The 70,537-nt window shown below is 43.2% G+C and overlaps 3 protein-coding genes, 1 long non-coding RNA gene and 11 other non-coding genes across 22 annotated transcripts in view; 1 reads left to right on the top strand and 14 right to left on the bottom strand.

Annotated features, from left to right (window-relative positions):
* Positions 1 to 664: 664 nt before the first annotated feature.
* Positions 665 to 9,630, bottom strand: LOC108718667. Of its 3 annotated transcripts, none has more exons than XR_005961738.1 (13): positions 9,516 to 9,630; positions 7,764 to 7,838; positions 7,389 to 7,420; positions 6,332 to 6,394; positions 5,214 to 5,262; positions 4,422 to 4,454; positions 3,949 to 4,006; positions 3,294 to 3,368; positions 2,900 to 3,045; positions 2,493 to 2,530; positions 1,766 to 1,885; positions 1,414 to 1,447; positions 665 to 850 (listed from the first exon to the last, which is right to left on the bottom strand). It is a non-coding gene; the product is annotated as an uncharacterized LOC108718667 (long non-coding RNA). The 3 variants fall into 3 exon arrangements; XR_001936043.2 differs by having other exon boundaries at positions 2,900 to 2,925; positions 9,516 to 9,627; XR_001936045.2 differs by lacking the exon at positions 1,414 to 1,447 and having other exon boundaries at positions 2,900 to 2,925; positions 9,516 to 9,629.
* LOC121394930 lies at positions 943 to 1,074 on the bottom strand. The gene has a single exon (XR_005962101.1). It is a non-coding gene; the product is annotated as a small nucleolar RNA SNORA9 (small nucleolar RNA).
* On the bottom strand, positions 1,526 to 1,596 carry LOC121394932. The gene has a single exon (XR_005962103.1). It is a non-coding gene; the product is annotated as a small nucleolar RNA SNORD99 (small nucleolar RNA).
* Positions 2,165 to 2,295, bottom strand: LOC121394928. Its single transcript, XR_005962099.1, has one exon. It is a non-coding gene; the product is annotated as a small nucleolar RNA SNORA44 (small nucleolar RNA).
* On the bottom strand, positions 2,657 to 2,790 carry LOC121394919. The gene has a single exon (XR_005962090.1). It is a non-coding gene; the product is annotated as a small nucleolar RNA SNORA16B/SNORA16A family (small nucleolar RNA).
* Positions 3,123 to 3,258, bottom strand: LOC121394917. Its single transcript, XR_005962087.1, has one exon. It is a non-coding gene; the product is annotated as a small nucleolar RNA SNORA16B/SNORA16A family (small nucleolar RNA).
* LOC121394934 lies at positions 3,771 to 3,840 on the bottom strand. The gene has a single exon (XR_005962105.1). It is a non-coding gene; the product is annotated as a small nucleolar RNA SNORD99 (small nucleolar RNA).
* On the bottom strand, positions 4,524 to 4,593 carry LOC121394933. Its single transcript, XR_005962104.1, has one exon. It is a non-coding gene; the product is annotated as a small nucleolar RNA SNORD99 (small nucleolar RNA).
* On the bottom strand, positions 6,003 to 6,133 carry LOC121394929. The gene has a single exon (XR_005962100.1). It is a non-coding gene; the product is annotated as a small nucleolar RNA SNORA44 (small nucleolar RNA).
* Positions 6,521 to 6,654, bottom strand: LOC121394920. Its single transcript, XR_005962091.1, has one exon. It is a non-coding gene; the product is annotated as a small nucleolar RNA SNORA16B/SNORA16A family (small nucleolar RNA).
* On the bottom strand, positions 7,593 to 7,728 carry LOC121394918. The gene has a single exon (XR_005962089.1). It is a non-coding gene; the product is annotated as a small nucleolar RNA SNORA16B/SNORA16A family (small nucleolar RNA).
* Positions 8,235 to 8,366, bottom strand: LOC121394931. Its single transcript, XR_005962102.1, has one exon. It is a non-coding gene; the product is annotated as a small nucleolar RNA SNORA9 (small nucleolar RNA).
* Positions 9,631 to 22,161: 12,531 nt separating the features above from the next.
* On the top strand, positions 22,162 to 45,831 carry znf577.L (zinc finger protein 577 L homeolog). 2 transcript variants are annotated; one of them, XM_041565718.1, is made up of 5 exons: positions 22,162 to 22,323; positions 26,283 to 26,431; positions 42,140 to 42,266; positions 42,893 to 42,970; positions 43,747 to 45,831. In XM_041565718.1, exons 2-5 carry the CDS (start codon positions 26,372 to 26,374, stop codon positions 45,717 to 45,719), a joined length of 2,238 nt encoding a protein of 745 aa, XP_041421652.1. In that variant the 5' UTR covers positions 22,162 to 22,323; positions 26,283 to 26,371; the 3' UTR covers positions 45,720 to 45,831. The 2 variants fall into 2 exon arrangements, with proteins under 2 accessions (XP_041421652.1, XP_018122478.1); XM_018266989.2 differs by lacking the exons at positions 22,162 to 22,323; positions 26,283 to 26,431 and adding an exon at positions 31,251 to 31,921.
* Positions 45,832 to 49,351: 3,520 nt separating this feature from the next.
* znf852.L (zinc finger protein 852 L homeolog) lies at positions 49,352 to 54,788 on the bottom strand. Its single transcript, XM_018266993.2, has 2 exons — positions 54,634 to 54,788; positions 49,352 to 51,392 (listed from the first exon to the last, which is right to left on the bottom strand). Exon 2 carries the CDS (start codon positions 51,352 to 51,354, stop codon positions 50,275 to 50,277), a length of 1,080 nt encoding a protein of 359 aa, XP_018122482.1. The 5' UTR covers positions 51,355 to 51,392; positions 54,634 to 54,788; the 3' UTR covers positions 49,352 to 50,274.
* An 8,965-nt stretch (positions 54,789 to 63,753) lies between these two features.
* Positions 63,754 to 70,537, bottom strand: part of znf250.L (zinc finger protein 250 L homeolog) — a 12,489-nt gene continuing 5,705 nt past the window's right edge. For 3 of the 5 annotated variants that reach the window (XM_018266469.2, XM_018266471.2, XM_018266470.2), the window contains 2 exons: positions 69,185 to 69,286; positions 63,763 to 65,680 (listed from right to left, as the gene is read on the bottom strand). In XM_018266469.2, the coding sequence (XP_018121958.1) occupies positions 64,488 to 65,680; positions 69,185 to 69,286 (1,295 nt within the window). In that variant the 3' untranslated portion in view covers positions 63,763 to 64,487. 5 annotated transcript variants of the gene reach the window in all.

Raw genomic sequence — 70,537 nt, 5'->3', positions numbered from 1 at the left:
TTTACAGTCTGGTCCCATAGTGTAATGACCAGACTGTAGATTATATATTATTATATAGTTCCTAATAAACTTGTCTCTTCAGCAAAAATCCCAAAGTGCCAGAGCCCCCGGCTGAGCTGCCAGTGACTTCCATTTAGTTCTATAGCAACTTCGGTGCTCAGTGAATTTAACTACAACTTTGTGACCATCAACCAATATCCAGAGAGTGAGCGAGACATGGGCACAGCCGGATGCTTCTCTGGTTAGTGGGTTAAATTGCCCCTGAATACTGACCTGACAGACACGTGGGGTACAGAATGGATTCTGACTCTGCCCAACCCCAGGTGCAAATGATTCAGCTCATACAGGTGTAATACTCACACTTACCAGCAGGGGGACAGTGGAAAGTGCCTGGGTGGCTCCTTAGTGTTGGGGCAATGATCTGTCACTGGGCAATATTATTAACCAATAGTAACACTAATAGTGACCTTACTGATCACAACTCAATACCCCAGTAGCCCAAAAGTATCAATACAGTTCAGTGATATTGGTCAGGTGACTAATCCCCAGATCGACCTTGTCCTCCTTGTACAGAGCGTGCCGCAACAGACCCATTTCAGCCCGTCAGGTTCTGTGAGTTGACCCAAAAAGATAAAAAAAAAAAAAAAAAAAAAGAAGCAAGTCCTTTACAATTAATTAAATTTTATTGTTCTTAAGAGGAGCTTTACAATCTAGATGGGGCACCCAATATACAGGTTATTTTATTTGCTGCAGACAAGGAATCAAACATCCATCTTCCCCTCTCCAAGTGATGAGATTGTATCTCTGCCCACGGATTTCTTCTCTTTAAGCATCAATTCAGCAAATGTGGCTGTAAAAATAGAAGAACCTTCAGTTATACTAAGTGCCAGTTTGTAGCCGACAGTCAGACCACAAACACTATTTGTTCTACTTAGTGGAAACAAGTGTCCGAGAGTTCTATAACCTTCTGCTGGAGGGACAACAGGAGGCCTCAAACCGTCTCAGTGCTGATCTGGCAAGTTCTACAGGAATGGGCAGGGCTACGGCAAACCCAACCATGCTGGAAACTTGCTCAAGGGGGTCAAAACCTGGAGAAGGGGTTTCTGCTATATTAATCATGAGTCACAACTAGAGAACAGAAAGGGACAAATGGCTTAAGTTGCTTGGAATGATTTTCTTTCATTATGAAAACTTTTTTTGGGTGCTGTTTCCCCTTTAATGTAATTCGAGTTGGGTTCTACCCCAGGATTCAAGTCATGAGGTGCGTGAGGGGAAGAATGCAACTGCCAGTTCTAGTAATGCAACATTCCTGGGGTTAATGTCGCAACAAACAAACCAAAATTATTCCTGCCAGGGACATAGATAACTTGGGTTATTAGTTCCTTCTATTTTATAGAAAACCAATGAGCTTACCGGAAATATTCCAGCTGCGAGTGATCCATTGAGCCTTGGGAGGAGAAGGAAAGAAAAAGATATAGCCGATTTGTAGGGGCTCAAGTACCGCAGAACTGTCACCAAATGCAGTGGCTGCGCTCAGTCCCATATCCGCAAGATTCATCCAACAGTCTCAAGAAAAGAGATTCATCCACGCACAGCCTCCTCCCTTTCCCAGCAAACACTATATAATGGGGTAATGGAGCATCTACAGGTCACCGGCTCAAAGAGAACCATATGGTTGCTATGGGTTACAGGACCTGGTGCAGACATTGTGACCCCATTATAATGCGCATGCAGCTTGATTAGCAGTGTAATAAAAAACACTTACTGCTGGTTTCGAATTCAAGTTCTTTCCCTTTCTGGCCTGGTTGAAGGCAGTTTAGGAGAAGTCACATGACCTTATGGCAATTAAATCTGAATGGAGCAGCGTTGTATGGTGGGACACAGCCTAGAGGGGAGCAGAGACATTAAATATAAAGCACATTTCATAAAAACTATCTGAGAATCAATTTGGCTCCAGCGGATCCAAAGGCTTTAATTTAAATGGCACTTAAAGGGGCGGTTTAGGTTAACTTATAGTAGGTTATAGAACGGCTAATTCAAAGCAACTTTTCAATTGGTCTTCATTTATCATTTTTAAAATATTTTCTCTTCTTCTGGCTCTTCGCAGTTATTCTGACCCCCTATGTAGGTGCCACACAGGTGTATGTGTCAGCGCTCGGGCAGGTTGTGTATGAGAGTAGAGTGACAGCTGGTGGGACAAGGAGACACAAGCTGACAAAGCCTCTCAGTTTTTCTTGCATGTTGTTGGAGCTGCCGCAGCTATGGGAGCAGCCGTGGCCCTCGGATAACATGCTGGATAAATCAAGGGCAGGAATTCATTGCCAACATCCAAATCATAGAGCCAAGGTTAACCTTCTGTGGCCCAGAATTATGGGTGGCACCCAGCATACTTTTATATTAACGATTAGGGATCAGCAACGCAGCACCCAGGGAAAGACTAATGAAGCTAAGGGATAGGAGACAAGCTTAGTGACTACAGCAGATCAACCTACCTTGGGTCGACTCACAGGTTTCATTAGCCAACAGTCTCCTAAAAATAAAGACATTTATAGCAAAATAAATATTTAATACCGACCTAACCAAGTCTGTATATTCAAACAGTGAATTTCAATTGGTTGGTAGGTCTGTGGCTACAGGAGTGACCAACTAGAGCCACAACTGTCGCTTCCTGATATGTTGCCGATTAGCCCGCAATGGTCTGACCAGCGACCGTCGAGGAAGCTTTTCTATTGGCTCTTCACTATCCACGGCAGCTATAGAGAGGCCACTATGGCTTGGATTAGAGCCTGGGCCCCGTGCACATGTATATGATCATTTATATTTGACGTGCTGCTTATACACAGACTGTAATTCAGCTATATATATCCCTATATCCACCCAAAGACATACTGGTACTTACATGTGACTGGGGTTAAGTAAGGACACCTAGAATTAAAGGAAAGACAAGTCAGTAGAATTCAGGCCGAGGGGGAATGTCCAGATTTAGGCAGCTCAGTTTCAGTAGGTACCGATGCCCACGTGCAACTCACTTCTATAGGGGAGAATCTACAAGGGGCAGACTGGTGCATTAGGACAGTAAAGGGGACATTGGGGCAGAAAAGGGTCACAGACCCTTCAGGACTGCCTGTATTTCCTCTCAATGTTGCTGATCCCCAGCACAGCAGCCGGAGCAGCGACCGTCAGAGGAAACTTAATGTCGGCCTCTGTTTGACCAGGTCAGTTACTTGAGCCACTAACCCGGCTTCGATCAGGGCCTTGCAGGGGAGAGAGACTGAAAACTCCAAAGTACCCACCTAGTGCAACGGTCACCCTGGGGGATTATTGGAATATTCTGTAAAGATTTCATCACTGCAGCTGAACATCAGCACCTGGAACAGAAAATGTCACATTTAGAATTCCTATAATGGTGGTTTATTAAAAGTGCACATGTCAGAGCCCACCATAGCTCAAAACAGACCAATTAAAGCTTCTAACTCAGCCCCTCTAGAACTAGTAGATCAGCCCATCTAAGAGGCCCTAAAGTATTAAAAAAAGGCAAGAACTGCATCAGCATGTGGATCTGGTTCTTGTCCAAGAAATCTCTATGCCCCTGAATGATTTAATCTATGGCCCACCAGTCTGATAGAACCCAAATCAGGCAGATATTGGATATTTTATAGTTCTTGTGAGTCAAGGGGATCTCAGGGAGAACATTCAGCTAAAGACATGAATAGTGCAACGTTACTGCTGGGGTGTAGGGTTTAAACTGCGGGTCCCTCACCAAAGGCAGCGGCTGTGCTCAGTCCCATATCCGCAAGATTCATCCAACCGTCTCCAGATTAAGGTTCATCCCCGCACAGTGCAACCTCAGGCAACTCAACTTTCACTATTCAAGAGATTACAGTTCCCAGCAACCCCTCATGTGGCCCCAACCCTTCCCCAGTGACATGGAGCATCTCCCAAACTGACCTCAGCCAGGAGCAGCAGTTGCATCAGAACGGAGCAATGTTCCAAGGTGGGACACGTCCTAGAGGGGAGAAGACAATTATAAGGAGACATTATAATAACCAAACACTTCAGCTCTGAGAATCAGTTTGGCTCTAGGGAATACAGAGCCAAGTAAATCATGTTTGATCCCCCCCACATCCATTTCAGCATAAATACCAACAGGGCATGGGGGGCACCAATTTACTCTCCCTCCTATTCTGACCACAAGATCGGTAGGCAGATCTGATGGGAAAGGGATCAGGAGGTGTCAAGGAATTTTCTGCCGAATACCCAAAACATAAGTAAAACATGCGTCTGCATCAGTGTAACTTGCCCCCGGGATTAACCAATCACAGGGCAGTATATGTATCCTCTGCCCCCTGCCTGACATTAAACAGCGCCACAAAAAGAAACTGCATAACTTTCACTTATTATACCAAACCAAAAAGTCTTACCTGAAACATCACATCTGGGAGATCCACTTGGCACTGAAAGACAAACAGACAAGTTGTTAGAGAACATGATTTAATGTCTTGTGGGGCCTCGACTAAGGAAACTGCTGCGCTCAGTCCCATATCCGCAAGATTCATCCAACCGTCTCCAGATAACGGTTCATCCCTGCACAGCCAGACGGAGCAACTGCTTCAACTACAAACTTTACAGCAGCACCACCAGGTCTAATATGCCCAAACTAAACACTGGCCAGAATAACCTCCAAGCTGATGATCCCCCATTAATGGCAGCCCCTGACGTTAAAGGGATTGTCCATCGATAAATTAAACTGTTGGTATGGTGTAGATAGAGGGATATTCTGAGACAATTTGCAGTTGGTTTTCATTTATTAGTATGTGTTTTTTGATTTATTTAGCTTTTTATTCAGCAGCTCTTCAGTTTGCAGTTTCAGCCATCTGGTTACTAGGGTCCAGCTTACCCTAGCAACCATGCACTGATTTGAGTAGGAGACTGAAACATAAATAAGAGGCCTGAATAGAAACAAGAGTAATAAAAAGTAGCAATAACTAAACGAGGAGCCTTCGTTTTTAGATGGGGTCAGCGACACCCCATTTGAAAGCTGGGAAGAGTAAGAAGGCAAATTATTCAAAAACTTAAGCAGAAAAAAATGAAGGCCATTTGAAACTTAGCATTAACCATTAAGTAAACTTAAAGGTGAACCACCACTTTAATACAAATAGAGGAGCTCTATAGAGACAAGTTTGGCTAAAAGGGAACATTAAAGGATTCTTTACCATAGATACGAGGCAGCAGTTCATCCGACGCATGAGTGAGAGCCCAGGTCTGTAGGAACAAGAATTACAATAAAATAACATGCGCAAGTACTGAATCCACTTAACCGATTGTAACCCTCACTTATATCCCACCTGCTCTATAGCATTCCCATTGGTTAATAAGCCTGTGACAACATGTGTTTACTTATTACCCTTAAAGGAGAACTAAAGTCTAAAAAATAACATGGCATTTTATAGTGAACTTATTGCACAAGGCTAAAGTTTGAGCTTGTCAATAGCAGCAATGATCCAGGACTTCAAACTTGTCACAGGGGGTCACCATCTTGGAAAGTGTCTGTGACACTCACATGCTCAGTGGGCTCTGATTGGCTGTTGAGAAGCTAAGCTTAGGGCTCGTCACTAATTATCCAGCAGAAAATGAGCTTCCCTGGCTGTAATATAAGCTGATGCTACAGGTTTGCTGATTATTCAATTCTGATGCTAATTGCACTGGTTTCTGTGCTGCCATGTAGTAATTATGTGTATTAATTACTAATCAGCCTTATATTGTGACATTTCTATTCTATGTGTACAGTATATTGTGAGTGGCTCCCTAAGCTCAGTAAGTGACAGCAGCACAGAGCATGTGAATCAGTGAATCAGCAGATGGGGAGCTACTGGGGCATCTTTGGAGACACAGATCTTTACTGCTAAAGGGCTGTGGTTGCCTTGGGCTGGTACAGAAGCACAAAACATGTACAACATTTCTAGCTACTTCTTTAGTTAGGCTTCAGTTCTCCTTTAAAATCAGTCTGTATGAGAGTAGAGTGACAGCTGGTGGGACAAGGAATCACAAGCTGACAAAGCCTCTCAGTTTTTCTCGCATGTTGTTGGAGCTGCCGCAGCTATGGGAGCAGCCGTGGCCCTCGGATAACATGCTGGATAAGGGCAAGGGCAGGAATTCATTGCCAACAACCAAATCCTCACCCTACAGAAACAGTCTTGCACCCCCTGCCTGAGTCCCACCCTACTTCTATACGACATTTACAGACTGGTTTCCTACAGCTAAACAGCACGTGGGAAAGGAGGAATGTTAAAGGAAAAGCTAAGAGAGATCTAATAGATTTCATGTCAATTACCTGCGACAGGAGATAATATTCGTATCTATGGTCAGGCCACATGGTCCTTAGTCGTTGGGCTTCCTAAAATAAAATTAGGGAAAAATTACGATTTTCTACTTTAATGAAAATAGCATTAAACTAGAACACTGTACATTCATACAGAGCACTTCTATTGGTTGGCGGGTCAGTAGCTACAGGAGTGACCGCAACTGTCGCTTCCTGATATGTTGCCGATTAGCCCGCAATGGTCTGACCAGCGACCGTCGAGGAAACGTTTCTATTGGCTCTTCACTATCCACGGCAGCTATAGAGAGGCCACTATGGCTTGGATTAGAGCCTGGGCCCCTGCACATGTATATGATCATTTATATGTGACGTGCTGCTTATACACAGACTGTATCACATCCCTATATCCACCCCACAGACATACTGGTACTTACATGTGACTATATATCCCCCCCCACAGACATACTGGTACTTACATGTGACTATATATCCCCCCCCCACAGACATACCGGTACTTACATGTGACTATATATCCACCCCACAGACATACCGGTACTTACATGTGACTATATATCCCCCCCCCCCAGACATACCAGTACTTACATGTGACTATATATCCCCCCCCACAGACATACCGGTACTTACACGTGACTATATATCCCCCCCCCACAGACATACCGGTACTTACATGTGACTATATATCCCCCCCCCACAGACATACTGGTACTTACATGTGACTATATATCCCCCCCCCCACAGACATACTGGTACTTACATGTGACTATATATCCCCCCCCACAGACATACTGGTACTTACATGTGACTGTATATCCCCCCCCACAGACATACTGGTACTTACATGTGACTATATATCCCCCCCCAGACATACTGGTACTTACATGTGACTATATATCCCCCCCCCACAGACATACTGGTACTTACATGTGACTATATATCCCCCCCCCACAGACATACTGGTACTTACATGTGACTATATATCCCCCCCCACAGACATACTGGTACTTACATGTGACTATATATCCCCCCCCACAGACATACTGGTACTTACATGTGACTGGGGTTCAGTAACGACACCTAGAACTAAAGGAAAGAGACAGTCAGTAGAATTGAGGCCGAGGGGAAGATTATGGATGAAAGCAGCTCAGTATCAGTAGGTACAGATGCAACTCACTTCTATAGGAGAAGCTACAAGGGGCAGAGATACAGTAAAGGGGACATTGGGACAGTAAAGGGTCGCAGACCCCCCAGCACTGCCTGTATTTCCCCTCAATGTTGCTGATCCCCAGCACAGCAGCCGGAGCAGCGACCGTCAGAGGAAACTTAATGTCGGCCTCTGTTTGACCAGGTCAGTTACTTGAGCCACTAACCCGGCTTCGATCAGGGCCTCACAGGGGAGAGAGACTGAAAACTCCAAATTACCCACCTAGTGCAACTGTCACCCTGGGGGCTCATTGGAATATTCTGTAAAGATTTCATCACTGCAGCTGAACATCAGCACCTGGAACAGACAAGGTTGACATTTAATAAGCAACATGTATATTCCCTAAATCAAGACATTATGTATTTAGAAGGGGCACAGGGATCACATGGCACCAACATAACCGAACTGAGCCCCTGCCTTATATCCCCCCCGTGCGCCAGTACAGAATGAAATGAAACTGGATTTGCCTCTTTCCACCACTAACAAGTGTAATTCAGAAAACACATTGCACTCCCCAATAAAGCACAAGGTTGATGGGAGTTTATAGGGTGCGTGCTATTTACCATTGCCAGTGTATAATGTGTGGGTGCGGCTCAGGGTGCGATTTCTATATACACTGCGGTTTTGTCAAGGTAACCCCAGGCTGAATAAAGACTTTCAGTATTACACACAATGTGGGATCCAACACAAAACAAGTGTCCGAGAGTTCTATAACCTTCTGCAGGAGGGACAACAGGAGGCCTCAAACCGTCTCAGTGCTGATCTGGCAAGTTCTACAGGAATGGGCAGGGCTACGGCAAACCCAACCATGCTGGAAACTTGCTCACTTTATTTAATTATATATACACACACATATATATATATATATATATATATATATATATATATATATACACATATACATACACACAATGCCGGGCCTAAAAGTCTCAGAATATCATGCAGATGGATCTATGCAAGTCACAGGCTACTATAAGCAGTGGGTGAGTCTTACACGTGCCCAGGGCTAACAATGAGCTCACTTACAAGCCATGTGGCCTTTACTGCCCCTACTGGTCATGGAAGGGAACTAAAGCCCCAAATACAGCCCCTTATACGAGTTCTACACCCAGTTCCATTGTTCCTCCCCACCAGCAACTCTCACTCACCCTCCTGACAGACAAATGCATTAAAGGGCAAATAAACCCCAAAATAAAAAAATTGGCTAATTAAAAAAAAACATAATTCTAAGCAATATACATTAATAAGGTTTTAGTGCTTTCAAAGTTATTAGTAAAAGCAGGAACACAGCATTTGCTTAAAGGGATGGTTCACCTTCAGGTTAACTTTGAGTATGTTATAGAACGGCCAATCCTAAGCAACTTTTCAATTGGTCTCTATTTCTTATAGTGTATAAATTATTTGCCTTCTCCAGACGCTTTCCAGCTTCCAAAAGGGGGTCACTGACCCCGTCTTAAAACAAATGCACTATAAAGATAAACATTTGTTATTGCCGTTTTTATTCCTCATCTTCTCTTCCAAACCTCCCCTATTAATATTCCAAATTCTCACTCAAATCAATGCATGGTTGCTAGGGTAATTTGGACCCTAGCAACCAAATGGCTGAAACTGCTGAATAAAAAGCTAAATAAGTCAAATACCACAAATAATAAAAAATGAAAACCAATTGCAAATTGTCTCAGAATATCCCTCTGTACATCACACTGACAGTTAATTTAAAGGTGAACAACCCCTGGTTGTTACTTTTTAAACAATGTTGCAAAAGTGTTGGTTCCCTGAGCAGCTCAGTGTTAATCAGTCCTACATTGTATCAACAGTCTGACCCACCAGTGCACAGAATAGAAAGGGACAGACTCTGCTTTCAACAACAACCCACATACAAATAACTTCATAATCATAGAATATGTGTAATGAATGTATATCATAAAGTTACTAAGTCTCTTATTCTGTCTAATAGTCTCCCGCTCTCCTCACCTGACCGCTCAGCTCTGAGCCTCGTGTGAAATGGAACGAACTGTCCCGGGATCAGCGGTTTCCTTCCTGTCGGGCGGCTCCACTCGCGATAAACCCCCGGTGCTATAAAGAAGCAGCCCCCCGTGTCTCACGCCTTGTCCTCGCAATGCGGCTCATTTATATCAATGATCTACGGGTTTCTCGTGCGTTAAATGGATGAATTTATAAGGAATAATATGAAAATGAAGAAATGCTCCCCCCCCTCGCATCTGGCAGTTGGAATGTTCCGGCGTCACAAGCGAGTAGTACATTTCTCAGGCAGCAGGGGGCGCAGTAAATTCATAGAAATAAAAAAAAAGGGAATTTATGGGAAGTTCTGCTGAATATTCCTCCGCTTATCAACTGGCACAAATGAGACTTTATTGTTATTTAGAATCAGCGTCACTGCTTTCTGTTAGTTTATTTAATTTCCTTGGAAATGTCCTTTTTTATTAGTTTTTTTTTTCTTTTTAATTTATGATAGACCAACCGCATCGATGTCAGGAGATGTCTGGGAAGGCGCGAGGAATACGTGGGAAGATACGAAGATAAAGGTAACAGAGAGACAAACTGAAACCTCTCCATAGAACTGAAGGAGAAATCATTCCTACATCCCTGTCCCTTTAGATTGTAAGCTCTTGGCTAAAGGGAAAAGTGCAGAACATTTGTGTTCCCTTATTTAATCAGTTGGGGGGAAAAGTCACCAGAATCTTCTGCTCGGTGTGATTATGAGCTGAGGGTATGAGTTGGGGTCTATGTGGATGGATTCTCCCCTGTATTCTGTGCTATTAACCCCTTGAACATCTCTAAAAACCCCTATATGCTGGATTACCCCTATTGGCTGAATTTCAGGTTCCTACATAGGGAACGGTACTGATCCAATCCCAGCTACCTGGGTCGGCCTCACGTTAATACTGAGATACAAAATAGACCTTTAATGCAAAAGAAACATAGATTTGCACCTTTACATTCCACAGGTGCACCCAGTCCATTCAGCTTCTGGATTCATTGTAGAAATATTTTCATAGTCAAAAAAAAAACATGGTTGGGCCACAAATTTCTATTTTTTTTCTTTTTTTTGACAGTCATAATAGGACCTGGCGTTTCAACTTAACAGAGGCCCAAACAGCCCCCCACCAGCCCAAATAATTGTGACTCTCTATGGCATCTTACAGCAGCCCCTCGATATTAGCCACAACCCACAGATTGCCAGTCCCGGCCTGGTCAGACTACTTTGTCAGAGTATTAGCGGACAGGGTCGGACTGGGCCGGTGGGACTCCGAGAAAAAACCCGGTGGGTCCCAACCCTCACGAGCCCCTGCCGGCCCAGACCAGCTCCCCGATCAGCCAGAACTAAATCAAAAATATGTGCGGGAGCAGTTCACGCATGTGGGTCGGGCGCCCGCTGTTAATGCGCCTGGTGGGCCCCAAATGCGACAGTCCAACCCTTCCAGCGGACCTCCTGTTGCACAAGCCAGAGACGAATTCCTTTGTTATTCCACTCTAGGTCTATATGACACCTATTACATATAGTAACATCTCCCTTGATCTCAGGGTGGGCCCAGGAATCCCAATCCCAGCCATTGTCCTCGGATATGATCAATACCACTAACAAGATTTCCACTCCATGCAGAGTTACACACAGGCGTTTAAATGGACCTCGGTTCCAGTGCAGCACTTTATGGTGGTACATCTTAGTATGGAAATGTCTCCATAACGTCGTCTCTGGAATACATCCCATGTTTTCATCATCATCATCACCATCCGAGGAGATTGACTGTTTCTTTTTTTGCATAAACATCATTGGCATCAGTCCCTGCCCCAGTGGAGCTTACAATCTAAGTTCCCCATCACATTCACACTCACTAGGGGCAGTTGTATCTGGAGCCAATTAACTTGTCTGTGTGTTTCGGAGGTGTGGGAGGAAATTGGGGTACCCAGAGGAAACCCACAAAAGCAGATGGCAAAGAAGACACAAAATCCACAGAAAACACGCAATGCATTTTTTCTAACCATAAAATTACCAGTTACAAAATATCCCTGTAGAAACAAAATCATTTTAGGGCCCCATAACTTTGGGCATAACATATTTTTCATAACTATATAATGAAACTGTTTGTTAGTAAGTCTCCTACTGGTCTGCTTCCTCCCTAGTGACACTGCTGCGATGGGCAAACAGCCGGACTATTAATTTGTGGATTTGGCAAATGCCAGAGGGCCTGCTGTAAAATGCCATAATAGACACTCACTATTTATTGGGCTGGTGGCGACTGTTTGGGTCTCAGTGTATCTGAAATGCCAGGGTCTATTTTGAATCTCAGTCTAGACCTGATCCCAAGGCCCGGAGCAGGCCCGGACTGGCCATCTGTAAAATCGGGCAAATGCCTGTTGGGCCGCTGCCTCCGTGATGTAAATGGGCTGGACGATCCTCTGTGCACAGCCTTTCTGTCCCTATAGTGTCGATTTAATGAGGCTGCTGTTGCTGACAATCACCACTAGATGTCACCACTATTTCTCAAATGACTGCAGCTCCTCTGTAGTTCTTCAAAGTAACCACTAGGTGTCAGCACTTCTGGAACCTGTAACTGCCAGATTTTAAAAGTTTCCACTGAACACCAGTGATATTTTTTTTCTTTAAAAGCCCTGGCCACCAATGTTTTTTGTTTTACCTGTAGGGGGGCTGGCCACCAATGTTTGTTTTAACTTGGAGGGAGCGGTCCACCAATTGTTTTTGAAATGGGGGCTGGTCACCTAATTTGTTTTTAGTTTTTATCAGAGGCCCTGACCACCTTTTTTCCCCTCATTTTATTGGGGGGGGGCTGACCACCAATGTTTTCTTTTTAGCTTGTGTGGGTGGGGGAGCTTGGTCGCCAATGTCACACATGTATACAGCTATGGGACCTGTTATCCAGAATGCTCAGGACCTCGGGTTTTCCGTATAACAGATCTTTCTGTAATTTGGATCTTCATACCTTAAGTCTACTAGTAAATCATATAAACATTAAACAAACCCAATAGGCTGGTTCTGCTTCCAATAAGGATTAATTATATCTTAGTTGGGATCAAGTACAAGCGACTGTTTTATTATTACACAGAAAAAGGGAATTTTTAAACATTTATGTTTGATTATAATGGAGTCTATGGGAGACGGCCTTTCCTTAATTTGGAGCTTTCTGGATAATGGGTTTCCAGATAACCAATCCCATACCTTGTGAGGGATCAATAGATATTTCATAGGTTTAAAATGTCTATTTTACTGCTCATGTAATCTTTGCTTGCTCGGCTACAGGCCTACAGTTACACATATATCTATCATTAAGCTTGACAGCCGAAACTAAGCAGAAACCTCCTTGGGAACCAGTGCTCTGCATGTGACTACTATACATGTGACTACTATACATGTGACTACTATACATGTGACTACTATACATGTGACTACTATACATGTGACTACTATACATGTGACTACTATACATGTGGCTACTATACATGTGACTACTATACATGTGACTACTAAACATGTGACTACTATACATGTGACTACTATGCATGTGACTACTATACATGTGACTACTATACACGTGGCTACTATACATGTGACTACTATACATGTGACTACTATACACACAGCCCTGAGGAATTCTGCACACGACACTGACCATACAAGGGTGGAACCAATCACCAAGTGCCTTGTGGAATGTGACGTGTGTTATGCACCCCCAACACCCTAACTTCCCTATATAAGCTTGTAACTAATGATTAAGATAGAGAGAAGAAGCATTTTATACTGAACGGTCTGTGTCAATGTGATTGTTCCAGGCGTACACCCACAACCGATAACCTAATTAGGACGGGAATAGATATTCTCAGGACTGCTTGTGTCCTTATCAAATTTGGCTCCCGACGTGGAGGTTCTGACTACTCTTCAGCCGATACGAAGGACACAGGTCGACCGATAGAGGACAGGATGGAAACTGATCACCTCCGGGACACGGGAAGACCTATGTTTTAGTTTCTTAATCTTGTCAAACCTGGTACTGTGAGGGAACTATAGCCATTGCATATCTAAAATCTCTATTTTACTGCCTATATGCCTTATTTCCTTGCTCAGCTATTGCAAAACCAAATATCACAAACTGCTAGATGAAACCAAGTTAGAACCTCTTCAGGAGTCAGTCTGTACACGTCATAACGGCTTGTGGTCATGACACTCTGCACCTGTTTCCTGAAGAAGACTGCTCAAACACTCTGAATAAGGACATGTTGTGGTATATGCTATGCTTATTGGCTAAATAGCTAGACCCCATGCATCCGGAGCTATCACCCAATTCCCTATTTAGCCTATATAAATTTCTGTAGCTTTACAATAAAGCAGAAGAAGCATTTCTATCCTTAACATCTTGTCTCAGTGTGATTCTTCTGGTTTGAACCACAGTATAATCTAATTAGGACGGGGATAGATACTCTTAGGGCCTGCTTGAGGTCCACAACGATTGGCGTTCAGCGTGGGCCACGGGTTCTGACTGCCCATCGGCCGATGCCAAGGACGCAGGTCGACCAGTAGTGGACGGGACGGAGACTGCTCACCTCCGGGACAAGGTATGACCTATGTTATTAGTCTCTTACCTGTGTCAGACCTGTTGCCTATTATTGGTTGTGCCTGTTGTCTATATCGGCCTTTAACAGTCAACAAAGACAGGTATTTTCTTGCCTGTGGTCCCTTATATAACCTGTATAAGAGTATCTGTTGCCCGGTTTCTGTTTTGTGTTATCCTCCCTCTGGTTGATTTGGATAAAAATGGAGGGACCTTTTGAACAGATTTAGGGATTTATATGTAAATACAGTATATACACAGGACAGAAGTTCCCCACTGACTGAACTCCGTGGTAGGTCAGGTGTGTGGCGGTCGCTGTGTGACTAAACACATATAAATACAGGACAGAAGTTCCCCGTGGCGGTCCTGTGCACTCAGGGAGTGACGTGCGAGGTACTAAGACGTTTGTTGAACGTTGGTACCAAATGATCTCTGTTCAACCCAGATACATCCCGCCAGAATAAAGGATATGTCCCGATTGTGTATGTGAGAGTACTAGAACGACAATGGGCTTCCCCATGGTGGCTATCTTCCCCGTGGTCACTACCCCGGTTTGGATTTGCAGGTAATGGGACAGACCAACAGTACAATGAGTGAGGGGGTCCCGGCATGTGAGTTAGTGGCAGGCCGGGTGGGTACGAAGTAGGTAAGGAAATATGATAAATTAGACAAAGAATGCAATTTGACCAAGAATGGCCCCCGGCTACAGCCGGAAGAATGGCATCTTCTCCTAACCGAGAAGAGAGGGTTGCTCCAGGATAAAGGTCTTTTAGTGACCGCTGATGCCTGGTTCAAAGTTGCAAAGGATTTACACAAAGAATTTTGGTCCAAACAAAGGATCATTGAACCAAGTGGCAGAATTAACTATCTGTACCATAAAGAACCACCTTTCCTCTGCATGGCGAATGTCCATCCACCGCCCTATGATGGCGCCACTAAAATAATTCCCGTCACCGCCTCCAGTTCCAGTGATGGCTATTTTTAACACAGTCACCACCCTTAGTGTTAGCAGCGGCCATCTTAGTACAGCCAGTGCCCCAATTTCTGATGGAGGCCATCTTTGTACTCCCACTGCTCCCAGCGTCAACAGTGGCCATCTTAGCACGACCAACACCCAAAATGGCGGCTCCTTTAGCCCAAACAACCCTTTTGTTGATACCACACCCATGTCCCTATATCTCGTGTTGACCCCCACTGGCCAACTGTACTCCCCACCATCTCATAACCCAGCACCCATTATGATATCAGTGACAGACCAGGGTTCTGATGAATCCGGCGGGGGGCAAGAACCCACCTCTACCACTGGTGGCACATTAACCCAACTCCAAGAAATCCAAGAAAAAATACTTTGCACCGCAGATCGAATAAAACGTGATAGAGTGCAGGGAAGGGTGGCGGGTACTGGTCCAGTTACTCAATCTATGCAAGGTAGGAGTCAGACCTCCCAACCCACCACCACCTGGTTCCCAAGCTACCCAGTCTATACCCCTGTGGCCCGCCCCCCCGCTGACAGACTTCTGAACCCCCTCTAAGGCCTAGGCCTGATGCCCTCGACCCTCATGGAGCACATGGCCAGTCTGACTCTGAAACCACACCCCAAACACGAAGACGGAGAGGAGTACGGAGAATTAGGGGGGCCCCGTATTATATGTTACCTTTACCCCATCTCAGGCTTCTCACAATTGGCGCCCAACGTGGGCTGATCACCTCCGGGACACAGTAAGAACTATGTTTTAGTTTCTTACTCGTGTCAAACCTGCTACCTATTGTTGGTCGTACCTGGTGTCTAAATCGACTCCTAGCAGCCAGCAAAGACAGGTATTTTCTTGCATGCAGCCTTTTCTGAACCTGTATAAGACTATCTATTGCCCGGTTTGTGTTTTTGTAGCGATCTTACCTGGTGGTCTAGTGGGGGGACGGCAAGGACGCCCGCCGTGCCTTGCGGTCTCTGCCATTCGGCCATTCGGCACCTGCTCACTAGGGCACGCTGCTGACTGATTTAAAGGCACAGGAGTGCTGGCGTGATGACGTCAGGGCGCCAGGGCGCAAAATTCAAAAAGTATAAATAGCTTAATAGGGCTTCCAGACCTTGCCCGTTATAGGAGTTTGTTCCTGGTGCTATTTGAGCTTGTGCTAATGTGTTATGAACCTGTTTGATTCCTGTTGTGACCCCTGCCTGGCTTTTGACTATTCTGACCTCTGGATCCTGACCCTTGCCTGAATACCGACTACCTCTTCTGCTAAATCCCTTCTGATTGATCTTCCGGTTTTGACCCTTGCCTGCCTGACTACACTTATTCTCTGCCTGCCTTGACCCGGCCTGTCCTGGCTACGATTCTGTCTTATACCTTGTACCTCAACCCTCTTGCCTAAAAGACTTTGCTTACAGTTGTGCCCCTTCGCTTGTTTAGAACCTTTCGCCTTTCACCTCTCGTTTTAAGACCTGGCAGCATCTGAGTAGCTGAGGGCTCCTCCCGAGGCCAAAGGCGGCTGCTACAGGCAGAAGCACGAGCCAAGACCAAGGTGCTTGGCATTGGTTCTAGATTCAGGGTGCCAACCATTACAGTTATTCTCTTTCTGATTGATTTGGATAACAGGAGAGTCTTGATGACAGTGACAGGGACGTGTATGTAGATACATTCACGAGACATAAAATTCCTTGCTAGCTGAGCGGTATACTCGTTGGTGTGTGGTGGTCTTTGTGGGTGTAGACACATATAATTGACATAAAGTTCCCTACCAGCTGAGCGGTCTACTCGCTGGTGAGTGTCGGTCAAAAACACGCTGCGGACTTGCGCGTGGGGTATTCGGACGTTGATAGGACGCTGATACGGTTATGTCCTGTCCTGACTGTGTGTGTGTGGTCTTCTGTTTGGCATTACTGAGGGGGGGGGTTGGAGACTCGCCAAAGTTAGACAAGGGGTTTACGCTGAGAGATATCTGGGTAGGAAACGCCTTTTGTCTAGTGTCCCAGACTTTCTGGCGTATAGCCTTAACGTTCACTTCCCAGTAGGCAACACAGTCTAGGTCTTAGTGGGCTGCTTTGATTTTTTTTTGCCAGGGCTGTTTTTTTTTCTTCCAGTTCGGCCCTGGCCCTGAGTCATGTGACATTTCTTCTGTAAGTGGCCAAGTCCTCTTTATTGGTCAGCGGTAGCACAGTTGGTTGTAGTGCAGATAAAATACAGAAACACGAAACCCCCGGAAACACCTGTATAACCAGATGCAATGGGAAAGTGATCAGGAAATATCCGGTGGGAAAACACACTCACTGCTTTGGCTTTCCAAAATTGCCTCACGAGGAAACGTCATCTGACTTCGGAAAATGAAGTGACGCATATTTTTCCCTGCGTTATTCCATCCTCAGTATAGTCTCCCAAGAGAGAACACAGAAAGGTAATGTTTCCCTGATGTCTTCATTCAACTCTGCTTTAGTAAATGGGCAAATGTGGCCTTTAACCACAGCCCACCGGGGCAAGGGGGCACCATCAGTCTTTTAGTTAAATCAGACAAGGAATCTGCTGATTCCACCATCCAGCTGTCCCGGCTCTGCCTCTTGGGAACATGTCGTGTGGCACAGAGGTGGAGATTGCACCCACCAGCACCCCAAGAGGATGAGTCATTAATATGGTGAGGAACCTTCTATTATGAGACCTTCTCCTTCTTTCAGCTTGTTTGAAACCAGATGCAGGAGGGGCAGAGGCAAAAAGGACAGACTCAAGGGTCTCAGACATTAACAACTTTTTGGGGACCCTCATCTCATGCTTAGCGTTTTGACATAAATCTGTTACAGACTGGGCTCACATTTGTATTATGGGAATTGTATCATTTCCAGGCAGAGTGTTTAAAATAACATTTGCATCCAATTCACCGGGTGCAGGTCTGATGCCCCTAGTGATGCCCCTCACGGTGGGGTCTCTGAAATTTGTGGCATGTTCAGGGTGGTGTTAGCTCCGGTCAATGTTGTATTTCGGGCAAATGCACCCTAGGCTCCTGATCTATGGACACCCCCCCAGTCCACCAACTGCTCAACTAAAATCCGATCACTGTGGTTGGGACGATTATTTGGAGCCAATACATGTTCTGAAAATATCTGCCTATATGGGCAGCTTTAAGGGTTAAATGTAAGAGATACTTGTGCCATTGCCTTAGAACCACGGCCTTAAATCTAAGGGAAGGAAGAGGTAGGCAGGGAGAGTGGGCCTCGCATCACACATTAAGGGGATTATTTACTAAACTCCGAATGCAAAAAATCAAAATTTTTCAGAATTTATTAAACCCAGAGGATGGAAAAATCCGAATCTGAAAATCCGGCATCTCAAACCTATCGAGGTTGCATATAAGTCAATGGGAGAAGTCCCAATGATCATTTGATGTGCGCTGGGTTTCGGACAATTCCCGGAAGTTTTTGGGTGAAAATTGTGAAAAAATTTTGAAAATGGGATGAAAAAAGTCTGAAAAATTTGTGAAAATCAGATTTCCCGCAAAGCAAATTTTCAGGAAAATTTAATAATAAATAAGCGTAAAAAAAACCAGAGCAGATTTGATCTGAGTTTGTAGCAGAAAATACTGAGATAAATTTGGATTTTGATAAATAACCCCCTACGTCATTCCCAGCACCCGTGTTACTGTTTGTCCCTCCAAACAAACAAACGCACACAAACAGACCTGCAGATAAAGAGTGAACTCGGCCACCTTTTGGCAAGCTTTGGCAACCAGGCACAGATAAATGCATATAAAACAGCCACTAATGGCAAATCCAACAATGAAACACACAATTCACAATCATATTTTAATCCTGAGCTTGTGTACAAATCCCTATGCACGAGTGCAAGTATGGAGCATGAGGGGTTAATGCCTATTTGCCTCTAGGGAAGTTGCTCTGGATACAGAAAGTCCCATTGTGGTGTCAAATTATGTTTGTCTGGTTATTATAAACTCGATCTCTCTTAGTTCCACTTTTTATTCGCTTTAATCTCATCACTTAATTGGGTTTTGCTCCTCTTGTTACATAATTACATAGTTACATAGTTAAATTGGGTTGAAAAAAGTCAAAGTCCATCAAGTCCAACCCCTCCAAATGAAAACCCAGCCCCATACACACACCCCTCCCTACTTTTAATTAAATTCTATATACCCATATCTATACTAACTATAGAGTTTAGTATCACAATAGCCTTTGTATTATGTCTGTCCAAGAAATCATCCAAGTCCCTCTTATAGTCATTAACTGAATCATCACCCGGCAGTGCATTCCCCAACCTCACTGTCCTCACTGTGATGAACCCCCTACTCTGTTCCTTTAAATGAAACTTCTTTTCCTCTAGTCTGAAGGGGAGGCCTCTGGTACGTGATTCTCTTTATGGGTAAAAAGGTCCCCTGCTATTTGTCTATAATGTCCTTGTTATCTACAAAAACCCCAAGATCCTTCTCATTTAAGGAAACTCCCAACACACTGCCATTTAGTGTATAACTTGCATTTATATTATTTTTGCCAAAGTGCATAACCTGCATTTATCAACATTGAACCTCATTTTCCAGTTTGCTGCCCAGTTTTCCAGTTTAGACAAATCACTGTGCAAAGTGGCAGCATCCTGCATGGAACCTATAGTTCTGCACAATTTAGTCTCATCTGCACAAATAGAAACAGTACTTTCAATGGCCACCTCCAGGTCATTAATAAACAAGTTGAAAAGCAAGGGACCTAGTACAGAGCCCTGCGGTACTCCACTAACAACACTGGTCCAATTAGAAAATGTTCCATTTACCACCACTCTTTGTAGTCTATCTTTTAGCCAGTTCTCTATCCAGGTACAAATACTATGTTCCAGGCCAACATTCCTTCATTTAACCAGTAACCTTCTGTGTGACACTGTATCAAATGCTTTAGTAAAGTCTAAGTAAATCACATCCACTGCCATCCCAGAATCAAGGTCCCTGCTCACCTTCTTAAATAAAGAAATTAAGTTAGTCTGACAAGATCTATTACACATAAAACCATGCTGGCACAAACTCATAGTATTATGATTTGCTATGAAGTATCTAATCCTTAATTATCCATTCAAAAAGCTTTCCTACTACTGATGTCAGACTAAACGGCTTAAAGTGACTCTCCTTTTGATTAACATGGGGGCTCAGAGGGTCATGGTCATATTTAACTTATAGGCATTTGAGAGATGAGGGTGCAGACTGAGGTCTGGTGCTTCGGGTGGCACTGGAACAAAATACAGCAATAGGGAGGGGCCCAAGGACCCCACAGGATCCCACTGTGCAAGACCAGCAGTTATGTACCATTGGTGGCACCAGGCAATCGGTCGATTCTAGCAACTAGTACAGGCACTGCTGTAAGATGCCATAGTCACTATTTATTGGGCCTATGTGGAACTGAAATGCTAGGGCCTATTTGAATTCATCATCCGGCACAATATCCCCAATATCTAGGCCAATAAAATAACTTAGCATGTGTCTAGAATCTTCTGTATTGGGCTTCACTCCAGCTGGACAGACTCCTTTTCAACCTGCGGAAATATCAGGAAGCTAAAATGGTGGCGCAAGCTCAGACTTGGGGTGTTTCTTACATAAATGGTTATTTATTCTGCATATGGCTTTTATATACAGGGTTTGGTGGGTTGCAGAGTCTTACCTGGGCTGCTCAGGGGAGAGGCTTGTAGGGCATGGTCAGGGCAGTTCAGGGGGGTAGTTAAAAATCTCCAGTAAAAGGGAAAGGAAAAGTTGTGCCTCAAGGGCTCCCTGGTTGATAAATGGGCAGTTGGACTGATCTGCACTTTCTTATTTGTTAGGTAGGACCCAGCCATAGTGTAGTTGTTAGTAACTACAGTAACTACATGAAATTCTGCAGTACAGGGAGCCCAGTTTAAGTCTAGAGAAAGTAGAAATTATCAGCCAGAGTATGATGAGGTACATGGGCCGGATCCTCTATCATTACAGTATATATAATATAGTGAATAAAGTACCCCCTCTTGTAAAATATAAGGCTATTATAAGTTACCGAGGAGTTCCAATCAGTCATGTGACAGAAATGACATCACTAAGCTCCGGTTATAACCAATGACATCACTAAGCAACGTTTATAAGAATATAATTTACAGGATATTCATGGATCTTGTGTATTATATATATAGTAAATAAAGTACCCCCTCTTGTAAAATATAAGGATATTATAAGTTACCGAGGAGTTTCATGACCATATAAAAACACGAGGCCGAAGGCCGAGTGTTTTTATACAGGTCATGGAACTCCAAGGTAACTTCTAATATCCTCATATTTTACAATTGGGGGTACTTTATTTATTATAATACACAAATTTTAGTGAGTCATGTGACAGAAATTACATCACTACTCACCGTTTATAACTGATGACATCACTACTCACCGTTTATAAGGATATAATTTACAAGATATTCACGGCTTTTGTGTATTATATATATATATTATAGGTTTATATTATGTCGTCACATGTTTCCCATTGAAATAAATGGGAGAAGTTTAATAAGAGCTGAAATATACCACTGGAGAATTCAGCCATAAAAAGCTGCTGCCTTAACCTCTATAGACCAATGTTGGCAGCATCTTGGCCTGTGTATGGCTCCCTCCCGAATATCTACAGGGCAGGTCAGAAAATCCCATATTGGTACAATGATATTGTCCTCTATGGTCTGCAGGTCCCAGGGGCCGAGTAATTGAATCAGCCCAACTCGGCACAGCGTGTGGATGAGCAAACTGCACGAAGATACATTTGTTTGGTGAGATTTATCAATTAATTGGATGCTGCCTTATCTTTATTTTGATTTGTACTGATTTCCTCTCATTAGTGCCTATAGATACAAATAAGTAGAAATGTGATTCAGTAGTGAAAGGGTTAACGAGCTGCAGGAAACTGACAGTTAGCCACAAAGCTAAAAATACTTCTGCTGCTTCCCCTTTTTATTCTGTGTGCCAATAAGAGGCTGGATCAGCTCGACTGCGCAGGTCAGGGGAACTTTTTGGAACAAGACTTTGGTAAACAAGCAGACTATTTAAGGGCCAGAAACCCTCAGAGAGCGACGAGGGAATGGAACCAGCACAGAGGTGCCTGCAGCACTTACATACTCATATGTCTTCTGCAAAGAGAAACCGACGCTGCTTTATTTGTTGCCTCATTCTCAGATTTTAAGTCTTTTTCAAAAATTGGCGTCTGTGTAAGTTTGATTCTTTTCCTACAATATATGTGCTGAGTGTGTCCGGGCGTGTGGGAGTCGTTACTGTTTTAGTTGGTTTCAGTTACTTGCTGAGAGTTTATGGTCAAATGAGTATATTTAAAACAGTGGTGTAACCAGAGAGTCTCCATAAAGGCAGGAGGGCCGCAGGGTGAATAGGGGCCCCTATAAGTTCACTAAGCTTATAGGAATATTAATGTGTGTATAGTTATGATTAGTATTTCCGGAGTTGTTGGAATGGGGCTAGAATAGGACTAAGTAGGCCCCTGGCATATAGCATGGCCGCTCATCTGACAGTTGGAAGTTTGAAGGGCGGCAGCAGCAGAGCAGCGGGAGACCATAGGCAAAGAGTCTTGCAAATACCAAACCCAAATCTGTATATTTAGATGCGATTTTAAGGGTTCATGTTTGAAAATATTCAGCTGAATCCATATCTTGTGAAAAGTTCTGCCGGGTCCTTATGGAAACACATATCGCCAGCTTGAAACCTTCATTCAAAAACTGAATTCCACTTCTTTACAATTTCAACGTCCAAAATATGGACAGGCTCTATGAGAAAAAAGTTGATCTCTTCTTTGTTCTGCAGAATAACCACCCACCGCCCAAACCACCAAGTCTCGGCAGCCGATTATAGCTCTTCCCTGCACCAGGCAATCCTTGGCCTCTAAAACAATGATCACCATATTGGAAATGCAACTTAGTACTCTCTTTTTCCAGGTTTAGGAAGGCGCAGCTGAACATTCAGCTTAATTGGATTTGGACACAAAATAATTGTGGATTTTGGTGAAATCTTGTAGAACATCATCTGAATTCTGTGCAACACTGGACTAGTCTGGGTTGTTGCTTAAAATTATAGTTAAAAAATGAATTGGTCTTGCCATCTGTCGGTGTTGTAATAGCACTGTAACCGAAAGAATAAATTGTTTCCTCTTCCATTTCCGCTGCTCGTTATTTTATTTGTGTTTCCGTAGTAAGAAAAGATGTTATAGGCAGATAAGCTGCCAGCTGCATGTTGCTTTCAAGGAGCTTCTCTATAGGGACCATTGATTGGAAGCTAAGTGACAAAATTAAAATTAAAAGTCAGGTATTCTGACTTTTTAGCTGGGCCCTCTGGAGACCATCCTGACCCAGAGCTGAACTTCTACAAAGGGAAGATGTTTCCTCTTCTTACTGCAAGACAAAGGCTTGAGTTAGCTTGTGCACATCATGGGGCTTGAGATAAGACTTGACCAATCTTCTGTAGCTGTTGTTAGGGCAGATATTGCGCTGTAGGCCTCATAAACAGGTCAAGCAACTCTAGGCATAATGTTGTGCTAAGTGCATTGAATAAGACAAAGTAAGCAAATCATTATGCTGATAGCAGAGTATCACACGTCTTCCAGGAAAGTCCCAAAAAGTTTACAGCAAACAAGACGTCAGCATGTATAGCAATCATCAGGATACTGAATTTAATCAGCATTAACTATATTGAGAAAAGGCAAAGTAGCGATAAGGGCCCCATGACATGCAATAAGTGATGCTACACAGGCATGAACCAATCAAGTAACTATTCTGTTGTCTACTGAAATGCTTAGTTCAGTTTATGTAAATGATGTTTTGGAAGGTCTATAAAACGCTGCTGCTGAATTCTATGCTAGTATTCTGAGCTTGGTTCACTACATAAATAAACGTCCTTCTCTGATTGAGCATTATGAGGGTCCAGGTGGGACCTCTCGCTTTGAAATGCTATCTGTTGGTGATAGATAGCTGCATGGATACACTTCCTTAGCTCTTGTGTTTGGCTGGTGGTACTTCCATTTGCTGCTTATTCCAAGGAGCTGAAGACTCCTATCCACCTGGCTCAAATGACCAGTTGCCAGTGACCAGGACAGGATATGAATCAAACAGGTACTTTCTCATGGTCCACTCAAATGACTGATTTTGAGATTATTGCTATAATTAGGCTTATTTGGTAAAATGTGTTGACGAGAGGCTGGGGTAATTCTAGGTATTGCTCTAAATGGAGTAGCGTTGTGCTTCTCCAGGGAGTGAGATTAAGAAAGCACTACTATCATTGAGATGTTACAGTAATGACCTTCATTATTCTCGCTATCAAGGGCAGCTTGAAGACTAGTTATAATCAAGAGTCAACCTGAAATATGGAAGCTCCTGAGGATCTACCTGCATCCAGCATGCAATAAAACTAGAAAAACTGCCTCACTAGTCGCCCAAAGGACAACATTCATCAACTAGAACTTTTTTGTAGGACCAAAAGCTGTTCAAAAAGCCATTCATCAACAGTTGTAAGCCTTCAACAAATCAATGGAAAACCTTCTCCTGCTGAATTGCTGAAGCCATGGAAAAAAAGATCTCAGTTTTGTCATCTTATCGCACATCGCTGTATCCATTAAAGTATTTTGAGTGGTAGGGTAAAGAGGAAAAAACATGGGATACCTTTTCCTACCTTCAGCTACTGTCCATTTAGTCTGTCTTGACCAAATTCGTACATGATACTCCAGTGGATGGGAACTGGCGTCTTCACAAGTGACATTTGATTGGGAATTGATCAGTCATGTGGAATTTCCTAGTGGCTGAGAAGTAGTTATAGGATCTTATAAGGCCCTATAGTGATCGTTAATCAAATTTAAGACCAGTCCGATTCGTATGCCAATGTAGGTGGTTAAATTGAGTAAAGAACAGTCAAATCAATAGATCTTGGACTAATCCTGAGTGTTCATCAGAACCAAATCTGAACCCTTACAGACTTCACAGTTTATGTCATTTTTTTAAATCAAATTTGAATATGCAATTTAGGGTTCTGATTTGACCAAATATATTGTGGAGAATTCAGTATTCAGACAAATCCAAAAGTTATGGATTCTGTGCATCCTTCTTTAGGACTGCATTGGCAGATAGTAGCTGAATATGGGAGAACCAGGAATTATTAAGAGTTAAGACACAGCAGCTGAAATTCAGAGAAAGGGAGGTGGCCTTCAGCATCGGACCTCCAGAGCTCTCCTCCTGACGCCAATACACCTACGTGCGCCCTAGAGATTCTGCTACACCGCCTTCCTCCCCAACTTCTATGGATCGGCCTAGGCGTAGGAGTGGGTCTAGGTCAGCATGGCACATGAGAATTGAGGCCCACAGGTTTTTCTCCTGTGTTCTGCTGTCCCAGTCTGACACTGGTGGCACATACTTTATTCAGAATCCCTGCTCAAACCTGTTTCTCCCAGTGGAATTCAGTCTCCTATATCTGTGGTTAAATAGTAGAGATTCCTGCAGTTCTACCCATGGGCAGTGCAGTTGCATCATAAAAAAAACTGTCCATCTGAAGTTGTTTTCATTCACAACAGGATGGAGCATGTTCTTTCATTTTAATTGCTGGTCACTGTTGACAGCATTTTGTAGAACAAGGCTGGACTACAGTTATATATAATATTATTTAATCTTCACAGGCTACTTCGGGCAACGTTATCAGTTATGAGCCTGTGTGTATCTTCAGAGAGTGGCATCCCTTTGAATGATTTTGGATCCAGATTTGGGCTCCGGCAGGGGGCAGCAATAAAGTGAATCGTCAGTGGTCAACATATGCATCGCCTCAGCTTTCCAAAGTTGCCTCGCAAGGATGCATATGTTTTACCATGTCTTCCATTACCCTAAGAGCGGAATATTGATTTTTTAACTAAAGGTTGTGGCTTTAGTATGACCACAGAACCCTGCAAAAAATATTTCTATGGTCCTGACCCGTGATTTAGCTCCTGCTTTCCCTGCTCACTTGTAACACCTTTGGTGCAAATGCAGATCAGAATCTGAGATGAGAGTCTAAGCAGCTTCCAACACATCATCACTGGCCCAACCGTTAGAAGAATACCACCGATAACAATATCACTGTCTTCCTCATTCTGTACTGCTGTCTTGCACAGATAACAGAAACACTCAAGTTCTCTCTTTCTTCTTAGGATTCCACACAAACTCACTGCCCTGCAGAGACCCTCTCCTGAGCACAGGTCTTTTTCATCATATCTTGAAGTCCTCACTTTAAAGCTTTATGGGAGCTACCAGCACCTCTGAAGAGGACGGGTTCCAAACACTCAACTATGCTCAGCAGGTAAGCAGCACTCAATATATATATATTAGGCCTCACAACAATAACAGCTTATATATTTAGCTCTTCCCCATACATCACTTTCAGTGCAGTGTTTTCCCAAATATCTGTGGGTACTTGCAATGACTCGTCTCTGGGTTTAGTAGGAGCGTCAGCCTCCAATGTTCTATACCTTGGAAACAAATAATTTTCTCAATCTTTATATTCAGTAATTATGTAAGGATAGAGGCAGGTTTTATAGTTTTTCTCCAGTGAGTCTTTCCTGTGCCAGATGGAAGACCTGCAGCAGATCCAGCACTAGAATTCTGGTTCTGCCAAAACAGAATTGACCCTGAACCGAGTAAATGCCATGAAGGACCCACTTAGGTGGAACTCACTGTTAGTGATGCTGCTACTTCCAGCACTGTATATCTAAACTACCGCATCCAAAAGTGACCCTGTATTATTTAGGGGCAGATTTATTAAGGGTCGAACAGTAAATTCAATTTTTTAATTTTTTCTGTGATCAAAACTCTCAAAATTCAAATTGTGAATGATTCGATCGAATTTTAATTCGAATTTTGAGATTTATCAAACCTATACCCTGGGATTAATTCAAATTAGACTATTCGCCACCTAAAACCTGCCGAGTTCATGTATAAATCAATGGGAGAGGTCCAGCGAGCCATTTGAAGATGTTAATAGCCTTCCTGACATTTGAGTTTTTTTCGGAGAAAAAACTTGATTCGAGTTTACTTGATTCAAAAACGAATTTGATTTGAGTTTTCGGGTCGGTAATATTTGTTCAAGTTAAGACGTTCAAATTTTTAGTTAAATAACCTCCCAATCATATTAGAGTAAATATGAATTTATTAGAGTTAAAAAATTTGAAATTCGACCTTTGATAAGTGGACCTCTTAAAATTGCTACAGGGTGGGAAAAATTCCTCTACTTATAAAGTGTTCCACCCCTAGAAGCCCCACCCAGGTGATGGTCTCTTACTAAAGGTGTCCATTCACTGTCAGATTTTGTACCCTTAAATGGAATATTCCAGGACAATCATGTTGTGAAGTTATCTTATAGTTGGTGGCAGGACCGCCATCAGAAATCGCAGGGCCCCGTACGACAAAATTTCCTGGGCCCCCTGGGCTGCGCCCACTGCAAGCCCCACCTACAGGTCCGTCCTCCCCACCACATAGTAAAAAACAAAGCAAATATTGGTGGCTAGGGTTCCCACATGTTAATAAAAAATAAAAAGATATTGGTGGTCAGGGCCCCCCATAAAAAAACATTTGTGGCCAGGGCCCCCCCATTAAAAAATATTGGTGGCTAGGACCCGACATGAGAAAAAAAAATTGGTGGCCAAAATTTGTGGCCAGGGCCCCCCTCCCACATTATAAGAAAATTGGTGGCCGGGGCCCCTTAAACGTCCATGCCTTCCTGAAGTCAGCAGCTCTCAGAAAGATGGGGGGCCCGGCTAATCAAGTAAGTGTGGCGTGGCCGGGGCCCCCCTTACCCTCGGGGCCCCGTACAACTCACCCCCCTGTCCCCCCCTGATGGCTGCCCTGGTTGGCGGTGTGTAAACGATTGTAGATTTACTGATCGGTCCAATATTATCACTCGAATAAGTTTCAACATGACATATATTCATCGCTAAAATCTGGCAGTTGGTGTGAATGACAGCCATTGGTTGCTGAACGATCGCTTTCTGACCATGTCATTACAGAAGTCAATGGACGTATCCAGAAAGATCCGAACGTTCGTTTCCAGCTCAAAAAACCGCTCTTTCCCAGTCTACTGTGAAATATCAGTGATGTTATAGCTCAGAAGTTGCTGTTTATCTTGGATTAGGGTTGAATAGAAGCCCAATGTGTATTCCATATCTCCCAAATGTCCCGTTTTTTTGTGGGACAGTCACGATTTTGACAGCTCAATCAGCAGTCCCGGATTGTTACTGAAATGTCCCGACTTTCTCTTTGATCCCCTGCACTGAACAGCCAGAAAAAAAGATACAAAGTTTCTAAATCTTAATTGGCTTTTGGCAGAGAGCCCAGAATATGTGGCAGGTGCCCTTAGATACTTTTGTGACAATTTAAGATAAGTAAAGAAACAATTGTAACTATTTAAGATAAGTAGGTCTCTTGGGGAAACTGTGACTTAAAGGGCAATTCACCTTTATTAGCAAAACTGTAATAACACATAAAAACGAATATGTGCTCAAACTTTTTTAGCCTGCCAAATTTTGAAAAATAGACATGGTAATTAGGGGATGTGGTCACAAAAATGGGTGTGGTCAAAACATTTTCACTGCCATTCCGCACTGCAAATCTTTTTCTGTTTCTGAAATGTTGGGAGGTCTGTTATTCATGAGTGTCATCCTAATGCCTTGGTTACAGACTTCCATGATTTTATAGTTCCCGTTGTTGATAAAGCCCCGTGTCACTATATTTCTATGGAGAAGTCCTTATCATCCAGATGGTGTCATAGTATATGATATATATCCAGCAGGCGTAGAGGGCCCAGTTATACAGCAGTAGATGAGGTTCAGAAACACGTGTCCATTGCTCTAAACCTTCCACTCAGGGGAAACCTGACAACCTTCTTAGCTAAAGGCGTCGGACAGTGAAGAATAGTGAGTCAATTGAGGTGGATAATGCTCCACATTAGTGATGTGCTGGTCAGGATTTTCCCTCTCCCCAGAAACTCAAACGTAGTGACTGCTATAGTCATACATAGCACACTTTAGCTCTGGTTACAGAACTCCCATTGTTCCTTAAAGGAATACTGTCATGGGAAAACATGTTTTTTCAAAACACATCAGTTAATAGAGCTGCTCCATCCAAATTCTGCACTGAAATCCCTTTTTCAAAAGAGCGAACACATTTTTTATATTTAATTTTGAAATCTGACATGGGGCCAGACATATTGTCAGTTTCCCAGCTGCACTCAGTCATGTGACTTGTGCTCTGATAAACTTCAGTCACTCTTTACTGCTGTACTGCAAGTTGGAGTGATATCACCCCCCCTCCCTTTCCTCCCAGCAGCCTAACAACAGAACAATGGGAAGGTAACCAGATAGCAGCTCCCTAACACAAGATAACAGCTGCCTGGTAGATCTAAGAACAGCACTCAATAGTAAAATCCAGGTCCCACTGAGACACATTCAGTAACATTGAGTAGGAGAAACAACAGCCTGCCAGAAAGCAGTTCCATCCTAAAGTGCTGGCTCTTTCTGAAATCACATAACCAGACAAAATGACCTGAGATGCACCTACACACCAATATTACAACTAAAAAAAAACGGTCACTCAGTGACTGCTGACGCCTCACACTCCAGGGAACAGACAGAAGCAACTCCCAGAGGGCTGCACGTAGCCATGATTCTCTTATGAAATGGAGTCTCCCTCTGGTCACTGAACAGGCCTGGAAAGACTGGCGGCCTCTCTGTCTCCCAGTCTGCCTCTACCCCTCTTGTCTTCCTGTTTTTTTTCTTCCTGTTGCTAGGCAGTGGGGGCGGAACCCTTTTAATCCTCAAGATTAATTGGCTGGAGAATCTCTTCCTTCCTTTACAGCTGCACCATGAACTGGAGTTGTAGTTGTACATGAGGAGCACAGCGCCCAGCAAGGGGATACATTCAGGCCCGGACTGGCAATCTGTGGGTTCTGGCAAATGCCAGAGGGGCTGCTATAAGGTGCCATAGAAAGTCAGTATTTAGTGGGCTGGTGGGGGCTGTTTGGGCCTCTGTGTGGGCTGATTGGGCCTCTGTGTACCTGAAATGCCAGGGCCTATTTTAATTCTCAGTCCGGGCCTGGATACATTGTAGGTTTGACCAGACATAAACCCCTTGGGCCTTGCCCCAACTGCACCTAGGGTTGCCACATTTCCTCCTGACTAACTCCGGGCAGGTAGGCAGGACCGTGATGTAGCGGGAGCGGGGCTGTGACGTAACCGGACAGGACGTGAAGTAGCGGGAGGTGGAGCCATGACATAACAGGGTGGGGCGTGACGTAGCGGGGCTGATCTGCTGTAGATATTATATTGTAGATATTATATTGTCTAAACCAGACATGTAAAAGCCCTAACTGCATCCTGCCCATGCCCAGCTAAGCCCTGCCCACATGCCCAGCTAAGCCCTGCCCACATGCCCAGCTAAGCCCTGCCCACATGCCCAGCTAAGCCCTGCCCACATGCCCAGCTAAGTCCTGTCCACATGCCTTGATCTGCCTCAGCTGGGAGTAAAATACAGGGGACACCAGGAGGGTTGGACAGTTGAGGTTATCATAAGACAATTCTCTGGTATAAATGGACATTTTACTCCATTGTAACGTAAATTATGGAATATTATATTATAATATTCATTATATTAATGAATATAAAACACAAGCAGCGCAGCAGCTCTGTCCTGATCATTATTCAGCCATACCACTCACAGCTTTTATTTATGTATCAGCTGCTTTTCTGGGGAATTTGTGGCCATCACCAACGTGTATGTATGGAATAACCACGAGCAAGCTGGAGTAGAAACCTGTAGCTATTGGGTAATGAGTTGTGTATGTACATCTTTATTTACACAGTGCTGCTGGTGTACATTAAGGGCAGAGACACATGGTCAGATTCGGGGAGATTAGTCGCCCAGCGACAAATCTCCTCTTCTTCGGGCAACTAATCTCCCCTAACTGCCTCCCGTCCGTTAGAATGTAAATCGTCAGTGGGATGTCACTGGGAGCGATTTGTTTTCCGAAGCTGCCTCACGAGGAAACTTCGGGCAACTTCAAAAACGAAGCGCTCCGAGTGCCATCCCACTGGCGATTTACATTCTAGCCGACGGGAGACAGTTCCGGGAGATTAGTCGCTGACCATGTGTCTCTGTCCTTATTGTGACTTAATACATATCACACGATCTTATAGATACTATTGAAAGCTGGCTCGCAGATAGGGGCAAAAAAAACTTTTTTTATACTAAACGTGTATTTTTTATTATTAGAAGTATTATTTATAGATATATATAAAGGGCGTATACATCAGATATGCAAATGAAATACAAAAAATTACCAATACAGGCAAGTCTGGACTGAAATTCTAAATAGGCCCTGGCGTTTTAAATATACAAAGGCCCAAAAAGCACCACAAAGGTCCAATATAAACACTGGCCTTTGGCATTAGCTGCACTTTCCAGATTGCAAGTTTGTGCCTTGATAACGCCCTGTCTCTGTAGAGTCTGCTGCCCCTGTATTTGCACATTAGTTGGACCTGGTTATAAAAAGCACATACTTGTCGTTTCTGCAGAGAGATCTCTATACAGCCCATATGAGCTCCATAGCCCCACAGACACCTGCTCGTTACTTAATTAAATCAGAACACTCCAATCTGCAGCTGGGTGCTCTCTCCCAGGCACGGGAGAAACACAGGATCACTGGGAGAGATTCTGAGACACAACTCGGAATCTATCAATTTCTTATGTTTGAGTTGGTCGCTGTCTCAATGCTGAGATGTCCCGGACACTTCCCGTGCAGGTAACGTCATTCCTTGGGTTGGGGAACCTGAGTCGGACCTATGGTTTATAGTCGGTGTTTGTCCAGTGTATAAACCGCTTGTATCTTTTATATTAGTTATACTTTGTCATGTTTGTCGTGTGATTGAGGGGGTGTTGTGGTAAAAATCTGCAATCATGTTATTTATCATATTTATGTATTTATTATATATATGATGTAATATATAGGCCAACTTCAAACCTTCATTGTATTTCTTTGTTTCCGACTGCTCATGTATTAAATGCAAGGCAAGTGCTGGCGGGCGCAGTGTCGGACTGGGACACCAGGGGCCCACCCAAAAACATTAGACCAGGGGCCCACTCTCAGTACTATTATTCTTCCTCTCCTCACTCTATTCTCCTAGTCTCTTGCCTTTATATACTATAATAATATAATCTACGATTCCATATATTTTGCCTCTTTGTTCTCCTCATAGAAATAGGGAATGGCCATGAAATAGGCCAAATGTTTAGCAGCATGAGGGCCCCCTAACACCCGGGCCCACCCGGAGTTTCCCTGGTATCCCAGTGGGCCAGTCCGACACTGAGCGGGCGGCACAGAGTTTTGTGAACAGCAACTTAATTGTGAGTCTCAGCCAGTGGCAAAGTGGAAATAGTGCACAAGTCTGTGGATGCAGCCGCTCGTGTATGAGCGTGGGGAACGACTTCTGTTGCATGTGTGTGTGTGTGTATATATATATATATATATATATATATATATATATATAATTAGTAGAGGTTTCTATCAGGCCTTAATAGAAGAGTATGGTGAATGGCTGGGGGATAGTTGTTTGCTGTACAGGTCTGGACTGGGTTTCAAAATAGGCCCGAGCTTTTAATTATATAGTGGCCCAATAAATAGTGACAGTCTATGGCATCTTACAGCAGCCCCTTTGGCATTTGCCAAATCTACAAATTGCCAGTCCGGGCCTGTGATACAAATGTGACATGGCAGGCCATGTATGAATGTGAGTGTGATCAAGTGCATTCAATATGGCTCCTTAGCATACCTCCCAACATTTTGGAAGTAAAAAGTAAAAAAAATTTCTGCATGTAGCGCAGCAATTTTTAGACCACACCCCTTTCTGTGACCGCACCCCCTAATTACCATGTTCGTTTTACAAAATTTGGCAGGTTATGAAAGTTTGGAAATATTTCTCCTTATCTAAACTGTGTTTTTGTGTCTCAAAATTGTTACAAAGTATCTTATTTGCACCTGTCAGCTGTTCTGGGCTCTCTGCTAAAAGCCAATCTTTTTCTGGCTGTGCAGAGAAAAGAGGGACTTTCCAGTACAAATGAGGGACTGCGGGTTGAGCTGTCAAAAGAGGGACTGTCCCTCTGAAAAAGGGACAGTTGGGAGGTATGTCTTAGTTCTAAAATGGATGTACTGATATTAGCAGGAGACCAGGGAACAACCGGAGTAGTATTAATAGGAGACCAGGGAACAACCGGATTTGAGTTATTCAATCATTAGCAGGAGAACAGGGAATAGTAGGAGTTAAGGTAATAGACTCATAAACATATAAATATGTTTATTAAGAAGGAAGCTCATATCTTATTCACATAGTTATAATCAAAATACACAGCAATTATTTTCATTCGCATGGTTATTTCTATTTTCATGGTCATTCTCATGGCCATGTCCTGGGCATGTAGCCATTATTATTATTATTATTATATATGTCTATGTGTAATGATCTATTACTTTGTTATTGTACCAATATAAAAAGGAGCTCAGCTGAGGGGGCTTCGGGACTTCATCTACAAGCAGACGTCTTGTGTAGAACAGTTGTCTTGTAAGGACCATTGGCCGATTGATGTTCTCTGGGAGTCGCTGTATTTGATTTGGGCCCGGGGTCCCCCAGCTGATGTTCCTCTCAGAAGTCTGCCAAGGGAAGCTCGGCCAGACGTTGCGTTGTCTTCAATCGGTATTGTATTACTTTTCTTACAATATATTATTCTTCTCTAATGATGATCAATGTGTGTGTGTTTTATTTCCACCCCTATATTTGATAAGTCTGCTGGGGGAAGTGCTCAGTTAGACATTTAGTTTGTGATAAGTCTGCCAAGGGAACTTGTAGCAAGACAGGGCCTGACGCTGTACAATATAATATCTACAGCAGCCGTGTGCAAGTCCTCGTCTACCAATTGTCTTTCCGCTCCGTGACCTGCTCTCGTTGTCGTTCTCCGTGACACATTGAGGTGACGTATGACTGTGCCAGTAGTAGTGGCCATTGTCACATGAGAAGCTTGTGGTCCTACTATACGTTTAATAAACACGGGCAGAATCCTTGAAGGATGGTTTGTAGCACAAACAACTGCACAGACATTGCTAAATCTGCTCGTAGGAGCATTCATTGGCACCTAGGGTTGCCACCTTTTCTGGAAAAAAATACTGGCCTTCCAACATATTTATCTTTATTCCCTATTAATAACATTGGGATCACTGACCTTCCAACATATTTATCTTTATTCCCTATTAATAACATTGGGATCACTGACCTTCCTATATATTTATCTTTATTCCCTATTAATAACATTGGGATCACTGACCTTCCAACATATTTATCTTTATTCCCTATTAATAACATTGGGATCACTGACCTTCCTATATATTTATCTTTATTCCCTATTAATAACATTGGGATCACTGACCTTCCTATATATTTATCTTTATTCCCTATTAATAACATTGGGATCACTGACCTTCCTATATATTTATCTTTATTCTCTATTAATAACATTGGGATCACTGACCTTCCTATATATTTATCTTTATTCCCTATGATGGTATTTTTAGTAATACCATTTTTGACCTCGTGTAAGACAAAACTCAGTAAAGGAAAACCTTTAGTAATAGTCAGGCAATTTATTCATACATAACAGTTTTGTCTGGGTAAGCTGTTGGAGTAACACACAGAATGTCAGCCAAGGACTTACCAAAGACCCACCTCTTGGTCCAGGCGTTATATAGCTTTCAGAAGGCATTTACAGTAATTGTGACAAGGGGTTCACGGAAATACCATACATGGTCTGGCGAGGAGACTTACTGGCATATATTTGTACATTCCTGTAAGATGTGCAGTTTTGCAACATAAGAGATTTCTGGTTCCAACTGTCCACAGCCTCGTAAACATCTGTTGGCTAAACATAACCATTGTGGTACAGACAACTATTGAGCAACAATTCTGCAAAAGGGCATGAGAGACATGCTGACACTATGCTGACACTCTGGAATTTAAGTAACAGAGTGGTGATCATTTATTTGTATGGCCTAGTATAAGTTATATGAGTGACCATTGTCCACAGTAGACCATTTAGCCCTTTTTAGTCCATCCTGCCTTGGGCCCTATAGCATTATGGCGTCATAGAGGGTGGGGGTGACAACTATCAACCCTCTGACACTAGCCATTCGTCCGTCTTAGGAATTAGACCGTTCCAGACATCAAATTTCACTGACACCTATTAATAACATTGGGATCACTGACCTTCCTATATATTTATCTTTATTCCCTATTAATAACATTGGGATCACTGACCTTCCTATATATTTATCTTTATTCCCTATTAATAACATTGGGATCACTGACCTTCCTATATATTTATCTTTATTCCCTATTAATAACATTGGGATCACTGACCTTCCTATATATTTATCTTTATTCCCTATTAATAACATTGGGATCACTGACCTTCCTATATATTTATCTTTCTTCCCTATTAATAACATGGGGATCACTGACCTTCCTATATATTTATCTTTATTCCCTATTAATAACATTGGGATCATATCACTGACCTTCCTATATATTTATCTTTATTCCCTATTAATAACATTGGGATCACTGACCTTCCTATATATTTATCTTTATTCCCTATTAATAACATTGGGATCAGCCATCATTTTTACCGGCCAGGTGGCAACCCTATCCGCACCCTAAGCCTATACTCCCACTTCTGCCTGGGGAACCCATCCGTTCAATTTTAAAATTTTTGGTTTAGCGGTGTTTAAAGGAGAAGTTCACCTTTCACCATCTTTTCAATCGGTTCTTCATTTGTTCATTTGTATTGCTTTGGATTCAGTAGTCATCCCATTCTGTTTCTCCCCAGCAACCAAAAAATAATATTGTGTGACATCTGTTATTTTTAAGCTTATATGTTGTGTAGCGACCTGCATTGTACTAAAGGGTTATTTAGTGTGAATTATTCCTTTAAATTACAAAATACTTCTCTTAACTTTCTAAGCTCCTGTTTCTATACCTTAATCCCTTCTCTCTTGCTGCTCCGGCCCCAGCAATTCCATCCCTGAATCCTCTGGACAGAACTCGCCCTAATTCTGCTCCAAACTCAGGTCCTACAGTGTCTGACATCTATAGGCAAATGCTCCAGCCATTACTATTCCCATTTAGACTGTAAGCTCCACCTGTCAGGGACTTCTTCCTCATCTATCTCCTAACATATTCCACTTAGTCTTTGTCACAGTGTATTTATTGAAATACTTTCCCTAATATATACAGCACTACAGCAACACTATATAGAAAGTATGTTGTAAGAGCTTTACTGCAACACTACCATTTTCCTATGGATCTTATTATAGTTCTGCTGTTCTGTCTTATTCATCAACTGTAAAATAAATGAAAAATGTGCCTGACACTGTCTGAGTTGTCTGTATATTTATAAACATTATATTTATATCTGAGTCGGACTGGGCCTGGGGGACACTGGGAAAAGAACTTCCCTCACTTGTTCCATTGAGAAGTGATAGATTCTGGGATTTGTAGTCCCGCTGCTTTCCAAGGAATCTGTACACCTCCCACTACGAAAAGCACAGAGATTTCAAGTCCCATAATCCGCAATGTAACCACTATCAGCTTAAAGGAGAACTAAACCCTAAAATGAATGAGGCTAGAAATGTCCTATTTTATATAGTGAACTTATTGCACGAGGCTAAAGTTTGAGCTTGTCAATAGCAGCAATGATCCAGGACTTCAAACTTGTCACAGGGGGTCACCATCTTGGAAAGTGTCTGTGACACTCACATGCTCAGTGGGCTCTGATTGGCTGTTGAGAAGCTAAGCTTAGGGCTCGTCACTAATTATCCAGCAGAAAATGAGCTTCCCTGGCTGTAATATAAGCTGATGCTACAGGTTTGCTGATTATTCAATTCTGATGCTAATTGCACTGGTTTCTGTGCTGCCATGTAGTAATTATGTGTATTAATTACTAATCAGCCTTATATTGTGACATTTCTATTCTATGTGTACTGTATATTGTGAGTGGCTCCCTAAGCTCAGTAAGTGACAGCAGCACAGAGCATGTGCAGTGAATCAGCAGAAAAGAAGATGGGGAGCTACTGGGGCATCTTTGGAGACACAGATCTTTACTGCTAAAGGGCTGTGGTTGCCTTGGGCTGGTACAGAAGCACAAAACATCATGTACAACATTTCTAGCTGCTTTGTTAGTTAGTTTTTAGTTTAAGGAATGTTGGGAAATGTTTCTTATGAGTAACATGGCTCCCTTCCAATCTGGGCACTCAGAATTTATGCACTTTTTCTACAAAAGCATTGAAGAACCCTATATGTGAAACACAGCTTCTTCTAATAAAATATTGATATAAAAATATACTTTTGTAGTAAGTACTATGTGCCACTGGATAAACCTAAACCGGAATACTAGTGACCTCCCCATTTACCTGCAGGGGGATTAGATGGGTTACATTGGGGGCAGTGGGGATATCAGTTAGGCATTAGCATCATGGGGTAGGGCTAGGGTTGCCACCTGGCCAGCATTTTTCTGGCCTGACCGGTAAATGATGGTTACATAGTTACATAGTTAAATTGGGTTGAAAAAAGACAAAGTCCATCAAGTCCAACCCCTCCAAATGAAAACCCAGCCCCATACACACACCCCTCCCTACTGTCACATAAATTCTATATCCCCATATCTATACTAACTATAGAGTTTAGTATCACAATAGCCTTTGTATTATGTCTGTCCAAGAAATCATCCAAGTCCCACTTATAGTCATTAACTGAATCATCACCCGGCAGTGCATTCCCCAACCTCACTGTCCTCACTGTGATGAACCCCCTACTCTGTTCCTTTAAATGAAACTTCTTTTCCTCTAGTCTGAAGGGGAGGCCTCTGGTACGTGATTCTCTTTATGGGTAAAAAGGTCCCCTGCTATTTGTCTATAATGTCCTCTAATGTACTTGTAAAGTCTAATCATGTCCCCTCACAAGCGCCTTTTTTCCAGAGAAAACAACCCCAACCTTGTCAGTCTCCCCTCATAATTTAACTCTTCCCTCCCTCTAACCAGTTTAGTTGCACTTAGTCTCTGCACTCTCTCCAGCTCATTTATATCCCTCTTAAGGACTGGAGTCCAAAACTGAACTGCATACTCCAGATGAGGCCTCACCAGGGACCTGTAAAGAGACATAATTATGTTTCATCCCTTGAGTTAATGCCCTTTTTTATACAAGACAGAACTTTATTTGCTTTAGTAGCCACAGAATGACACTGCCCAGAATTAGACAACTTGTTATCTACAAAGACCCCAAGATCCTTTTCATTTAAGGAAACTCCCAACACACTGCCATTTAGTGTATAACTTGCATTTATATTATTTTTGCCAAAGTGCATAACCTGCATTTATCAACATTGAACCTCATTTTCCAGTTTGCTGCCCAGTTTTCCAGTTTAGACAAATCACTGTGCAAAGTGGCAGCATCCTGCATGGAACCTATAGTTCTGCACAATTTAGTCTCATCTGCACAAATAGAAACAGTACTTTCAATGCCCACCTCCAGGTCATTGGGTTGATCCCAATGTTATTAATAGGGAAAAAAAATCGAAATTTACAGTGTAGGGGAAAAGTCTTGCAGGCCTTGCTTGGCCCCCCTTAATGGAGTGAACAGTTTCTAGGTGCCCATGAGGCCCTTCTAGAAACTGTTCAAGGTTATGTGTAACATCTGTGAGAAGGTTCGTATTACTGTTATGTTTTTGTTCTCAGTAACAAGGTGCAATATCTTTAAAGCTCGCACATAGTGGTACTCCCTTTATTTTCACATAACTAGCTAATCACACTGACTTGTACTCCTCCTCACTCCCTATACTCCCTTCCGTACTCCTTTCACATACCATTCCCATGAAGTTCCCCACCAGAGAGTATATAATGTGTGGTCAATCTTTTGTTTCTCAGTTCTGACCTACTTGTGTATCAGAACCCACGGAGCTTGTGTAGGTTTATTATATAAATAATAAACTTGGATTATTCCTTTTACCTCGGTGATCTCCGGTTTTTGGATTATTCCCTATCAAAATGGTGGAGAATGCGGGCAGGCTCGAGACGCTGACTTCACCCATCCACAGTGAGGACCCGGAGAACTAACGGGACAGGAGTGGCCACACAGGGTAAGCATACCTTGTTCTGTCTCCTTTCTTCTCCGGTTCCAAACGGACAGGGTGTTGCTGTGCAAGCAGCCTGACCCAAGGTGATCACTCGAGGTATCTATGTTTGTCTTAACCATGTGTCCTGTATGAATGTGCATGTGATTGGGGACTAATTGCAAAGTGAAAAAAAAAAGTTCTAACTTTTCTATACTCTGCTGCTTATAAGAATTGTACTAACTTACCTGGTTAGACCCCAGTATACCCCAAGATAGTCTGCGTACTTGAGGGAAGAGGGCATTTTTTTAGTTGAGATGAAATAGGCTCACTAAGGCATTGTGAACAGAGGCTGATCACCTCTGCGCGTTCACCAAGGAGAGTGAGCGCAAGACAGTCGCTAGGCAGAGTGACTGTAGAGCATTCACCAGGTAGTGTGATTGCTGTTAAATATGGCAAAGATGTAGTGGCTTACTTGCCTAAGTGGAGTACACTTACAGAGAGTAAGTCATTTGCCATTCCTCCCAATGATACATGGGATCACCAGACAAGAGTACAAGCATTTAAGTACATACGCAGCACAGCAGTGATATATCAGAAGCTTTAGCCCCACAGACTTGAGTGGTTGTAACTCATAAGGCATACATACAGCCGTCAGCCTCCCCACTCTAGGATGGGTTGTTTTCCCGTAATAGCTAAGAGCAAGAGAGAGGCAGCAAAAGAGGTAAATGGTCAGTATGTGCCCTAGAAAGTCAGGAAAGTGCCTAAGAATCAAAGGAAGCTAGAAAGCAAAGAGAGGAACAAGAAAAGTTGATAGCAGAAGGGTTAAGTTAGATAATAGAGAACAGTGAAAAAAAATTGACACCAAAAAGACAAACAGCTCAGAGATAAGTTCTCTGAAAGTTATAGCTCAGATACAGACGAGCAGGCTGTCCCCAGCCCCACAGCTAAGCTCTACCCCGCCCGTACAATACAAAGTAGAGAAAAAGGGGGGCGACGGAGGGTATATAATGTGTGGTCAATCTTTTGTTTCTCAGTTCTGACCTACTTGTGTATCAGAACCCACGGAGCTCGTGTATGTTTATTATATAAATAATAAACTTGGATTATTCCTTTTACCTCGGTGATCTCCGGTTTTTGGATTATTCCCTATCAACAGGAAGGCCGGTATTCACTTTTAAAAAAAAAAAAAGGTGGCCACCCTAGGTAGGGCTGTGATGTGGCAAATGCAGGCTGGCAGTTTTGAAGCAGACAGTGACAGCCCATGTAAAAACAGACTGGTACAAAACTGGAGAGGCGGCACCTAATAGAGCCCTGTTTGTACTAACAGTATGGTGTGAAATACATTGTACTGTATATAGGTGGGGTGTAAAATGAGGGAAATCTGAAAATCAGGGGATGGAAAATGGAGGTTTCACTGTATATGTGTCAGGATAGTAACTCACTGTATGTCACTGTAACCCATTATATTGAGGAGGAGGAGGTTCAGGGCCATGTTCCAAAGTGCCCAAACATCAGACCGCCGAATAGTGAAATACCATTGTTTGCTATAGAGATAGATTTAGTTTTACTGTCTACATCTTTTCTTTCAGCAGTGGCTTTATCAGTGGCAAGCTTTAACATGCCCCATCTTGAGTCTCAATAACCTTTCGTTTCAGTGAACCTGCCTTTTTCCTGACTATTCCTTTGTCTATTTTGTAGTTTGGGTTCCTTGCCGTCATGAGTAAAATAACATGTGGGTATGAGAGTCCAAACTTCTCTCTGCCGGGAGCTGCCATGTGATGTACACAGTGCAGAATGCTGTAGGGAGATGTTATCCATTTGGATAAGGTGAAGCATTGCTGAATGGAGAAAGTGGTCTCCTGTAGTTCCACCACTAATTTAGTCATTTAGGACCATTAAATCCTGCAGAGTTCTGGCCTCTAGCAAAATGCATGCTGGGAATTTTGTATTCCCATATACATGGTATAAGCCACCAACATACAACCATGCCTCTGCAGGATTCTACCCACCTGGTGGAAGTTTGTTGAAAGTTAATTACCAATTAAGACTGGCACAAGAATCTATCTATGGAGCTGTAAGGGAATGTGATAATATTTGCACAGATCTGGGGTGAATTTGGGTGATTTCAGACTCACTGCCTTTCCATCTTCATGTTTCCTGGGTGCAGTCTGGTCAGTCGGTCCAGTAACCACATTGAGCCACAGACTTTATGGTCATTTCTAGGTGTCACTTCTCAGCAAGTCGATGGAGCACCAGCAGATCTTGAAGGAACCAGTTCCTTCTCAGCTTGCCAAGCTGACCAGCCTGTAGGTCCAATGAGTCAGATCACAGACATATAGGTCTATGTTTAGCCACACTTATTAGCCCCTGTGCATAAGTCATGTGGATACAATTAAGTGGGTAGTAGAAAACAGGAGGGTAAACCTAAGTCCCAAGCAAACTGGGTTTGGCACACCCCAACAAGAAACATAATACAGTTGAGACCTATCCACTGCTTCCTTGGCCACCTAAACTAAACCCTTGACAACCAAATAATTGTCCATCAGTTTCCTGATTACACATTCGGCCCAGAGAGTAATGGTGACGTGTGATCTGGAAACTTGGAAGTCAAACCAATGGCACATGTTTGGTGGAGATGGTGAAGCTACTAAAGAGCAGGGTCAAGGTTACAGAGGTTGCCACCATTTCTGGCATTCCTTTATTTATTACCCTTCCCTTGTGGGATGTAGATGCCCGGAACAATTGATTCAAATAATTTCGTTTGAAACCTAATGTTAACCGCTGCCCCCTCTGCTTGCCTGGCACCCTCTAGATGCACCTGACCTACAGTGACCTGGCAGTGTACTTTTCAGAGGAAGAATGGAACGATCTGGAAGGTTGGCAGAAGGAGATGTACAAAGAAGTCATGAGAGACAACTACGAGAATCTCCACTCTCTTGGTAATCATAAGAAACCAATGAATATACTACGGCGGGACATTGTGAAGCACATCGGGGAGAGATTAGTGTTAGGGGGTGTGGTCTGTGTGGATTGGAGGGCTGCAGAACCAAATGGGGTTTTCCCAAAAAGATAATATAACTGTAAATGCTAAAAAATTTTCTCTTACCCAAGCTCACTCTCACAATGTGTCCTGTTCTTCTCCAGGCAGGGACAACCAAGTAGCCCACTGATCACTTTGGATCACAATTGGCATCTCTGAAAGTTCTGATTCTGTGGTTTTCCTACCATTGTGCTGCTCTTAATGGATGGGGCAGATCTCTGGCAGGAAAAGCAATGTGATGATTTAGGAGCTTCTCTCGTGTCTGTAGCTCTCTCATCCAGGGCTTCTTGTAGAGACCAAGAAACCCAACAGCAGGAAATTTAATTCACTCTGGGGTAAAAATCTAATGCAACTTAGCCTACAATTTATGAAAAATTAAACTCTTTCTTGGGGACCTGGAAAAAGAAACACCCATTTATAGTATATAACTTATCTGCAATAGGAGTTAATGTAGGGGCACTTGTCACAGATGGACATATTATCAGGAGGTTCCTCATGTTACTTTTCCATTAAATTGTCTTCCAGGAATTCAGGTCCCCAAACCAGATGTGTTCCTGAAGTTCCATAAAGGAAAAAAAGATGTCCGGGAAGCCATCTTACCTGGTAAGTGACTTGCTCTCAGCTCTACATCTTAATGTCTTCTTCTGCCCAGATGCTGTAAGGGAAAAAACCTTCTTTGCCATTTTAGTTTTAATTCATTGTGAAAGTTGCTCTCACAATTTTAAAGTGGAACTAAACCCCCCCTAATTGCCCTGTGCCCGCTCCCCAACTACAAGTCCACTGGGCTCCCTTGCCTCCTGCCCTAATTAAGAGCTGCACAGTGACAGGGAAGCTGCCATGTTTGGTCCCTGATTCCCTGCTGGAGATCACGGAGATGGAGCATGTGCTAAGGAATATGTTCTTACCCTCAAGTATGTGTCCAACTATATGGTAGAGCTCTGCACTTGACTAGATTTCACCCATTGGGGGTGATGTTATTGGGAAAGGGGACCTAACCATTGTGTTACAATGGATATGAGCAGAGAAGTGTAACCAGATGGTTCCTGCATCAGTAACTTAAGCTTCTGGTTTAGCTTCTGTCCAGCTGGCAAAACAGAACAGCGGGTGGGAGTGACCATGTGAAACTGCAAATATCATGAAAACTGAAAGGGAAGCATGTAAATTGCAAAAGAAGAGAATTTTACATTGTCATTTGGGAAGGTATAGGTCCACTTTAATATAATTTAATTGGCCCTGTCCTCATATGTACAAGTAGCACAATTTATTCATAGTTGGAAAGCAGCTAATTTATGTAGGATTATATAAATTTTTTCCAATAAATAAATGTTCATAGAATCAAAAAACACTCTCCTATAACTAAATTATGGCCTTTATTTCAGATGCGGGATCAACCAATGAGAAACAAGTTGGACCTAAACTACAGCCAATCGTCTTGCAGCCCCAGGACCTTATTATGGAATCTAAGGAAAAGACTTCTGAAGGCAAATCTCAAATGTGTCGAAAGTGTGGTGACCTAGAAGACTGCCTCTGTTATGTGTATAAAAGCAACTCAAAGAAACCATACAGCTGTATAGACTGTGGCAAGTCCTACCGAAAACACTCACTGCTTATCGTGCACCAAAGGAGCCACTTCAAAGGCCAAGCCTACAAATGTGAGTATTGTGAGAAGAGTTTCCTAAAGCCGTCCCACTTACAGAGACACCTGAAGACCCATCAGAAGTACAAGTGTCCTGAGTGTGAGGAATGCTTCAGAAACTTGACTCTGTTTTATAAACATGTGAAATCACAGCACAAAGGGAGAGGATACAGGTGCCACACATGTCAAGAGGTCTTCCAGTTCCGAGCAGATGTTATTAAGCACCAAGGATCCCACAAGACTGTTCATCAGTGCGAACAATGTATGGCAGTCTACACAAGACTTGGTTTTTTGCAGAAACACATGAGCAGTCATTTTCCTCAAATAACCAAGAGTCATGGTACCTGCAGCTCAGAGAATGGTGATATTCAGAAGTTCTCTCATACAACTACTAGTCATGGTAGATCCATCTCTGAAAATCTTCATAGTCCTGTATCCATCTCTGAAAATAGAAAGTCTCATACATTCCCTCAAACAACCTCCAGCCATGGTAGCTCCAGCTTAGAGAATATAAAGATTCATGGGTTCCCTCAAACAACCACCGGTCATGGTACCTTCAGCTCAGAAAATGAAAAGACTCAGATGTTACCTCAAACAACCACCAGTCATGGTAGCTACTCAGAGAATAGAAAGACGCAAACATCCCCTCAAACAACAACTCAAGGCAGCTCCAGCTCAGAAATTGAAAAGTTTAAGGAATTCCCTCAAACAACCACCGGCCAAGGTATCTTTAGCTCAGAAACTCTGACTCGGAAGTTCCTACATCGGGAAGAGAAGAACCAGAAAATAAGAGGCAGGAAAGGTTCTCTAAGTTCCAATCATGTACACGAGGTTAAGCAAAATAGGCCATTGAAAAAAGAAGTTCTAAAGCGTATAGTGGGCACATTTTCTTTTGACCAGGCATTAAGGAACTTTAAAACAAAAGCCAAGATTTCTAGACAAACCATAACTTCCGAGGAACTCCCACAGACACCACAGTCCCAACACTGGAAGACAATGAAGAACACAAACCCTAAGCAGCAGGTGATCCAAAATACAAAGAGGAACGTGATTGCACCCTCTGCGTTTTCACCACACAAAGTGGGGCTCATGCCCCAGCCAATGGCTCCTACCTCAAAAAACATATTATTGCCGTTAAAACCTAACACGTATGTTGAAAAGGCAGAACTATTTAGCTGTAAAAAGTGCAAAAAGCGCTACAGGCACCGTAAATCGTTATTTCGGCACAAGAAATCTCACACGCAGAGGTATATGTGCCACACGTGCGGCGAGACTTTCCCTAGACTGGTTCTTGTGTATCTTCATAGGATGGTGCACACTGAGAAAAAACGCTACAACTGCAGGTTCTGCATGAAACGCTTTAGCATCAGGTCCCTTCTTCTCCTCCATCGGAAGACTCATAGGCCCTGGAAACCCGACCTGCTGCTTAACGTCGGGCAAGAAGATCTGGTTGAAAACACAGATAATAAATGTCATGGACAGATGTTCTCTCAGTCTTCTGGCTTCACCCTGAAGCAGTTAAACGCTATGGAGAATGAGGTCCCCATGCATTTAAAAGAACCCCATTTATTAGTGGAACATTCTTATAACTGCACACCTGCCCCGGTTCCCTGTTGTATGACCATTGGCACAAGGCCCCTGCAAGAGACTTGCAAGTGTAGGGACTACGTGAAAAAGATTTGTTACAGAGCTTATGATTCCAGAGACAGTAATTAAAATCTTTTTTTTTTTTTTTTCAACCGTTCAGCCCCCCTCTCCAGTTCATACAGAAAATCATTTTTAAATGTTTCTAAAGTTGCAGACGTGGCAAATAAATGTGTTTCACAGATTTGTAGTGTTTTACTCGACCTAAAAATAGTTCTGTCTGGGTACAGGGATTCCCAACTCTTTTTACCCATCAGTCACATTCAACCATAAGAAGACTTAGGAAGCAACACAAGCAAGTCCCTGTTGAATTATTTTTGAATTAGCCATATCCCGAATCCTTTGTGAAACATTAGGCAGAATACCAAACTGATTTGCATATGTATGTTCGGGGGAAAGAGAAGCGTGTGCTGCATACGCGGTTAAACATTTTTTATTTCCTTGTTTGTGTGATGAATAGACACGATTTTCCGGATTCAGTTCGGCCAGGAACTTGAATTCAGCCAAATCCTGCTTAAAAAGGCAGAATCGTGGCCAAATCCCAAACCAAATCCTGCATCCCTAATTTTTATGCTACCAAAACTTGCCTCCAAGACAGGAAGCAACATTGAAGCCTGGGTGACTTGGTGACTAGGCCAAGGAAATGTGATTCAGTGAATGGAAACTCCAGCTCCATAATATTGCTGAGTAATATGAGCCAGTTGGTTGCACCAGTCTGAAAAATTAGATTAGACCAAATCCTAAGAAAATCCCTTTGCGCACAACAATTTCTGGCATGCGGAACATGATTTCTTAAATTCAAATCTTTCTCTAATTTGCATATGCAGTTCAGAGTTGTTCCTAAAAATGGGTGAATCTTAAGACATTTTAGGAAAAAATGCTGATATTAGTGACTTCTAATATCCTTATCATTTACAGTAGGGGGTACATTATCCCTTATAATACATGAGTGATACTCATTGTTCCCTGTATAACTCAGCCTGCAGCCTTGTGCCTTTATATGGTCACAGAACAACCCCTCAGTGACGTCTAATATCCTTATCATTTACAGTAGGGGGTACATTATCCCTTATAATACATGAGTGATACTCAGAGTTCCCTGTATAACTCAGCCTGCAGCCTTGTGCCTTTATATGGTCACAGAACAACCCCTCAGTGACTTCTAATATCCTTATCATTTACAGTAGGGGGTACATTATCCCTTATAATACATGAGTGATACTCAGAGTTCCCTGTATAACTCAACCTGCAGCCTTGTGCCTTTATATGGTCACAGAACAACCCCTCAGTGACTTCTAATATCCTTATCATTTACAGTAGGGGGTACATTATCCCTTATAATACATGAGTGATACTCAGAGTTCCCTGTATAACTCAGCCTGCAGCCTTGTGTCTTTATATGGTCACAGAACAACCCCTCAGTGACTTCTAATATCCTTATCATTTACAGTAGGGGGTACATTATCCCTTATAATACATGAGTGATACTCAGAGTCCCCTGTATAACTCAGCCTGCAGCCTTGTGCCTTTATATGGTCACAGAACAAACCCTCAGTGACTTCTAATATCCTTATCATTTACAGTAGGGGGTACTTTATTCCTTATAATAATAGTGATACCTTTTACATACAGGTTTTTGTGAAATAAATCCTATGACACTGTGACATTAATAAATGCAAAGTATGAGTAATAGCTGAACTCTGTATAAGTGAGTTGCACTGGCCGTAGCCTTTTTTTTTTTTTAGGAACCAAAAATGGTGTCTTTCCCTTAAACAGAAGCTGTGGGTGAGAGGTGTTGGTGCTGCAGGTGAGTACATGATGGGGGTATAATCACATAATGAGCATCAGTAGAGTGTGGAGTCCATCGCTGGTGCCCCCTTCAGTTTCTATAGAACCCGTATGATCTCCGTTGGTACATTAGGAATGAGGGGGAGGAGGCAGAGAAACAAAAAGCAATGTGAGGAATTCTTGGCCAAGTAACTCTTTCTAATTCTTTTGTTTCCATCCTACCCAGAGAAGTTCAAGGCTGTGCATTAAAGGGGAAGTAAAGTGTAAAATAGAATGTCTAGAAATGCTGTATTTTGTTTACTAAAATAAACATGAACTTACAGCACCGCAAACCTATTCAAACAAATAATTTATGCTTTCAAAGTTGGTCACAGGGGGTCACCATCTAGTAACTTTGTTATACATCTTTGCAAGACCAAGACTGTGCACATGCTCAGTGGGGTCTGGGCTGCTTAGGGATCGTCATCAAAAAAGCACAAGTCAAATAATTTCTGCCAGAAGCAGATACAACAAGACTGATTAATAATCAGAATATACAGACTGCACTGGGTCCTGTGTTGTCATGTAATCTAATGTGGATTTTATAGTTTTTGTATTGTTTAATACAAGCTTTCTCCAACTCTGCAGAACCAGTGGCTGCAGCAAAATCCTCCAAAATAGAATCCCAGTTTATCTGTTTAAATCTGGCTCCATGATCTTTGTCCCTGCAGCTGGAGTTGGAAACAGTAAAGGGGATGTAAAGATAAAAATAAAATCCAATACAAATCTCTACACAGTCGCCGACTGCTCTACAGGGAAACAAACAAAGCTGCTTGAGTTCTGCATGGCTGGTAAGTAAGGCGGGGGCTCCCCCTGCTGTACATAAGTATGATTGTTTCCCTGCAGAGTAGTTAGGGACCGTCTGACAATTCCTATCCATAGCAGTAAATGAAGGGAGAATTTCACTGCATACAGTCAGGTTTCTTATAAAAACGTTTTTTTTTTTTAATTAAAGTATATTGGAGATAGGTTTCTTTTTTATTAAAGAAAGTAAAAATGGGATTTTATTTTTTTGCCTTTACATGCCCTTTAAGAACAAACCTACAGACCATATCAAACCAGTCCCTGGATCAACTTGCACTATGAGCTATCTCCCATATCCCTGTATTCCCTCACTTGCTAAACACCATCCAACCCCCTGATCTCCAGACAACTAGAGCTACAGCAGTTTCACCCCATTGTACTTACCTTATGCATCTAGATTATGCAAACATAACCATTTAAACCCAACATATAGATGTGGCGGGATTTAATGCGGCAGCACTTGCATGTTCTTTCCAGTGGGCACACGCGTGTACATAAAGGATAAACAAGCCTGTATCCTATTGGATCACCTAGTCTGATAGATGCAAGTCACGTGCCATTGCTATCCCTCCCCCACCAGCTGACACTTAATCGATTGCTTTTCTCACCTTCCTTCTGGCAACCAGAACTGCACCCTAGTCATTTGACTACTAATACCGACTGTCTATTGTATATATCATAGACGAGAGCCATGTCATTATCTGCAAAATTCCTTTTAAAAAAAATTCAGTAACAAGATCTTTTAAATCAGTAATGAACCCCAGGGCTTCTCTCCTTCTTACCTCCACCTACTTTATCCAACATCATCTGTTAATCCCTGGTTCATGTGGGACTGCTCCAGGCCATCCTAGTGGGAACAACCCCAAATTTGAGAATTGACCGAAATCAAGACGGGTCAACAAGATGCGATGACTGGTTTCACGCGTTCCAATGAGTTGTCTCTGCTGTTAAATGTCACAGCTTGTGGAAATATCACTTAACAACATGATCAAGTTACGGTTTGGATTAAAAGTTTATAAAAGCTGCCCATCAACCCCGTTTAACATAAATAACACAACACAAGCACAGCAGCGTGAAAATTAAACGATTTATTGATGCCACTGTGTCCATTAAAAAAAAAACTCTGAATGTTTGATTCATACGGAACCCATGTGACACAATGGCAAATAGCTCAGTGTGCAGGAAAAGGTAAAACAGATTAAGACACTGCCTGAATTTTAACCACAGGTCATTGGCTTTTTCTTTTCATAGACTGAAATTGAACGATGAACATTAATTAAGAACGATCGACTGCACGACATGTTCATGCACCGTACTGGCGTCTGTCCATAGTACATCAGGCGGCTCCTTCCAACCGTCTATCTATAGCAATAGTCGTACATTCCAGTTACGGTTATCTGCATGCATTTGCCAGTTTCCAGGCAGTTCCGATCTTCAGACCAAGGCAGATCCCAATAAAACACTGTAATGTGAGTTTAAGGTAAAAAATCCATTGTTTCCTGACAGTTTGTAAAGAGAGTTTCCACCCCAAAAGTAGATTGTATCCAATAAAATACTCAACAAAAGGCCATTGTTAAAGGGGTTGACTCAGAAAAGCAGACAAAGCGCCTCCGGTGAAGAAGTTGAATAATGGCGACGTTCTCTCGCGGAGCTTTACAGTCTATCTACGGTTATACTTATCACCTGTACTGATGTCACAATAGAAAACAAATGTTTAACTGTTTCTACGGAGATGTGAGAACAAGGAGATAGAGGGAAGGAGGAGAAAGCAATCTATGTACATACCCTGAAGCAAATAAGGGTACGATATTGGGAGAAATCCCAAGCACCACCCGCACAAGGCATTTAGCAAGTGTGCTGCAGACTCATGGACAGCATTCTCAGTGCTATGGAAAGCTGGCAGAGCTCAGGGTTTAAATGGGATGTCGGGGAGATGACTAGAACATTAACTCTCATCCAAGCGGTGTCCAAAGCAGAGTCGGCAGTTGCTGGGATCTCAATAAGTGTATGTGGGCTGTGCTTGAATCCGTTGCAGGTTGTGGACACGAATGTGAGCTTGCAGTGTCTCTTCCTTGTTGAAGCTCTTATCACATTGGCTGCAAGGGAAGGGCTTTTCCGGGGCATGAACTGCCTGGTGGGCGACCAGTTGAGTCTTCAAGTAAAAGCTCTCGCTGCACTGTGTGCACTTTAAGGGCTTAGTGTCTGTGTGCACGCCTTCATGGGTGATCAGCAAGGCCTTGTCGTTGAAACTTTTGGTGCAGTGCCTGCACTGATAGGGTTTGGGCCTCGAGCGGCACTCGCCATGCGCCGCCAGGCTGGCCGAGTTGGGGAACCACTTGTTGCAAGTGTTACATTTTTGCGGTTTCTCTCCAGTGTGGGTCCTCTTGTGGGCAACGAGGAGCGAATGGTCATTAAACTTTCTGTCACACTGGTCGCACTCAAAGGGCTTGCCGTCTTTATGGGTGTTGAAGTGAGCGGCGAGCACAGCCGCCTTGGAGAAGCTTTCATCACACTTCGTACAGGGGTACATGAGCTTCCCGATGTGGATCCTCTGATGGGCTTCCAGGATCAACTTGTCGTTGAACCTTTTCTCACAGAAGTTGCACTTGTGAGGCTTTTCCCCGACAGGCAAACAGGAGCTTTTTTTCGGCTCCGGGCTCCTGTCATGGTTCCTGCTTGACTGCGGACTCAAGGTCGGCACTACATAATCCACATCCTCTGACTTGCTGGAATGTTCCCTGCGGTGCACCATTAGTTCCGACTTGTGCTTAAACTTTTTGTCGCATATATTACAGTGATACTGATGGTCCACTCGGTGCATTTTGCGGTGGGATTCCAACTCAGAGTTATTTTTGAAACAGCTCTCACACTCGGGGCAAAAGTACTGCTGGCGTTTCCTCAGGGTTCTGCCGTGAGTTGGAGGGGAATGTTCACCCTGGTTTTCTTTGTGGGAGAGGTCATCCCCATTCTGGTTGTCATCCTGGTATGATTCAATATCCGAGCCTGAAGCATCTTCATACATATCAGGGTCAACAATGACTTCAGTGATCTCATCCTTAAGGTCAAAGGAATCCATTGTTTGATTTGTGTTGCCTGTGCTCTCAGTGGGGCTTACTGCAAAACACAAACACACAAGAAACGCATAATTAAAGGGGTGACACCCCTTGCATACAGTTCTGGCAGTTAACGTACAAGACAGTTGGGGAGAACAACAGAATTTTATCAAGAACCCCTCTCATGAGCTGTTCGCACCAAGAGCTCCCAGGCAGCCATATTGGGGCACACACATGAGCATAATTCCCCTGTACTAAACACAATTTAGTCTTCCCCAATCCTATGTTACATGCATGCATATAATGAGTGAGCTGGGGCACCAGATTCCCTAGCAAGTCTCTTTTAGGCTTTAGTTTTCCTTTAATAACATTAAAGGAGATGCAAACCCTAACGTTAAAAAAAAACCCTACCCCCCTACCCTACATAGACCCCCTCCCAACTCCCCCCAGCCTAGCTGCTACCCTGGGCAAATGCCCTAAAAGCTGGCCATAGATGCAAAGATCTGATCGTCCGAATCCTTAAACGATCGGACTTCCCCATCTCCCAACCTGCCACTAACCATTCAGATCAAATAAAGAAGTAAAAGAACAGATGTTCTGCCCGACAGCAATCGTACGAAAGTTATGTCCAACAAAGGTTAGTGACAGTCTCCCACTGAAAATCGTACAATCCGCAATACATGCAGAGAAATTATCGGCAGCCGACAGAAATCTTTTAACCTGGTTGATCAACCAAACCACCCATCTGCACTGGACGAAAAATGTCGGGACTCTCCACACATGGACCGAAAATCGGATCTTTGCGTCTATGGCCAGCTTAAGTCTTAAGTTTATGGGTGCCATCTTTAGCTGCTTCGGTAATCTTTGGAATGAGACCGGTGCTTTAGCAATTTCCGCAAGTTTCAGAGCATGCACAGTTGTTGCAAACAGGAAGATTGTTCCAACTGCACATGCGCCGCTATGCCACGCTCATTCCGAAGATTATGAAGAGAAGAAGATGGCTGCCGTGAACTCCACTGGACAGAATCTGCACCGAGGGGTAAGTAAAGACTTAGGGGCATTTGCCTGGGGTAGCAGCTAGGCTGGGGGGGGGGGAGGAATGGGGGGGTCTATGTAGGTATGGGGGGTAGTTTTTTTTTTTTAACTTTAGGGTTTGCTTCTCCTTTAAGAATGTCGAAAGTAGGGTTGCCACCTTTTCATTGGCCGATGATGTGCAGATGTTGGGGGAGGCAAAAAGGGTCAGACCTATGACGTGAATTGGGGCAGAGCTGCTACACCATTGTACAATGCTGAGGGAGAATCATGTAAGACAGGAGTTCCCACACTTTACCAATGCGAAGTCTACTTTAAGTGATCTTGTCCCATTACGATCTACATCCATAAAATAATTGTTGGCGTTATATTCCATGGAAAATATTACTTAAATTAAACTTTTTGGGCCTTTGGCTGGTTTGTACTTTGAAAACCAGTCAAAGTTTCTCTTGCCCTAATGTGCCAAGCCTGTGTCTCCCAATGCATGTGGGAAATGTCTTTGACAATTTGCCAACTGCCAAGTTTAATGTAAGACTACAATACCCAGCATGCAATGGGGAGTTACTAGATTTTGGGCCCTGTACCCCAGTCTCCGGTCCCTCGTAAGCTTTTACTGGTGACTTTCCTCAATTTCTAGGGATGCACTACGAATCCTTTGTGATAGATTCGGCCAAATACCGAAAAGGGATCCTAACTTGCATATGCAAATTAGATGCAGGAAAGGAAAAAGTGGAAAAAAATCTTCTATTGTGATAGATTATTTCCCTACGCGCCCCTAATTTACATATGCAAATTAGGATTCAGTTCACCAGGCACAAGGATTCAGCCAAATCCTGTGGAAAAAGGCTTAATCCCAAACCGAATCCTGGATTCAGTGCATCCCTATCAATTTCAGACAATTTGGAGGTAAAAATATTCTGGCCACCAAAATGTGTAGAGGTTGAGCAGTTTTACCAATATTTATTGTATATGAATTAGGGGTTTATGGGGGTCCTATACTTCCTGGGCCCCCTCTGTAGTTACGCCCCTGGTGACAGGTGGATTTGTCCCATTTTGCTTCATGGAAAATTTATCAAGACAGTAAAAATGTGGTGAGATTTCTAGGGATACACTGAATCCGGGATTAGGCTGAATCCTTCTGCCCGGTTGAACCGAATACAAACCCTAATTTTCATATGCAAATTAGGGGCAGGGAGGGGAATTGTGTGACTTTCCCCTTCCCACCCCTAATTTGAAAAGCTGAATCCAAAATAGTGAATTCGGTGCATCCCTAGTATTTTCACATATAATCTTTAACACCTTTTTCACATATTGTGCTATTTTTGGGCTACTTTGTAAGTGCCTCTTGGCTATAGAGTTGCCTTTTCTGGAAAAAAAATACCGGCCTTCCTATATATTTATCTTTATTCCCTATTAATAACATTGGGATCACTGACCTTCCTATATATTTATCTTTATTCCCTATTAATAACATTGGGATCACTGACCTTCCTATATATTTATCTTTATTCCTATTAATAACATTGGGATCACTGACCTTCCTATGTATTTATCTTTATTCCTATTAATAACATTGGGATCATTGACCTTCCTATATATTTATCTTTATTCCCTATTAATAACATTGGGATCACTGACCTTCCTATATATTTATCTTTATTCCCTATTAATAACATTGGGATCACTGACCTTCCTATATATTTATCTTTATTCCCTATTAATAACATTGGAATCAAGCATCATTTTTACAGGCCAGGAATATACGGGTCAGGTAACAACCCTAGTGTGGGGCTGGTTTGTGGGCCTGACATCCCCTGGCTGTGAGGCCGCCATTACACAACCATTACACACAGTCGGCTCAATGACTGTGACTGAGGGAACACAGGATACCCCCCCCCCTGCACCGTGTCTCGCAGTTTCCCGCCAAACCTCACAATTCCCTCACACAGAGGCGGCCATATTGCTGTGAGAAAGAGCCCAGCCCATAGGGCCCGGTGCACCCGTGGGAAGCTGGAATGAGATTTATTTGTTCCCGCCTGTCTGTCTCATGTTATTTCCCTCCAGCCCATTAAGTTATTGTTGTAGCCCAACACCAGAGCAGGCCAGTGATAGCTGGCAGATGGAGCGCAGCAGCTACGGGTAGCCACAGAGGGCTTTATTCGTCGCTATATCCGCGCTTTGGGGGAGGGGCTAAAACCCATATTGTAGCCACGTGCTCATTCATGACCGGACCCTCGGGGAGTAGGCGGGCACTGGGATGTTTATCTTACCTGCTGTCCTGGAAAGTCCGGCGTGTAACCGAGCGCTTACAGCGGAATGAATTCCAGAATGCGCCTTCCTGCCAACCGGAAACGGCGTTTGAGCGCCCGCGGAGCTCCGGAAGTGACGTGACGACGGCCGCTGCTTGTGTGAGGGGGAGAGTAGGGAAGCGCGGGCTGGCGTCTGTGTGAGGGGAAGATAGGGTTGTGCTGTGACAGCGTATATGTGGTGTATAATGGCCGCCTCAGCCTCTATTAAGTCAATACTCTGCAGCACTAGAGAATCACATTACCTTTTTATTGCTTTATCCTCCTTCCTTTCTCTCTGTGTTTGTATATACTGCTCAATGTTTATCATGTAATAAAAGGCACTAAGTTTGCCCAGTAGCAGTAACCCATAGCAACCAATCAGCAATCAGGGTACTGGTCATGTGTTTCTAAGCAAACCTCTTATTGGTTGTTATTGGTTTCTGCTTCTTTTAGTGCTTTTTATTAGATATGGGGGTTAGTGAATTATGTCATATTTGGTTGTTCACTGAGGACAGCCTGGGTGAGTGGGAGCCTATAAGAGGCAGTCGTGAGTGAGGTCTCGAGGCAGGACAGTGAGGGGGGGGATCAGGCTCAAGTCCACTCCAGTCACAGACGCAGCAACTTAAACCGACTCCTAAATAAAGCGACTGCATTCAGACTCGTATAAAGATGTCCTCCAACATTCACCTTTGTCTGATCCCATCACCCACCCATCCCATCACTTTGCAAAACCTTTCTAAATCTTATTTCTTCTGATGGATCTGCACAAAATAGTCTAACTTGGTGAAATGAGAAAAATACATATAAAAAAAAATTTGGCGTGTGCATATGTATTCACCCCCTTTTGTCACGAAGCCAATAAAACATCCTGGTGCTACCAATTTCCTTCAAAAGTCTCATGATTAGTGAAATGAAGTGTCACATGATCTCAGCATAAACACACCTTTTCTGAAAGGTCCCAGAGGCATCACACCATGAAGACCAAGGAGCTCTCCAAACAACTCAAGGACAAAGTTGTTGAGAAAAATTCAGGGTAGGGTTATAAAAAAAAACAAAAAAACAAAATCTTTGATGATTTCCTCCGGAGCACCATCAAATCCATTATTTTCAAATGGAAAGAACATGGTACCCCAACAAACCAGACAATTACAAGATTCCTCTGCACTCAACCCATTATCAATATATTTAAGACAGAGACATTTTGTGCTACTGCTACTGAAAAATGCCTTACCCTTTAAACAAAACAGGGATTGTTTGTCCATATATTGCAATATATTTAAGCCGACGTCAAAGTCATCCCATATCTGGCCAGTCCTACACTCAATTTTCATCTGATTCATTAAGCGTTCAATTGCTTCATTATACATTTTACAAAGGGACTAAGTTTTACCTGCAACTTACTTGCTGCTTTCAAAGTAAAACTCCCAAGCTTGGCTGCCCTTTTATTAGACACCAGTGGGATCACCTGACTATAGCTGGGAAGGGTGGGAGCTACAACATGGAGCTGGTCACTGCTCCTGTAGAACTATAACAAACAAGGGAAAGTTGTGCTCACCACTAGTTTTTAAAATCATTAGGCGGGGGTGCAATGAGGCTGTGACCACAAAATACATATAGTCAAATACAAGAGTCCTCTGCACTCAACCCATTATCAATATATTTAAGACAGAGACATTTTGTGCTACTGAAAAATGCCTTACCCTTTAAACAAAACAGGGATTGTTTGTCCACATATTGCAATATATTTAAGCTGACGTCAAAGTCATCCCATATCTGGCCAGTCCTACACTCAATTTTCATCTGATTCATTAAGAATTCTATTGTTTCATTATACATTTTACAAAGGGACTAAGTTTTACCTGCAACTTACTAGCTGCTTTCAAAGTAAACCTCCAAACTTGGCTGCCCTTTTATTAGACACCAGTGGGATCACCTGACTATAGCTGGGAAGGGTGGGAGCTACAACATGGAGCTGGTCACTGCTCCTGTATAAACTATAACAAACAAGGGAAAGTTGTGCTCACCACTATTTTTTAAAACCATTAGGCGGGGGTGCAATGAGGCTGTGACCACAAAATACATATAGTCAACTACAAGAGTCCTCTGCACTCAACCCATTATCAATATATTTAAGACAGAGAGATTTTGTGCTACTGCTACTGAAAAATGCCTTACCCTTTAAACAACAAACCAGCCAAGAGAGGGCCGGCCACCAAAGCTCACAGACCGGGGGGCAAGGAGGGCATTAATCAGAGGGGCAGCACAGAGACCAAAGGTAACCCTGAAGGAGTTGTAGAGTTCCACAGCAGAGACTGGAGTATTTGTCCATAGGACCACAATAAGCTGTACACTCCATAGAGCTGGGCTTTATGGAAGATTGGCCAGAAAAAAAGCCATTACTCAAAGTTAAAAATAAGAAGGCAAGTTTTGAGTTTGCCAAAAGGCATGTGGGCGACTCCCCAAATGTATGGAGGAAGGTGCTCTGGTCAGATGAGACTAAAATTTTACTTTTCGGCTACCAAGGAAAATGCCATGTCTGGCACAAACCCAAAACATCCCATCACCCCAAGAACTCCATGACCACAGTGAAACCTGGTGGTGGCAGCATCAGACTGTGCTCGGGATGTTTTTCAGCAGCAGGGAAACTGGTCGGAGTCTTGGGAGAGATGGTGCTAAATTCAGGGATATTCTTGAGCAAAACCTGTGTCAGTCTGCCTGTGATTTGGAACTGGGACAGAGCCGGTCACCTTCCAGCAGGACAATGAGCCGCAGCATACTGCTAAACTGCAACACTCCAGTGGTGAAACAGGGGAAACATATAAATGTGTTGGAATTGCCTAGACAAAGTCCAGACCTCAATCCAATTGAGAATCTGTGGTCAGACTTAAAGGACCAGTAACATCAAAAAATTTTTTTTAAAAATTCGTTAGAATACAATGAAAAAAAACACCAGGACAAGTTAAACTTTTAAATTGCAAATCCTTTATTAAGGAATAACTTACTGAAACTCGACTTCCTGTCCCCTACAGAAAAGGCGACACGGCGACCATCCATACTGCGATGCTCGATTTCTCCTCCCTGGGTATTGTAGTGACAGCGTGTGAAGGAGGCTGAAGCTGTAGGAGCGTTGTCTGGCGGAGCAGGGTTTGTTCTTCTCCCCAGTCCATGTCTCCTGCACTCAGCCCTCGTGGTTCAACATAGAGTTCGGACAGCAGCAGCCCCCCACAGTATCTCATCCAACAGGTCCGTCAATCTGGAGATTGCAGAGTCTCACCACCCGCACCAGCACCACAGCCACGGCTTCAGCGTGAATATGCCTCTTCCTGCAGTGTAGCTTTCCTGTGAAGCACATGCGCTGCTGCGCACCAGTGACCCGTCTAGTCTTACACAGGAGCCGAATACTCGGGAAGATGCACAAAAGTGCAGATAACACCCAGTACTTGAACAACTATACACCGGTGAAATAATAACACTCGCCCCCATCAACCACCGATACACAGCCGTTATTTAGAGCTCCCCCGCCACTCGGCGCTTCTGTTAGCACTATGTAAGCGCTCCTTACAGGTACCTGGTGACCATGGCGCCTCATTAATAGTATTTTCCTGTAGGGCGCGGGCCCTTCTGGGGCGGAAACGGGGTGATACGGTATCGGTGGTTGACGGGGGCGAGTGTTATTATATCACCAATGTATAGTTGTTCAAGTACTTTGGTGCATCTTCCCGAGTATTCGGCTCCTGTGTAAGACTAGACGGGTCACTGGTGCGCAGCAGCGCATGTGCTTCACAGGAAAGCTACACTGCAGGAAGAGGCATATTCACGCTGAAGCCGTGGCTGTGGTGCTGGTGCGGGTGGTGAGTCTCTGCAATCTCCAGATTGACGGACCTGTTAGACGGGATACTGTGGGGGCTGCCGCTCGACATGCTGCTGCTGTCCGAACTCTATGTTGAACCATGAGGGCTGAGTGCAGGAGACATGGACTGGGGAGACTAACAAACCCTGCCAACGCTCCTACAGCTTCAGCCTCCTTCACACGCTGTCACTACAATACCCAGGGAGGAGAAATCGAGCATCGCAGTATGGATGGTCGCCGTGTCGCCTTTTCTGTAGGGGACAGGAAGTCGAGTTTCAGTAAGTTATTCCTTAATAAAGGATTTGCAATTTAAAAGTTTAACTTGTCCTGGTGTTTTTTTTCATTGTATTCTAACAATTTTTTTAGAAAAAAATTTTGATGTTACTGGTCCTTTAAAGATTACTTTTCACAAGCGAAAACCATCCAACATGAACGAGCTGGAGCAGTTTTGCCTTGAGAGATGGGCAAAAATCCCAGTGGCAAGATGTGGCAAGCTCATAGAGACTTATCCAAAGCGGTAATTGCCGCAAAAGGTGGCTCTATAAAGTACTCACTTTAGGGGGGGTGAACAGTTATGCACGCTGAAGATTTCTGTTATTTTGTCCTATTCGTTGTTTGCTTCACAATAAGAAAAAAAAACATCTTCAAAGTTGTTGGCATGTTGTGTAATTGAGATGGTGCAAACTCTCAAACAATCCATTTAATTCCAGGTTGTGATGCAACGAAACATGATATATGCCAAGGGGGGGGGGGGGAATACTTTTGCAAGGCACTGTACATGTCCATATTGGAATCTGTGGCCAAAGACAATGCTAATCACAGGCACTTTGCCTCTGGCTCAGGGATGTAGCTTGTGCAGGGAAATATAATGTCCTCAGTATACGGCTGCTGTATATGACTCAGTAATCTATGCCCATATAGTCTTACAGCACTACATGTAAACTAATAATTTGTCACCAAGTGGCCATACAACTGAGCATGAAGCAATAGAGGATACACAAGGCAAATGCATGGCTGCCTATCTCTAGTCCTATCTATTTATCCATATGCTTTAGCTTCTGCTTGTACAACTATATGTTGATCACCCCCAATGCTCCCCTATAGAGGTATAATATTTGGACCTGTGGGGTATTCACAATGCCATAGACACCCACTAATTTATGGGGCTGTTTGGGCCTCTATGTACTTGAAATGCCAGGGCCTATTTTGACACCCAGTTCAGCCCTGATGCTCTGACTTTACATCAGTCTTTCATTGGCTGCTTATCTGTCCCATTGGGGTCAAACCTAAACCCCTCTGGAGGCAGGACAAAAGAAAACAAATCTGTAGCAGTTTAAATAACAGTAGGTGATAAATCAATAATCACAGCTCTGCCTTCACAAAGGTAAACAAACTGCTGTTCTCGGTCACCTCTGTTCTAGTTGCTGATTGTCAGTTCTTCTGCACAGCCTGGGCTAGGAGCAAGTGGAACAGCTGGGTGGTGCTAGCAAGGTTCTGTAAGAACGTTTCATTAAAGCAGTACAAAGAGCAATATTTAAAGGCACACGTCTATTTTCTAAGGCATATATTCAGGGCTGCCATTAGAAATCACGAGGCCCCGCAAATTTTCTGGGCCCCCCTCCCTCACCCATTAGTATGAAGACCACGAAAGACACAAGCACTAAAACATTAAGTGCCCCCCTACAAGTTAAACAAAAAAAAAAAGAACTTTGGTGCCCAGGGCCCCCCTACAAGTTTTGGTGGCCAAGGACCCCCTACAAGTTTTTTTTTTTTTAAAAAAAAAGCATGAGTGGCCAGGGCCCCTACGAGTTATTAAAAAACAATTGGCCAGGGCCCCTACAAGTTATTTAAAAAAACAATTGGCCAGGGCCCCTACACGGATTTTTTTAAAAACCAATTGGCCAGAGCCCCTACAATGTAAAGTAAAAAAAAATTGGCCAGGGCCGCTACATGTTTTTTTTTTTTTAAAAACCAATTGGCCAGGGCCTCTACAAGTTTAAAAAAAAACAAAAAAAAAAAACCAATTGCCCAGGGCCCCTACAAGTTTAAGGAAAACTGCACTTACCTTAGCCAGGGAGTTCAGATGCTGTTATCTTCAGTTTCCTGTGCTCTGATTCGCCAGTGAAATATAAGTCCCGGAAAAGCCGCACAGTGATTGGATAAAGTAGAGGGGTGGTTCAAACTTTAACCATCCAATCTCCATGTTGCTTTACCGGGACTTACACTTCATCGCAAATCACAGCACAGGAAGCACGATGCAGCCATCTGTGCTCCAGCCCGCCCTCCGTTCTGTAGCTCACTGATGGCAGGGGCCCGGCAATGCAAGTAAGTGCAGCACGGCTGGGCCCCCTTAAAGGGGAAGGAAACCTCGTCGGCGCTAACCCCCCTCCCGTGCATTGCCCCCCCTCCCTCCTCCCCCCTGGCCTACCCCTCCCGCTGGGCAAATGCCCCTAACTTGTTACTTACCCTTCTGCGCAGGTCCAGTCCAGGGAGTTCACAGGCGACATCTTCTTCCACGCGATCTTCTTCCTCCTTTGACCGGCGTTTTGGCGCATGCGCAGTAGGAGCATTTCGCCGGTACGGATCTACTGCGCATGCGCCAAAAGTCACGCACATGCGCAGTAGATCGTACCGGCGAAACGATCCTACTGCGCATGCGCCGGTCAAAGCAGGAAGAAGATCGCGTGGAAGAAGATGTCGCCTGTGAACTCCCTGGACTGGACCTGCGCAGAAGGGTAAGTAACAAGTTAGGGGCATTTGCCCAGCGGGAGGGGTAGGCCAGGGGGGAGGGGGGGCAATACACGGGAGGGGGGGTGGGGGGTTAGCGCCGAGGAGGTTTCCTTCCCCTTTAACTCCACATATCACCCCGGCCCGGTACAACAGTAGCCCCTGTCCCCCCGATGGCGGCCCTGCGTATATTGCAATGGCAAATGCTTTTTCATGACACTACTTTCCCCTTGTAGATTTCTATGAACCAAATCCAAAGGGAAAATTCAAGTTGAGATTATTTCAGTATGAATAAGAAAAGGATATTCTGTGTTATTAGTTCACTGTCTGTTACTGTACTGTTTCTGTAAGGAAAAGCAGATGCTGCAAAAGACTACAATTTATTTAAAGGTGCATTTCCAATTTCAGGGGTCCCGAGTGTCAATGGAGGTCGATGGAAGGCTAAGAGAACAGACAAGAAATCAGTATTTGCTGAGCAGCCATGATGAATGCAAAACGTAGGAGACAAAAACAAATCTGGGTGGAGCCTCAAAAAGAAGCTCATTATTAGTGACATGAATATTTTCATTACTTTTATGCGCTCATTTTTTTTGGTGTTGCTGTTCCTTTAAGAACATCAAATTATACAGCAGCAATGCTCCAGCTGTGGCTCTGAATGACTACAACTCCCAGCATTCTGAGATGCTAGGCATTGCAAGTCTAGCAAAAACAAGGCCAGGCACTGAACAATGCAGTACCCGATATAGGAACTTCGCTTGTACCCCCAAACACTGCTTTAGCACATCGCTGGCTGCTGAGAATTGCTTTTTATTCAGCTGCTTCCACAGCCAAGTCCTACTAAGCACCATCAATATACTGACTGCATCAGCTATGCCCAGAAAAATATATTGAAAGATCTGGATGGGATTGTTCTGTCTACGGATCAACATATAGAAATAATCCAAGAAAGCAGGCGTAGCAATCAAATCACCATATTTAGGTGTCTAGTTACGAGACACTTATATGTGAAATAGATCCCTATCCCTTATGGGAGTGTATGAACAACAGTCCTGGATCAGTTTTACACTTCCAAACACTTTTTTCAGTTCAGTTGTTTTCAGATTCTTCCCCAGAAATAAAGACTTTTTGGAAAATGCTTTCCATCTTTTATTTTTTACCATTTTTCCCAAAATGTAAGTTTAAAGTTCAATGTTCCAGTCTCTAATGTTTGTCTGGAAGTTCAGTGATCCAGGAGCTAGAGTCCTGCAGCGGGTCAGTACCGCAAAAAAAGTGGGCACCCTGCGGAATGAGGGAAGGAAATGTGGGTTTTCAGGTGCTGGTATACCCACGGGTCTGAGGGTCTCTTCTAAATTTCTTATCTCATGTAATATTGTCTATTTTTTACTCCTTTTAAAGTTTTACAAAACGTTTCTGTTCCGCCCACTTTTGATGACATCACTTCCAGTTTGAAGCACCATTACATCCTGTTTGATGGTGGCCGGTGGGTTTGCGGGTCGGGTTGTGGATAAGGCAGTTGCGGATCCGGGTCGGGTAGCGGATCAAAGTGGGTAAAAATGCAGGTTAGAAATTGGTTCCGCACAGAACTCTACCAGGCGCAGACTGTAAACTGTTACAATTTTGCAACATTTTGTTGATACATTTCTCAGCAGCATCTGTCGAGTATTACAAATATTGTATCAATTCTAAAAGCTGCCTGTAATAAAAAAAACTCAGGGATTCTGCTCAACAGGGGCAATTATAAGAAATGTATCAACTAAATGTATAAATTTAGAACAGTTTACAGGGTCGGCGACCCCCCCCTTCCCAGAGTTCTTTTAGAAGGTGAAAAATTACACTTTACACTTCCATATTAGGAAAACGGTCAAAGTTGAAAGTGATTGGAAAAAAGTCTTTATTTCTGGAGAACTATCTGAAACCAACTGAACTGAAAAGCGTTGGAAGGTGAACAACCCCTTTAAAGGAATTGTTCAGTGTAAAAATAAAAACTGGGTAAATAGATAGGCTGTGCAAAATAAAAAAAAATTCTAATATAGTAAATTAGCCAAAAATGTAATGTATAAAGGCTGGAGTGATTTGACGTATAACATGTCAGTCAGATCACTACTTCCTGCTTTTCAGCTCTCTTGGTTTACACTGTCTGGTTACCGTGGTTACCAGGCAGTAACCAATCAGAGACTTGAGGGGGGGGCCACATGGGTCATATCTGTTGCTTTTGAATCTGAGCTGAATGCTGAGGATCAATTACAAACTCACTGAACAGAAATGTCCCATGTGGCCCCCCTTCAAGTCGCTGACTAACTCAGAGTTAGAGAGCTGAAAAACAGGAAGTTGGATTCTGGCTGTTTTATTAGACATCTGTTCACTCCAGTCTTTATATATTACATTTTTGCCTAACTAACTATATTAGAAACATTTTTTATTTTGCACAGCCTATGTATTTATCCAGTTTTTCTTTTCACACTGAACTGTTCCTTTAAGGAAAATTGTAAATGTGTAGTGTACAGTTTGGTTTGGGCTAGGGAACATGAATATAACAAATTTTAATAAAAAAAAATGACCTAAAATTATACAAACACAACCCCCCTGAAGGAAAGCAATGGTCCAGCATTATATGAGAATTGAATTCCTTGTTCATAAATTCTTTCAGTCTTTGAGGCTCAACAACAGTTGCTGGAGAAGCCACCGCCACTTAGTATCATAGACGAAATAGGGACCGGAGAGCCTTTCAATGTAGTCTGAATTTCTTTATTGTAGCACTACATGTTTCGGACCGCAAAGGTCCTTCCTCGGGTTCTTCCTTGTGGTCCGAAACATGTAGTACTTTAATAAAGAAATTCAGACTACATTGAAAGGCCCTCAGGTCCCTATTTCGTCCAGCATTATATTTAGGGTAAGAGCACACTGGCAGATTCGGGGAGATTAGTCACCCCGGCAACAAATCGTCTCTTGCCTCAAATCGGCTTCTTGCCTCAAAAGGAAACTTAGTGCGACTTCGGAAAACGAAGCGACACGAGTGCCATCCCGCTGGCAATTTTTCATTTTAGCCGGCGGGAAGGTAGGGGAGGCAGTTCGGGGAGATTGTCCCCCCGAAGAACAGGAGATTTGCCAATGGGGCAACTAATCTCCCAGAATCTTCTGCCCGTGTGCCCTTATCCTTAGAGTGTCTAAGGGTGTGAAGCTCACATTGTTTTACAGATTCAGCTGTACGGGCAAAATGCAGCTTTATCTTGACTCGGACTCGATCTATTCCGTGGTCCTCTCACTGCCTGTGAGGCTTTTGTGTTTGAACGTTCTGAAGGTTATGAACCCGGATGTGAGCTAGCAAAGTCTCTTTCTTGTTGAAGCTCCTCTCACACTGGCTGCAGGGGAAGGGCTTCTCTGGAGCGTGAGTCGTTTGGTGAACCATCAACTGAGTCTTTAAGAAGAAGCTTTCGGGGCACTGGTTGCACTTGAACGGCTTTGTGTCTGTGTGAACTCCTTCATGGGTAATCAGCAGTGACTTATCGTTAAAGCTCTTGTCGCAGTGCTTGCACTTGTAGGGCTTGGGCTTCGAATGGCACTCCTCGTGGGCGATCAAGCTGGTTCGGTTGGGGTACCATTTGTTGCAGTGGCTGCATTTGTGCGGTTTCTCACCCGTGTGAGTTCTTTTGTGCGCCACAAGCAGTGACTGGTCATTGAAGTTCCTATCGCACTGGTCACACTGGTAGGGCTTGCCTTCCTTGTGAGTGTTGTTGTGAGCGGCGAGCAGCGAAGGCTTGGAAAAACTCTGGTCGCACATTGTGCACGGATAAGCAAGCTTCCCTGTGTGGATTCGGTGGTGAGCTTCCAGAATAGAGAAGTCGTTAAACCTTTTGTCACAATAGTTGCACTTGTGAGGCTTTTCCCCGTAAGATATGTTACCTGATGTGTTGTTGAAGTTGACTCCCTGCGTAATGACTACAGGTGTAACACTCACAGCTGTGGCTGTAGTACTTACAGGTTTAATGTTCACAGGTGAAGGGGTTACAGGTGAGGTATTTACAACAGGTTCCGGCATCTGATTTTCTACCTCCTGAGACTTGCTTGTTGATGCGTGAGTATGCAGTCGGCGGTGCACAATAAGTGCAGACTTGTAGCTGAAGGTTTCTTTGCAGATGTCGCACTGATGCGGCTTATCTCCACTATGGACCCTGCGATGGGCTTCCAGTGCAGAGCTGTGCTTGAAACATTTCTCGCAGTCGTGACAATAGTACTGCTTGCGCTTCCTTAGGCTCCTCCCATTAGGGCTGGTGGGCGACTGGTCATCTTGATTTTCATCGTGGCTATTCCCACTACAATTTGTCTCCATTTCTTCGTCTTTCCAGTGAACGGTCTTGGCAGGCCTCTTCTTGCCTTGCGGACCGTTGCTCTCTTGCTTTAAGCAAAGACTTTCAGGGATGTTTCCTCCTACCTTACTATTGGCTTTAGAACCTGCTGGGAACACAAGAAATGATGATAAGCTAGTCCCAAAATAGGTTCTACTACTTTCAATGACCCCATCATAACAATGGATGTGGCTAAACCTGGTACACACAGCGGCTCTTGAATCCTTTTGAATTTTCAATATTTTTGCCTAACACTACATAATGAGACCGAATGGAACAAATGAGTCCAAAACGTGACGCCTGTTCATTTGAGTATTGAAAAAAATTATCCAAAAGTATTTGTATGTGTGCAAAAGTATGTTAACCTCAAGGATTCTCAGTTCATTGGAAGAAGAAATTAAGTCAGGCATTTCAGTCGATGGGTTGATAATCGGGTATGAGAGTGTGTGTGTTTGTTAAAGGATAAGTAAACCTTTAAAACAAGTGAATGTAAAACTGACGAGGGGGCTATTCTAAGCCTTTTTGTAATTTACAGTCATTATTTATTTTGTTTTGATGCCAAGATATTAAGGGATACATGTACTGTTAATATCAATGAATTTTGTTACAACAGCGCCACCTGCTGGTCAGTTTCCCACCAGTCTGACCACCAAGTAGTCAAGGAAGTGGTCAGGAGAAAGAAAGAGGCTGCTTTGATGTTGTCTTTCCTAAGCAGAAGAACATCAGAGCAGCCTCTTTCTTTCTCCTGACAACTTCCTTGACTACTTGCTGGTCAGACTGGTGGGAAACTGACCAGCAGGTGGCGCTGTTGTTACAAAATTCATTCATTAATTCACTAATAGTTAAAGGGATACTGTCATGGGAAAAAATATTTTTTTCAAAATGAATCAGTTAATAGTGCTGCTCCAGCAGAATTCTGCACTGAAATCCATTTCTCAAAAGAGCAAACAGATTTTTTTATATTCAATTTTGAAATCTGACATGGGGCTAGACATATTGTCAATTTCCCAGCTGCCCCAAGTCATGTGACTTGTGCTCTGATAAACTTCAATCGCTCTTTACTGCTGTACTGCAAGTTGGAGTGATATCACCCTCCTCCCTTTTCCCCCCAGCAGCCAAACAAAAGGGAAGGTAACCAGATAGCAGCTCCCTAACACAAGATAACAGCTGCCTGGTAGATCTAAGAACAACACTCAATAGTAAAAACCCATGTCTCACTGAGACACATTAAGTTACATTGAGAAGGAAAAACAGCAGCCTGCCAGAAAGCATTTCTCTCCTAAAGTGCAGGCACAAGTCACATGACCAGGGGCAGCTGGGAAATTGACAAAATATCTAGCCCCATGTCAGATTTCAAAATTGAATAAAAAAAAAAAATCTGTTTGCTCTTTTGAGAAATGGATTTCAGTGCAGAATTCTGCTGGAGCAGCACTATTAACTGATTCATTTTGAAAAAATTTTTTTTCCCATGACAGTATCCCTTTAAGGTTACCATTTGTCCCCGTTTGCCGGGGATCTGCCCCGTTTCAGAGCTGCTGTCCCCGTTGGCCGTCCCCGTGTGGTAAAAAAGCCCACGTGAAATCCCTGGATCGCCAGGCATTCAGGCAGCCAGCTTTGCAGGTCCTTCTAGCAGAAGACTGCACTATGCAAATTGGCCAATCCGGAAGCACCATCACTGAGAAAGCTGTGACGAAGGACTGAGGCATGTGGTGTAATTCGATTCCCCTCTGCCCCCTCCTGCTGCACAGAACTGCTTTCAGCTACGGACGGAGGAAAGGAATGCGGCAAGACACAGTAGCAGCACTGCTCACAAAGCTGACTGGCATTAGAGAATTCCACGTGAAGTGCAGGGATCAAAGTTATAATCTCTGTGTGAATTTACTATGAATTCTGGTGGTAGTTATACATGAAATAATCTCTGTGCCAATTTACTATGAGTTCTGGGGTAGTTATACATGAAATAATCTCTGTGCCAATTTACTATGAGTTCTGGGGTAGTTATACATGAAATAATCTCTGTGCCAATTTACTATGAGTTCTGGGGGTAGTTATACATGAAATAATCTCTGTGCCAATTTACTATGAGTTCTGGGGGTAGTTTTAAGTACATGAAATAATCTCTGTGCCAATTTACTATGAGTTCTGGGGTAGTTATACATGAAATAATCTCTGTGCCAATTTACTATGAGTTCTGGGGGTAGTTATACGTACATGAAATAATCTCTGTGACAATTTACTATGAGTTCTGGGGTAGTTATACATGAAATAATCTCTGTGCCAATTTACTATGAGTTCTGGGGTATTATACACAGAATTGCCACTGCGTTCATTTATATATTCACATACGGTGTATTTGTAAAATGGGGTGTGGTTAGTGGGGGTGTGTCTTGCACAGTGGGCATGGTCTAAAAAAATTGCCGCCGCACACTACGTGCGCCGCCATTTTCCGCTCTGTCCCCAGATTTCACTGAAAATTTGGTCACCTTACTAATAGTGTAATTAAAATAATTGTAATTTAAAATACTGCACTATATTATTTATCTGTTCTTTCCCCCTTAATGACCTACGGTCTTTGACGTACAGCAATCTATTTGTGGAAAGTGGAGGATGGAGGAGAGCCATATTGATTGCCGGATAGGGGAGACATCTTCGTTTTAGAGGATCGACTATTTCTAATTACCATATTTAACCTTCCCAAGAGTGGATGACCAGAAAAGACCACACTAAAAGCATGGCACATAAGGGAGATCCAAAAAATCCCCAGGTTAACATTAGGGATGCACCGAATCCAGGATTCGGTTCGGGATTCGGCCAGGATTCGGCCTTTTTCAGCAGGATTCGGATTTGGCCGAATCCTTCTTCCCGGCCGAACCAAATCAAAATCCTAATTTGCATATGCAAATTAGGGGTGGGGAAGGAAAACGCGCGACTTTTTGTCAGAAAACAAAAAAGTAAGAAATTTTTCCCCTTCCCACCCCTAATTAACACATGCAAATTAGGGTTTGGATTCGGTTCGGTATTCGGCCGAATCTTTCACGAAGGATTCGGGGGTTCGGCCGAATCCAAAATAGTGGATTCGGTGCATCCCTAGTTAACATTTAAGGAATGAAAGGCACTGAGCAATGGTGTGCAACCTTGTAAGGAGAAAGCCAATAGTATCTAAAAATTCCACAAAACCAGTGTGCTGGACTGATCAACAGTTGCCGGATCTTATTGCTCGTTATTGCTGTCCAATACTGAAAAGCGAAGGCGGACATCCTTTTGTGGCACACAAATGTCACTTTGGACCATTTGCTTCAAAAAATAAATAGGTTTCCCCTACCTTGAAAATTTAAATAAAAACTTGAAAAAAAAATAAACAGGCCGTGTTTTTTTTGATTTTTTCATTTCGGTTCCAATTATTTTGTGAAAACCGGATCACATTTTAGATCCCATTTATATAGAAGTATTGTAAATTCAAAAGGGTTCAAAAACTTTCCGGCACCACTAAATAAACAGACCCCATGTCATTATCCTTCGGTACAATCCTAAAGCAGAACCGTGTCTCCCCGTTTCCCTGGAAAGCCTGAACGCTGATCACACGGATTGAAATAGGCAAGTAGTTCATTCTTACCCTCGGCTCCTGCCACTTGCTGGGGTTTTGATTGAGAGACTGTATCTCTGACCATCCCTCCTCCGTCCTGCAGCAAGGATAAGATAACAGGAACTTCACAGCCTGAAAGGGTTAAAATAGGAGTTTGATCATTGATGGAGCACTTTCTAAACACTCAGGCTCATCTATTAACAAAGGGGATACGTTGCAGTAGTGCAGTTACCTATAGCAACCAATCCCCTGTAAGCTTGAGCAAATGAAACCACATTTCTGATTGGATGCTATAGGTAACTGCTCTTAGAATGACAGCATCAGGCTTTTGACATCCAAGTTCCAGTTTCTGCTGTCACCCAGAAGGAGGTGCATTCTGTTCTAAAGGAACAGGAAAAACAAAAAATGAAAGTGTTTTAAAGTGATGAAAATATCATGTAGTGTTGCACTGTACTGGTAAAAGTTTGCTTCAGAAACACTACTATAGTTCATATAAACAAGCTGCTGTGTAGCCATGGCAGACATTAAAAAAGACTATATGGCACAGATTAAATGGTGGATAACAGATAACATTATGTTCTACAGAGCTTATCTGCTGTGTAACCTGAGCCTTTTCTCCTATGAATGGCTGCCCCCATGGCTACACAGCAGCTTTTTATATAAACTATAGTAGTACTTATCTGTTATCTACTGTGTATCCTGTGCTTGAATGGCTGCCCCCATGGCTACACAGCAGCTTGTTTATATAAACTATAGTAGTACTTATCTGTTATCTACTGTGTATCCTGTGCTTGAATGGCTGCCCCCATGGCTACACAGCAGCTTGTTTATATAAACTATAGTAGTACTTATCTGTTATCTACTGTGTATCCTGTGCTTGAATGGCTGCCCCCATGGCTACACAGCAGCTTGTTTATATAAACTATAGTAGTACTTATCTGTTATCTACTGTGTATCCTGTGCTTGAATGGCTGCCCCCATGGCTACACAGCAGCTTGTTTATATAAACTATAGTAGTACTTATCTGTTATCTACTGTGTATCCTGTGCTCGAATGGCTGCCCCCATGGCTACACAGCAGCTTGTTTATATAATCTATAGTAGTACTTATCTGTTATCTACTGTGTATCCTGTGCTTGAATGGCTGCCCCCATGGCTACACAGCAGCTTGTTTATATAAACTATAGTAGTACTAATCTGTTATCTACTGTGTATCCTGTGCTTGAGTGGCTGCCCCCATGGCTACACAGCAGCTTGTTTATATAAATTCAACAAGGTCTGGGGCCATGGTGCGATATTGACCCACTATCTGATGAGACCTGAAATAAGGTATATATGCTATTCCCTGTTCCTCCCTGGAGCAATCAGTGACTCAAACTTGAAA

This window comes from Xenopus laevis, chromosome 6L (genome assembly GCF_017654675.1).
Source record: "Xenopus laevis strain J_2021 chromosome 6L, Xenopus_laevis_v10.1, whole genome shotgun sequence".
Lineage (NCBI taxonomy): Eukaryota > Metazoa > Chordata > Amphibia > Anura > Pipidae > Xenopus > Xenopus laevis.
The sequence above is the reverse complement of the archived record's forward strand: the minus strand, read 5'-3'. Positions and strand labels throughout refer to the sequence as shown.

What these genes read in the sequence shown, in the direction of transcription:
- znf577.L (XM_041565718.1), top strand. Translation starts at nt 26,372, where the DNA reads ATGGGAGCTACCAGCACCTCTGAAGAGGACGGGTTCCAAACACTCAAC. An exon ending in CACTCAACTATGCTCAGCAG is followed by an intron (nt 26,432 to 42,139) that starts GTAAGCAGCACT and finishes GGCACCCTCTAG; the next exon opens with ATGCACCTGACCTACAGTGA. An exon ending in CGAGAATCTCCACTCTCTTG is followed by an intron (nt 42,267 to 42,892) that starts GTAATCATAAGA and finishes ATTGTCTTCCAG; the next exon opens with GAATTCAGGTCCCCAAACCA.
- znf852.L (XM_018266993.2), bottom strand. Translation starts at nt 51,354, where the DNA reads ATGGATTCCTTTGACCTTAAGGATGAGATCACTGAAGTCATTGTTGAC.